Raw genomic sequence first — 71,472 nt, forward strand, 5'->3', positions numbered from 1 at the left:
CGGTTTTCCTTCCTCTTCTTGTACTTTATTACAAAGTCATAACCAAGTGGTTTGGAAATCCAGCACTATTAGGCTGTTGTCCCAATCTTCTGCTCCAGCAAAAATTTGAGGGATTGCTGGTCAATTTTTACTTTAAAAGGCTTCCCTAACAAAGAAGGTCTCCACTTTTGAACTGTCTTGACCAAGGACAGCAACTCCTTCTCATAGGTGGAGAGGTTCAATGCTTGTCCTTTCAAGGCCTGGCTGAGGAATGTAATGGTGTGACCCTCTTGCATTAACACTGCACCCAATCCGGTACCAAAGGCATCACATTCAATGGTGAAGGTCTGAGTAAAGTCAAGAAGTCTCAACATAGGAGGACTAGTCACGGCCTGCTTGAGTTTGAGTAAAGCTTCTGTGGCACTATCATTTCAGTGGAAGGAATTCTTCTTCAGTAATGCTGTTAGGGGGGATGCAATGACTCCATACCCCCTAATGAATTTAAGATAATAGCCAGTGAGCCCAAGAAAACTCCTTAAGAACTTGATGTTTGCAGGAGTGGGCCATTGAAGCATGGATTCAAGCTTAGATGGGTCTGCCCGAACCCCCAGATTAGAGATAAGATGGCCTAGGTACTCAATTTCCTGTACCCCAAAGATGCACTTAGAAGCTTTAGCATAAAGGAGATTAGATTGCAACACACCCAACACGGTTCAAAGGTGGAACACGGTTCAAAGGTGATTCACGTGATCAGCCCAAGTCTTGTTGTATACTAAAATATCATCAAAAAAAACCAAGACAAATTTTCTTAAGAAGGGTCTGAAGATGTCATTCATCAACCCCTGGAATGTCAATGGAGCATTAGTGAGGCCGAATGGCATTACTAAAAACTCGTAGTGGCCTTCATGAGTTCGAAAGGCAGTTTTGGGAACATCCTCAGGTTTCACACGGATTTGATGGTATCCTGACCTTAGATCCAACTTAGAAAAATATTTTGCATCATGGAGTTCATCCAATAGTTCATCAATTACAAGAATAGGATATTTATCCTTGATGGTTTCTTGATTAAGTGCCCTATAATCAACACACATACGCCAACAACCATCTGCCTTCCTAACCAGCGACACAGGGGCAAAAAATGGACTTTGACTAGGTCTAATTACCCCAGACTCCAAAAGTTCACATACAATCTTTTCTATCTCCGTTTTTTGGTAAAAAGGGTATCTATAGGGATTAACAGATATAGGTTGAGTACCTTTGAGGGGGATTTGATGATCATGAGACCTAGGAGGTGGTAATCCTTTAGGTTCATCAAAGATGGATTTAAATTCATGCATTATACCCCAGAGCGGTTCAAGAATAGGGTTAGAGGCATGATCAAACTCTAGTGCATATAGCTGTAATAAGACACCCTTATTCATAGATGTTGAGCCTTTAAGAAACTGATGACCCTCTTCCAATGATAACCCAGTAGGGCTTAAACCATTAAATGTCATAGTCTCCTCCCGAATTTGGAATTGCATGGTTAATAAATTGAAATCCCACAAAATAGGCCCTAATGTCCTTAACCAACCAATACCCAGCACAACATCACAACCTCCCAAAGTAAGAACATAGAAATTAGTGATGAATGTGTTACCTTGCAATTTCAAGGCCACAGAGTGACATCGCTTGCCACTTAAAAGCTTAGCACCATTTGCCACCTTCACCTGCAATGTAGGTGTAGGTGCCACCAAGAGTGGAATCTTTCGTAACAAAGATGGGTCCAAAATATTATGCATGCTGCCTGAGTCAATCAAGACAACCACACACTGATTTTGAATGAATCCCACCAAACGCATGGTGTTGGGGCTAAGTGACCCCTCAATAGCGTGTAAGGAAATGGCTGCTTCAATTCCTTCCAACATAGCATTCTCAACCATGGTAGGAGTATCTTCAATGGAGTCATAAAAAATCTCATCACCACATTCCTCATCTTGGAATTCCATTCCCGTCAATAGGTAAATCTTAGGAGACTTACACCGGTGTCCCGGATTCCATTTGTCATCACAATAGTAACATAACTCTTTCTCCCTATGTTCACGCATTTGAATCGATGAGATTTTTTGAATAGGGTAATTGGTTTGTGGTCTAGTGTTTGGGTTGGGTGGGGCAGAGGTCAGGTTTGGAGTGGAGCTCAAAGAACCCCAGGAATGGTGACCGGTAAAGGATGTGGAATGGATGGCTGCTTTGAGATCTTTTCTAACGCTTATCAAATATTCCTCCTGGAGTTTGGCCAAGCCAAAGGCAGCAACTAATGTCAGAGGATTGAGCATTCGTAATGGAAGTCGAATCTCATCCTTGAGGCCACTTAAGAAGCAGCTCAAATGGTTCCTATCCGAATTCCACGGAGTCGATTGGAGAGGAATTCAAACTGAGAAGTATACTCAGTCACAGTGGAGGTTTGGTGCAACTTGGTGAGAGCTTCCATGGAGTCATCGTAGGCAGGGCCAAAACAAGTGAGTAAGGATTGGAGGAATATCTCCCAAGTAGGAAACTGGCCAGCCTCATCAGCGTCCTGAAACCATACCGAGGCCTCTCCTTCCATATGAAAGGAAGCCATGCGGACTCGCTGATACAGAGGAGTTTGGTAATATTCAAAAAACTAGTTTACCTTGTACGTCCAACCAGAGGAATTCTCACTAGAAAACCTTGGAAAATCTAGGCATAAGGTACAGGTGTGCATCTGTCTCTTTCCCCAGAACTAGTCATGGTCATCTTCTAATGGATGACGTCTGAAATCCCTGTTGTCACGCCAATCCAGCGCATGGTCCTGCTAGCACCTCTCATCATGGCCAGGAACTTGCTCAAGGTCATTCGCTGCTGGAGGTGGAGGTGGAGGTGGAGGAGGAGGTAGAGGGTTCTGGTTAGCCCCGAGCGTCTGCATCATCTCATGCAGCTCCATAAGGTGTTGCTGAACATCAGTGTTAACTGTGTGTTGCAAGTTAATAGCCTCCTGACACTCCTTTAGAGATTCAGACATTTGAAAGAGACGAGTACCTTCTGCCGTGGTAAAGTATGATAGGAAAAAAAAAATTTGTGTTTTCTGGTGGTTGGGGAAGCTAAACTAAGAAGATCGTTGGCTCAGATACCAATTGTAAAGGCTTTTCTGGTTTTGTATGATGATTTTTATGGGTTCAATGGAGAACAGCAAAGGAAATGGAATAATGCAGAAGATATATTGAAGATAAATGAGCAGATTCGAGATTGCTCCTTCTCCTACAATGTCTCAAGCCAGGAACCTCTATGCATACCTCACCTAATGAGAGTGTCCCCCATTATATCACCCATTTTGTTAGAATATATTCTAACAAAATGGCCACCTGGATTCCTTCCCCAAGGTTCTAGAAGTGCCAAAATGGAAGTACTGGAAATTACATAGAAAGGCCTTGCAAAATGCAGGCTTAAACAAAAAAAATGCATGCATAAAATTAACATAAAGTGAAGAAGAAAATAGGACAGTTGTACTCCCCAACTTTCCCTTCTTCCACACGTGTCTTCTTCTTAGACCTTTCCTTCTGTACCACTGCTTGGCTGTGAGGTCTTCTACGTGCACCCATAACACTCCTCCCCTTGCCCTCAACCCTTTTTGCTAGGCAATTTACTTGATGCTCCCTAGCCTTTGTGCAGTGCTTCCCCCCTTCTCTTCCGCCCCTTTCCCCTCTTGTGTCCCATTTCTTCTGTCCCTCTCCTCCTTTTAGCTTAGCCTTTTTTTTAGTCTCAAGCTCTGCTCCGTCGTCTCGTCACCTTGCCTTCTTCTTCGTTTTTTCGCATAATTTGACTGGCCTCCTTCCGACGAGGCTTCTGTTTTGGGGTTTGGGTGTTTTCTACTTTTTTCTTTCCTGTTTTGGTTCATTTTCCTGCGTTTTTTGCTTCTTGTTTTTCCTGTTTGTTTGCTTGGTTTTAGATGTTTTTATTTCATATTTGTTTGTTTGGTTTTTGCTTGTTTGACACTCTGTGTGGGTGCCGCCCATGGGGTTTCACTCAAACTCTCCCCTCCGGTTTTGAGTGCGCCAATGATGTCCTCCACCCTCGCTTTGCCGCCCACCGTCTGCTACCGGTCTTTTCTTGCGTCTCCCCGTGATGAGCTTTCAACGCCACCTTCCATATCAGTTTTCGGCCAGCATGCGATCGGCTTCCTCCTAGCTGTCGTTCTTCCCCATAGTGTGCTTTTCCTGTATTTTCCTTTGGTTGTATTTTCGATTTTGTCTGTTTTTGCTCCTATTTTCGTTGGTTTTTTCCCTGTACGTTTCTTCTGTTTGTTCCTTTTATTTGGTTATGTTTTTGTTTTTGTCTTTTATTTTCCCAGTACGTTTTTTTCTTTCCTGTTTTTGCTTGTAATAAGGCTCTGTCCTCTCTCTTTGTTCTGCCCATGTGTATTTTGATGATATGTAGGGTATCTGCTTTTGGTCCAAACCTTTGGGTTGTGAATGTGATCGATATCCTAACTTTTGGGTCAAGGAGGATGAGTATCGACTTGGGGGTTCTTTGCTCTCAAGGCCAAGGAATAAGTGCTACCTATACATTGGACGGTGTCTGTTTTGGTGCAGATCTAATATTAAACCAGATAGTTTGTCATGAGTTAGCGAATGTTTTTGTAATGGTTGATTTGGTATGTTGGTGATGACTGTAACTTTAGCTTCGGCTATGATTTGCTTCAGAGCTTGTTGCTCTGTTTGTAAGAGCTTTTTGCTCGCGACTTTTTATCAATAAATGAGAATGAAATGCTTCCCTTTCAAAAAAACCAAACGCACGTGCAATTTTAAAAAGTACCGATTTAAAAAACATAATTTTTAAAGTCACACTTATTACAATCGCAATCCCAAATGAATCCTTAGTAAAATCGCCATATCTTGCTATCCCACCACCACCAAGGTAAACTTAGTGGCTTTAGAAAGCTTATCCAAAGCCTACATACTTGAATTTGATGAAATTTTTCCAATTTCAACTGTCTACTAGGTCAGAACATGCCATTAATAGGAATCCAAAATTTTATTTCAGGAAGCTCGATTGATAGTTGGATCGATACAAAATGTGATCTTCTGTCCGATCAAGCCAACTTTAAGTTCCATCGATCGAACCTGCAATAGGAGCAGTTTCGTACTTCTTTTTTTTTTTTCAAGAATGCGATTTGTCACAGGGAGTTCCTAACAGAGACAGGCAGTGAAGTGGAGATTAGAAGATGAGCTGGAAAGGAAGAGCAGTTGAAGTCTGTTATGTAGTTATTGTAGTAATTTTGTTAGGAGATTGTGCATGTGTGGATATGATAGTTAGTTGGAACTAAAACTGTAAACAGAATTGCCTCAACTGATTAAGCCTTATAAAGGCTGGTGAAGTGCAAAGGAGGGGAGTCTTTTTTGCATTTTGGCAGAAACTGTAGGAGATTAGCCATCTCGAATTGGCCAATTCCATTCAATAAAGAGTTGATTCTTTTCTTTTTCCATTTCCATTCTTTGTTCTAGAGAAGTATTCTGTTACAAGTGGTATCAAGAGCCATTTGTTTTCTTTTCATGAAAACTAGATCTATGGGGCAAGATTCTGATTTAGTGTAGTTCAAGAAGGACTTTAAGCAGTTGTAGGATGATTTTTTAGAAAGGAATGCAAGACAGGATCATTTGGAGAAAAAGCAAGATGACCAGTTTGCTTTATTGAGTGAACAGTTTGCACAAGCGATGAGATGCATTCAGGAATCGCAAAGGGCACCAGAACAGAGAGATAAAAGTTCCTCTTTTGATACTATGGCCAGGGGCCAATTTTGGTTCAACCTCAAAAGAAGGATTCATTCAACAGATGGTGCAAGGTTTCAGGCAGGAGATGGATTTCACACTAAGTCCATTCGGTTGGAGTTTCCTAAATTTGATGGGCAGGATCCATTGAATTGGTGTTACAAGGCTGAGCAGTTCTTTGATCACTACTCTACATCAGATTGTCAAAGGTTAAAGATTTCTTCTTTTCATATGGAAGGTACAACTGTAATTTGGTTTTAAGAATTGCATAAATCAAATTCTTTTGCTACTTGGGATGATTTTGCTAGAGCATTACAGACTACATTTAGTATGGGGTCTTATGATGACCCTATGGAAACATTGTCAAAGTTGAAACAAGAAGGATCTTTGCAAGAACATAAGAAACAATTTGAAGTATTAGCTAATAGAGTAGCTGATTTACCTGAAGCGCATAAATTGAGTTGCTTTATGGGGGGGGGGGGGGGGGTTAAAAGATGAAATTAGATTGGCAGTAAAAATGTTTAAACCTAAGGCTCTAGTTGATGCTTATTCTTTAGCAAAAATCCAGGAGAATTATGTGTGCAATTTCAGGAAAAGCACTAAACCACAGTGGAGTCAACTCCCTTATAATAATGTTGCAAGAAGTTTTGTGGGAGAAAGTAAGGGTACTGGGTTTTTGGGAGGAAAAGCTACTCTTTTTGGTCAACAGAAGAGTTTTGAGAATGCTGCAAATGGTAATAACCAGAATAAGGCTACTCTTCCTGTTTCTGGTAATAATGTTACCAGTTCAAAAAATTTCTAATGCTGAGATGATGGATACAAGTAATAAAGGATTATGTTACAACTGTGATGCTAAGTGGAGCCGTGGTCATGTTTGTGCTTCACCAAGATTGTTCTTGATTGAGGAGATCGAAGACAAGGTGAACAAGTTGAAAGAGGTTGAAGAAGAACCAGATCCAGGTGATTTTTTTTTTTAGAAGAATTTCCTGAAATCTCTTTGTATGCCATTATTGGAAATCCTACTCCTAAGACTATGAGGATTGTAGGTATGATAAATAATCACAAGATAATAATTTTCATTGATTCTGGAAGTACACATAACTTCTTAGATCAGGAAAGGATTAAGGGAGTGGGAATTCAGCCTGTGAATAATGAATCTATCAAACTTAAAATAGCTAATGGAGATGAGCTTGTAAGCTCTGGTAAATGTAATAACACAAAGGTGAGGTTGCAAGGTTATACTTTTGTTGTTGACCTTTAAATTTTACATTTGGCTGGTTGTGATATGGTACTTGGCATTCAATGGTTGAGGACATTAGGGCCTATATTGTGGGATTTTCTTAATCTCACTATGCAGTTTGTGTATGAGGAAAGAACTTGTTTGCTGGAAGGGCTGGTTGCTAATCTGAATCTATGTGTAGAAGATGATGAATCCTTTAAACTAAGTAGAGGTGAGAACAAGGGTGTCTTGTTGCAGCTTCTTGGTGATGATAGTACCCATATGCAAAAGGATGAAGATGGAAGGAAGCAAAACAAAGAAGTTGGTCCTATGGCTTAGTTATTGGAAGAATTTGCATATGTTTTTGCTTATCCTAAGGAGTTGCCTCCTAAAAGATCTCATGATCATGCAATACATTTGAAAGAGGGTGCATAGCCTATTTTAGTGAGGCCATACCGGTACCCTTTTTACCAAAAGGAGGAGATAGAGAAGATTGTGAAAGAGTTGCTGCAGTCTGGAGTAATTAGATGCAATTAGAGCCCTTTCTCTTCTCTAGTTTTACTTGTAAGGAAGGCAGATAGCAGCTAGAGGATGTATATGGATTATAGAGCCTTGAATCAGGTAACTAACAAGGACAAGTTTCCTATACCAGTTGTGGATGAGCTATTATATGAGTTGTGGGGAGCTCAATGGTTTTCTAAACTGGATTTAAAATCTGGTTATCATTAGATTGGGGTGATAGAGAAGGATATTCATAAGACTGCCTTCCGCACTCATGAGCGCCATTATGAGTTTTTAGTGATGCCATTCGGCCTTACTAATGCTCCATCTACTTTTCAAAGCCTTATGAATTAGGTTTTTAAACATTTTCTTAGAAAGTTCATCTTAGTTTTTTTTTTATGATATTCTGGTTTTCAGTAAAGATTTGGATACTCATAGGCAGCATTTAAGGATCACTTTGGATTTATTGAGGAAGAATCAGTTATATGCTAAAATGTCTAAGTGTAAGTTTGGTTGTCAGGAGGTGGAGTATCTTGGACATATGATTTCTGCTTCAGGTGTTAAGGCTGATCATGAAAAGATTCAAGCTATGGTTGAGTGGCCTTTCCCTAAAACTCTTAAATCTTTGAGAGGGTTTTTGGGACTCACGAGTTACTACAGAAAATTTATTCAAGGGTATGGATCTATTGCAGCCCCATTGACAGCTATGTTAAAGGAAAAATGTTTTTTCTTGGGATGAATCAGCTGTTGGTGCATTTAACAGTCATAAGGCTGCCATGACAGTAGCTCCAGTCCTAGCTCTTCCTAACTTTTCCCAGCCATTTGTGATTGAATGCGATGCTAGTGGTATTGGAATTGGAGCAGTGCTAATGCAAGTTGGTAGGCCAATAGCTTCTTGAGTAAAGCCCTCAAAGAGAAAGTTGTTCATATGTCCACTTATGAGAAGGAGTTGTTTGCCCTAGTAACAGCTATTCAAAAATGGAGACCTAATTTGGTTGGGAGAACATTTATTATCAAAACATACCATCAAAGTCTGAAATTCCTTTTGGAGCAGAAGGTGGGTACCCCGTTTCAGCAGAAATGGATCACTAAGTTGATTGGCTATGACTTTACAGTGGAGTCCAAAAAGGGAGTGGATAATAGAGTAGCGGATGCTCTATCAAGAAGGGAGGATTGGGAACCTGAGTTGACTTTGTCTCTTCTGTCCATACCTACTGTCAGTTGGGTTAAGGATTTAAGAGCTGAGTATCAAACTGATTTGCAATTGAAAGCTTTATTGGAGCAATGGGATAAAGGTGAGTTGGATTCAGAAAATTTTTCCCTTAGAGATAATCTGCTGTTCTATAAAAAGAGGATCTATATTGGGAGTTCTCCAACCATAAGAGCACAAGTGCTACACTTTGTTCATGGTGATCCGATGGCAGGTCATTCAGGGTTTGATAAAACTTTACAGAGGGCCAAAAGGGATTTTTATTGGAAAGGGATGACTAAAGACCTTAAGAAGTTTATCTGGGAATGTGAGGTTTGCCAACAATTTAAGTATGAGAATATGTCTCCTGCTGAACTGTTACAACCTCTTCCTATTCCTAGCAAAATTTAGGGTGATGTATCTATGGATTTTGTTGAAGGGTTACCTATTTCTCAAGGGCAATCAGTGATAATGGTGGTGGTGGACCGATTGTCTAAGAATAGCCATCTTATTGCTCTTTCACATCCCTATACAGCAATTAAAATAGCTCAAGTGTTTGCTCAAAATATCATAAGATTACATGGAATGCCTACTTCCATAGTCTCAAATAGAGACCCTGTTTTCACTAGTACTTTCTGGAGGAAGTTGTTTAAAGTTCAAGGCACTACTTTGCAATTTAGCATTAGTTATCACCCTCAAACTGATGGGCAAACTGAGATTGTGAATAAGTGTATTGAGACATATTTGAGGTGTTTTGTGTAGAATCGAACTAAACAGTGGTTGTCTTGGCTACCATGGGCAGAGTATTGGTATAATACTACATGGCATGCTTCTACCAACACTACAAAAAATTTGGTCATTAGCGGCGACTCAAAGTCGCCGCTAATGACCCAAAAATGGCCGCTATTGATCAATAGCGGCGACAAGTGGCCGCTATTTTGGCTGCCGCGAGTAATTGGACACTGATGCCAAATAGCGGCGACTTTTAGGGTCGCCGCTAATAACCCCTCATTAGCAACGACTTTGAGTCGCCGCTAATGACTTTTTTGTTGCCGCAAAAATACGTTTGAAATAATCCTAGGGTCGCCGCTATTGGTATATCATTAGCGACGACTCTGTGGTCGCCGCTAATGATATAAAAAAAATAAAAAAATAAACCATTAGCGGCGACTTTAGGTCGCCGCTAATGATAAAAAAAAAAAAAAGTTAAAAAAATAATAATAATCAATAGCGGCGACCAAGAGTCGCCGCTATTCAACTATCATTAGCGGCGACTTTAAGGTCGCCGCTAATGATATGAGAAAATTAAAAATAAATAAATAATAAATAATAATAATAATAATTAATTAATTTTGGATTTTATTATATATATAGTAGTTATAATAGGCCAAACTTACCATTAAACCCTTACATCATACAAGTATTTTCACACCCTATTTGAGTAAAATATAATTTACATTAAATTAAAAGTATAAATACAAACATATATATATTATGCTCACATAACTATTGAAAAGGAAAATTTAAAATCTGAAAATAAAAACTGTGCAGGAGATCACATTATAATCTCAATTGTTTCTATGTGACAGGTCTAGAAAGATTTGTATTTTGAATTTCTATTTTTCTCCAAGTCGTACTATACCTAAAGAAAAATAGCTATGCAAGTACATATGCAGAAAATAAGTGTCAACAAATAAGAATTTCATTAGAAACAGAGAAGAAAAGCTTCTTATCCTGGTAACACTTGGTAGTTATTGAGATTAATTAGTCTTCAAAAAAATTCCCCTGCTGCCCTTCAAACCATACTCTATAAGGCACATGTTCACAGCAAAAATATGAGACCTGTCCAGCTTGTGTCAAATTTGTCTTCTCTCTAGCGAGCTTAGCTTCCTACAATAGGGACATAAAAGAACCAAATCTAATGAAAATACATTAAACTACACCACACTACACTATAGAACAACATTAATACCCACAGCTAGTGTTTAGAAATGTATAGAAACTAGCTACAAGCAGATGAACAAAAACTTTAATAATAATCCAAATGTGTATATTATTATCCAAAGGTTATCACTACGATGGTCACTTTTCAATCAAGCCTTGTCCATCAACTTGAGATTGGATAAGCAAATTTTAGAACTCAGGAAGCAAATCCCACAGCATTCAACAACAAATCTTAAAACCAAAAGCAAATTCCTAACATGTAAACAACTTTCAAAAAAAAAAAGGACAAAGCAATGTAAAAGAAGCTCACCACTAACAAAGAAGGCATTTGCTCAAGGAAAACAGAAAGGGACAACTCAAACCATATGCCAAACAAAATGAAGCAATTTAAATTAACACACACACAACCTTCCACATATCCATGAGTAGATTCAACATCCTCACAATTAACCGTCCATAGAGTTCAGCAAATGCAAGATAACCATGGCAGATACACAACCCAAACTAAAAATTTCTCCAAGCACATTATTTCACAAAATAAACCTAGTTTATGATACCTCAAATCATACTCTTAATAAACCTAGTTTATGATACCTCAAGGCATATTTTGGAATGAACTACAAACACGTATCCCGCGGATAACATGAATCAAAATATTAATACTTAAACCTGACTGGGCACTAACTACAAACAAGTCAAGATAACATGAGTCAAAAGCCATTTAGATACTAGGAGCAACATCAGAACCAGATATACCACTCATTATAAGCCAAAATGTAAAATGAAACAAAAGCCATAAATAAGTAATTTTCATACTAACTCTTCTTATTATATAATCAACTAAATAACCAAAACCCTCTACAAATGAGAAAGAATAGAGAAAAGACCAAAATAAACATCTCCCACAAAATACCCAATAAAGATCACTAGATGTATACAAAGCTATCTATCACCATCAGTTATGGAAAAGGACGTATAACATGGAGAAAAAATGTAAAGCAACAAATGAAGAGGAAAAAAACAAAAATAAGACCAACACACAAGAATATTCTCTACTTAGAGCCAAAATAAATAAGATATAATTAAAAAAAAAATGCAAAAACAATCTAAATAACCAACAAAATAGATGAATAGCGGAAGAAAAAAAAAAACGGATCCACAAAGTGAAACAAAACACCAAATCAAAGACAAACCGAAATATAAAATCCCAAAATAAAAAAGAGCAAGACAGAGTGAGAGTTACAGTGGGTCCGTGAACAGGGTCTGAAGCAATGACCTCTTCGACATCGGAAGCGGACCATGAGAGGAGGGGCTTATCGATGAACCTGGTACTGGCCTACTGCATACAATCACTCTGTGCCTACACAATCACAGAGAATATGTTAGCCTTCAAACGTAAATAAACTAAACTGAGAGACTGAGAGAGAGAGAGACGAAGAGACAACTTCGCCGGTGGCCAATCAAAGACCTCGCCGAAGTGAGAGAGAGGTGAGCAGCAGGAGAGAGATCGAGTGAGAGGGGGGTGTTTTTGAGGGAGAGATCGAGAGAGGGAGAGTGATGAGGGAGGTGAGTGAAAGGGGGTGTTAGGGATTTTGGTGTTTTGAGGGTTGGGGGAAAAAAAGATGCGGTTTACGAATATTTTTGTCTGAAAATTTTAGAAACCGCGCCACTGGTTGGCGCTTTATCTTTCGCACTCAATAAGTCGCCGCTAATTACTTTAATTTTTTAAAAGTAATTTTAATTTAAAATGTAGGGTCAACTTGAAATTTTATAACATTTATAAGGGTATAAAAGTCATTTTCAAGGAAAAATACAAAAGATATTTTTTTATAATTTATTAATAGCTTACATTTAAAAAATAAAAAAAAAAAAAAAAAATTCACCAATAATTAAAATAAAAATAACGATCAATCAAACTAATTTACTAGGATCGATCGGATGTTCATATACACAAAAATATAGGAAATTATATATATATATATATATTTGCTCTTATCTTCACATTTAAATAAGAATCAAAAATTAAAAATTTCAATAATGATATATAAATCGAATTAATTCACTAGGATCGATTTGATGTTTGATCGAACATTTGATCATATCACGATCAATCGAACTAATTCATTAGGATCGATCGGATGTTCGATCAATCATTTGATCAATCGAACTAATTCATTAGGATTGATCGGATGTTCGATCGATCATTTGATCCTATCAAGACCAATCGAACTAATTCACTAGGATCGATCAAATGTTCAATCGATCATTTGATCCTATCACGATCAATCGAACTAATTCATTAGGATCAATCAAATGTTTGATTGATCATTTGATCCTATCACGATCAATAGAATTAATTCAATATGATCGATCGGATGTTTGATAGATCGTTTGATCCTATCATGATAAATCGAATTAATTCAGTAAGATCCATCGGATATTCGATCGATCATTTGATCATATCATGATCAATCGAACTAATTCATTAGGGTCAATCGGATGCTCGACCGGATGTTTGATCTATCATGACCAATCGAACTAATTCATTAGGATTGATCGGATGTTTGATTCTATCACGTTCAATCGAACTAATTCAATAAGATCGATTGGATGTTTGATCGAACATTTGATCCTATCACGATCCGATCAATCGAATTAATTCAGTAGGATCTATCGGATGTTTGATCGATCATTTGATTATATCACGATCAATCGAACTAATTCACCAAGATCGATCAGAAGTTTGATCTATCATGATTAATCGAACTAATTCATTAGAATCGATCGGATGTTTGATCGAACATTTGATCCTATTACGATCAATCGAACTAATTCACTATGATCAATCGAATGTTTGATCGATCATTTGATCCTATCATGATCAATCGAACTAATTCATTAGGATCAATCAAATGTTTGATCGATCATTTGATCCTATCACGATCAATAGAATTAATTCAATAGGATCGATTGGATGTTTGATAGATCGTTTGATCCTATCATGATAAATCTAATTAATTCAGTAAGATCCATCGGATATTCGATCGATCATTTGATCATACCATGATCAATCGAACTAATTCATTAGGATCGATCGGATGTTCGACCGGATGTTTGATCTATCATGACCAATCGAACTAATTCATTAGGATTGATCGGATGTTTAATCCTATCACGTTCAATCGAACTAATTCAATAAGATCGATTGGATGTTTGATCGAACATTTGATCCTATCACGATCCGATCAATCGAATTAATTCAGTAGGATCTATCGGATGTTTGATCGATCATTTGATTATATCATGATCAATCGAACTAATTCACCAGGATCGATCGGAAGTTTGATCTATCATGATTAATCGAACTAATTTATTATGATCGATCGGATGTTTGATCGAACATTTGATCCTATCACGATCAATCGAACTAATTCACTATGATTGATCAGATGTTTGATCGAACATTTGATCCTATCATGATCAATCAAACATTTAAATAAGAATAAGAAATAGAAAACTTCAATAATAATATAAAAAAAATTAATTTTTCCAAGCGTTTTAATTTAATAGGAAAATTTGTTTTATTTGTTTTAGGGTTTTATTTAAAAGAAAAAAATAAATATTTATTTTTTATATAAAATAAGAATAGAAAAAATTGACCAATAATTAATATAAAAGAAATAATGACATATTATCATAGGTGAATTTTTGGGAAATAATTTTTTTCTATTATATATGTAGACTCAATAGCATCGCCCCAATATTTATTTATTTATTTTTTTCAGGGGTCAATAGCGGCGACCCTAAAGTCGCCGCTATTGACCACTTATCAGCGGCGATTCCCTTGAGTCGCCGCTGTTGACCCTCATTAGCGGCGACTCTATGGTCGCCGCTAATGAGTTTGTTAGTTTTTTAAAAAAATTATTTTTTCTCACTCAATAGCGGCGACAATAAGGTCGCCGCTATTGACCACTCATCAACGGCGACCCTCAATAGTCGCCGCTATTGACCACTTATCAGCGGCGACTCAAGAAAGTCGCCGCTGTTGACCCTCATTAGCGGCGACCCTATGGTCGCCGCTAATGAGTTTTTTAGTCTTTTTTTAAATTATTTTTTCTCACTCAATAGCGACGCCAATAAGGTTGCCGCTATTGACCACTCATCAGCGGCGACTCTCAAGAGTCGCCGCTATTGCCCACTCAATAGCGGCGACATTATGGTCGCCGCTAATGATGGTCAATAGCGGCGACCTTATGGTCGCCGCTAATGAGGTTTTAAAATTTTTTTAATTACTTTTTCTCACTCAATAGCGGCAACCGTAAAGTCGCCACTATTGACCATCATTAGCGGAGACTTTATGGTCGCCACTGATTGGATCGTATTAGCGGCGACCCCCCTTGGTCGCCGCTAATGATGGTCAATAGCGGCAACTATGAGTCGCCGCTATTGTTGTTGCCGCTAAATAATATATATTTTTCGTTTTTAGTGGCTACTATTAGCGGCGACTCGAATGTCGCCGCTAATGAGGGATCATTAGCGGCGACTTCGAAAAGTCGCCGCTAATGACCCCTCATTAGCGGCGACTTTGGGGTCGCCGCTATTTATTTGGTCACTAAAGACCATATTGCTTGTAATGCAAAATGACACCCTTTGAAGCTGTTTATGGTTTACCTCCTCCACGATTGCTCACTTATATTCCAGGGACAACAAGATTAGCAGCTGTTGATGAAGTTCTTCGTTCCAAGGAGCAGATTTTGTCTTGGTTAAAAGACAATTTGCAGTAAGCTCAGCAGAGGATGAAAAGGTATGCGAATTTAAGGAGATCTGAAAGAGTTTTTGAGGTGGGGCAGATGCAGCCTTATAGACAACAGTCAGTGGGTATTAGAAGGTCTTTGAAGTTATCTCCTCGGTTTTATAGACCCTTCACAATTACCTGCAAAGTGGGGAAGGTGGCTTATGAGTTGGATTTACCATTGACAGCTCACATACATCCAGTTTTTCATGTCTCTCAGTTGAAACTAAAGCTTGGCAGCAGGAATTCTATTCTTCCTCAATTACCTCATGTTGATATGCAGGCGTTATCTTATCTGATCCTTTGAAAATTCTGGCTCAAAGAAGTAAAAGGAAGGATAATAGAGCAGTCACTAAGGTTTTGGTTCAATGGGTGGGTCAAACTGAAGATGATGCTTCTTGGGAGGAATTGTTTCACATGCAACAGTCGTATCCGCACCTTGTTGGCAAGGTGCTTTAAAGGGAGAGACTATGTCACAGGAAGTTCCTAACAGAGACAGGCAGTGAAGTGGAGATTTGAAGATGAGCTGGAAAGGAAGAGCAGTTGAAGTTTGTTATGTAGTTAATGTAGTAATTTTGTTAGGAGATTGTGCACGTGTGGATATGATAGTTAGTTGGAACTAAAACTGTGAACAGAATTGCCTCAACTGATTAAGCCTTATAAAGGCTGGTGAAGTGCAAAGGAGGGGAGTCTTTTTTGCATTTTGGCAAAAACTGTAGGAGATTAGCCATCTCGAATTGGCCAATTCCATTCAATAAAGAGTTGATTCTTTTCTTTTCCATTTCCATTCTTTGTTCTAGAGAAGTATTCTGTTACACGATCGTACTTCTATTTAAGCTCAATAAGAAAGGTTTTGATTGCCCGGTTGATGGTAAGACTTTGTATTTTCAATTTTCTCGATGGAAAAAGCATCCACGAATTGATTTTTCTGCAATTCTGTGATTTTCTTGGATTAGCCGAAGAATTGTGCATTATTGTGCTTATAGATCAGCTTCCCACTACGCCATGCTGCCCTAACATCACATTAGGGTCTTTTTTCAGAAGAGTATACAACAGCTCACAGAAAGAAGTGCTGATAAACTTTTGCTTTGCAACTGGGATTAGACCAGTACTGGCTTTGTTTTAAAGACTACATTTTAATGAAAATTCATTAATCAAGTACTTCCAATTGTGGCTTTAACTAGTTGCCAGCAGATAAATCATCCAGTTGGTAATTGCTGGTAAGTTGACCGGTGATGAGTATAATTAGGACCAATATTATTGTTTATGACCGGTGATGACTACGACCAATATTATTGTTGAAAAGGTTATATGTCCTTGTACATTAAGGAACTGAATACTGGCCATCGGAAATCAAATTGCCACGTAGGATATCTCTCAAGTAAGTCAAGATGCTGGAAAAGGTGGTTGGGCTACATAGGCGGAGGGGAGCTCAGATGCTACTGTTGTCGTAGTTTCTTCAATCGCAACCATTGCTTGTTCCGAAATTTGAGTATTTTGTGGTGATTCTGTAGCCATTTTATTTATTTGTGTTTGACTTGCTTCAGCCGGGCGACTCTCTGCTCTCTCCTTTCTTTTACCCCCTGAACGTTTAGCCCATATTCTCACAGATGTTCCCGTAGTTTCTTCAAAGATGCCTTCTTTTAACCTGCTACCCACCTTCAGAGCAAATATTAATTTTGGGAAAAATCAGATTTCGGGTGAAGCTTATGATCAATTACTCTAGCAAGGAAGCACGTGCATGTATCTAACCTGGGTCACAAGAGCATACAAAGGCAAGGTGCTGTAACTGCATAGCACTTGAACAACCGCACTGCATAAGGAAGTTATTATGTGAGCAGGTGAATAATATGATGGGATGCACAAAAATTAAACAATGCCTAGCTAACATGTGTTCCGTATTCCACACTTAATTCCCTTCAGTATTACCCCATAATAAGTCTTGTGACGATGAAGCCCAATTTTTCAATGATGCATGATTTGAATCCGTATGTGCTCTGCAGAGGAGTAAATTTGATGAAAGTGAAAAATGCAGTTGCATGCATGGCTTTCGAATTGACTGGGAACTATTCAGGCTGATATATATGTACATTTCCTCACCAAGATCCAGAAGAAGAAGGCAATCTCAAATGAATTCTGAAACAAAATGAATTGAATTAAGTAAAGCACAATGGCAGGGCGACCAAACCAAAAGTGCTCATCCGATGGCTTCAAACGTGCTGCTTCATGGTCTCTCTTCCTCTCTGTGACCTGCTGTGCTTCATGGTCATGTACATTCTTCTCCAATACCTCCCGAGCCAAACGGGAGATTACATTCTCTAACTTAGCGCCCACAAAAAGTAGCAGCTGTCTCTCCAAACAACTCAAACATTAGTCCAATTATGTCATTCAATAAATAAACTCAGTATTAAATTAATCCCACTTACGATCAAAGGCAAAAAGGATAACCAAAAATATGAGTTCCATCCTGCATGTTCATTTTTAGACACGAGTAAGGTTCAAAATTGAAATTATGAAATGTGATGTATAGGTCCTGCCACATCAAGATCCAAGGAAATTACCTGCCACATTCAGCAGTAAGAATACCACAACAAACAGCCACAGGTACCAGCTACGGTAAACAATATTATTTATGTAAAAAATCAATTTTGAATACAGGAAAATAGTTGAATAATTAGATTTAAACTATGTCTCTAATCTTACCTTATGCTAACAACTTTTTTGAAATCAACTTCAAGTGTCCGCACCATGTACTTGTGAAAATTATATTCAGGTTTACTTGGGAAGTGTTCCTGCAGTGAGAAAACAAAAGGAAAATAGCATATGAAACAAACTGGATATATGCAAAATGTTATAAATAGAAATGATGCGGACTTGACCTTGATGAAAGCTTGTCGCAGTACAACGTAATCTGACTTGGTAATAGAGCCATAAAACTGTTTGAAGAACGATATCTACCAATAAACATACATCCAAATATAATTACATCCAGAGATAAGAAATAATGTTTCGACCTTTTCATATCCAAATATAATTACAATCATAGATAACTTCTATAAACTCAAACAATTAAGACAAATATACCACCGTGTGCAAAATGATTAAATGTTCCATCCAGAGATAGACAAAATTTGGTTTAGATATTCATCACCATGCATAACACAGTCCAAACAGTGCAAGGTGATTTAAATGTAAATGAACCAGCCTCCTTAATGTGAGAGCTAAGTGAAGTTAGTCTAAAGTACACAAAGGGCGTATCTATGCAATATTGTAAATTTCAGATGATATGATACTGCTAATTGCTCATATAGTGAGCTGCTACATATATGTTGCACGGAAAGATAATAACCTTTTCTTTTTTTTTTTCTTTTTTTTTTTTTTCTTTTTTCTTTTTTTTTTTTTTCCATCCATATGCAGCAAATTTAGTTTGTAATACTCTTTATAGCATTGCTTATTGCATATACATTAAATCGTTGCCTGTTGCCTTTGGTTGTACATTGGAAAGGCCCCGATTAGCTAGCTTGACTTGTTAGCTTGGAGCATCGAAGTCCCAATGAATCCATTTATTACAAATTAGAGTTTAGATATAGAAATTTAAAATGGTTTAGGACAAAAGAAAAAGAATTTCAAATCATTGTTGCAAAGACGGCATATACTTGAGAAAATTAGACAATTAAGACACAAAGGGATCCTTCTTTTCAAAAGATACACAATGCACTGGTGTTACTGTTTCTTTGTGCTTCTTTTGGAGTTATTTCTTTTTATTAAGTACAGAGACATGTAGGAAGATTGTTAGTTCTTGTGTTGGCTTAATTCAGTTCCAAAATGCAGATGCTACTGTTCACGGCTCAAACACTGATATAGAATGCTCAGAATCCAATCTCCACCGTTCATAATGTAGATTCATGTGTTATGAACGTCCCTGCAAAATTTCAGCTCAATCGGACCACAAACGCCCATTGATCGGAGTTGTTGATGAAGACTGGACAGTTCGGGTCCGGACCTCCAGAAGTCGGGTCCGGACCCCATTTCCAGAAGCAAAGCTTGATGAGGCAGGTCCGGACCTCCAGACGCTGGGTCCGGACCTGATATCCAGAACGTGAAGTTTGAAGGAGATGTCCGGACCTCCAGATGTTGGGTCCGGACCTCAGTTCCAGAGAACACTTGTTTGTTGAGATGTCCGGACATACGAATTGAAGGTCCGGACATCACTAGGTTACGAATAAGTAAACCTAGCCATGTCCGGACCTCAGATCAGCCATGTCCGGACACGGCAGTATTATGTTGTGTATTTTTCTATTTAAGCTACGGGAGTTTGCCATTGTAACCTACGTATTTTTGGAGAGCAAAATCAGAGAGCTTAGAGAGAGATATTGTTCTAGCTTATTTGAGAAGGGATTAAATACGTGAAGCCAATCGGAGTTCCGATGAAAGGAAATCTTATAGAAGAATTGTGCCAGATGTTCTGGAAAGGGCTACTGCGGTAGAAGTCAAGTGAGTCGCTTGTCGTGTACAAGGAAGAGTAGATTGCAAAGGTTTTGTAATTCTTCTTGTATTCCTTATTCTTCTTATAGTGGATTGATTTCCTGGGTTTGGCTGCCCCGGAGAGGTTTTACATTTAGAGAGTTCTCTAAATGGTTTCCTCTTCGTAACCAAATATCTGTGTTCTTGATTTTCATTACATATCTGTATTTGGTTGATTATTGATTGTTAGGTCAGATCTTATTCCGCTTAATATTTGTGAATCACCTAGACATTTAAATAGGTGTCGTTTGGAGTCGTATTTAGAATTTTCAATTGGTATCAGAGCGGGTTCACTCTGTGAAGGATTTATTTCCTGAGTGTGATCCGAGACTCCATATCAAATGTCTCATACTGTTGCTCCTAATTCTCTTCCTGTCTTTGACGGAACAAATTATACGCTTTGGAAAATTCGTATGAGAGCATATTTTAAATCCATTAATGTTTGGCATATTGTCGAATCTGGATGAACACGTCCAGAAAAAGCAATAGCTGAATGGACAACAGAGGAAAAGAATAATGCTACTGCGAATGACAAAGCTATAAATGCTATTTACATCTCTGTTTCAAATGAGGAATTTTCTAGAATTTCTAGATGTGAAATAGCTAAGGAAGCCTGGGAAACTTTAGAAATCACACATGAAGGAACTAAGGTTGTTAGAACTTCAAAAATTCAAATGTTGGTTTCTCAGTTTGAGGAGATTAGAATGCAGGAAGATGAAACTTTTGATGAATTCTATTCAAAGCTTAGTGCCATTAGAAACTCTACCATTAATTTGGGAAAGAAAATGGATGATGCTAAAGTGGTGAAAAAAATCTTAAGATCTTTGCCTGAGAGGTTTATTCCCCAAATTGCTGCTATACAACAGAGTAAGGACGTAGATACTATGAGAGTAGAAGAACTTGTAGGTTCCCTTCAAACCTTTGAGCTAATTCTTCCTAAACACAAGAACACCAAAAATATTGCTCTTAAGGCAAAAAATGTTAAGGTTGACTCTTGTGGTTCATCTGATGAGGATTCTGGAAATGAGGAAGAAATTGCTATGTTTGCTAAGAAGTTTAGGAAATTCTTTAGAGCCAAGAAAGGAAATCTTAGAAATAGCAATTCACAATTTTCTGAGAAATCTAGAAATGAGAATGTTGAGAAAGGAAAGTCACCTAAAGGTATCAAGTGTCACGAATGTGGAGGACATGGACACATTCGTGTTGACTGTGCTAACTTGAGAAAGTCAAATGGCAAGGCATTTAATGTGACTCAAAGTGATGAGTCAGACAAGGACGATGCTGAACAAGGAGTTAATTACTTAGCATTTGGAGTTAGTTATGAGAGTGAGCATGAGAATAGTGAGTGTAATTCTCAAGACAAACAAGGTGTGTCCGATAATGATTCGGAAGAAGAAGATGATTTGCAAAATGCTTATAATAATCTCTTTGTGGAATACACTAAACTGAAAAAGCTGAATAAGCAGCAATTGAAGAAACTCAATGAGGTTAATCTTGAAAATGATCAACTTTCTGTCACCTTAACTGATTCTCTTGCTACTCATAATACTTTGATGTCTGAAAATCAAATGCTAATTGCCAAAGTGAAATCCTTAGAGAATGAACTGAATGAATCAAAGAATCATTTAACAAAATTCTCTAGTGAAAAGCTAAATCAAATGCTACATAATCAGAAACATTCGTTTGATAGAACTGGATTGGGTTTTGATAAATCTGCTATTTTATCTACTAATGTTGCTTCTTCTTCAAAGATGATTTTTGTGAAACCAGTGAACAAAGAAGATAGCTTGGCTGAAAAGAAGGTAATTTCTCCTCAAATTTTCAAAGATGGAAAAGGTAAGGGAACTCTAACTGATTCCTATATGTCTAGTTCTAAGTCGAGAAGTATGCACATGTTAAGGAACCAACCTTCTCAAAGGTTTATTCCTACGTGTCATAACTGTGGTAAGATTGGACATATTCGTCCTAAGTGTTTTCAGCTTAACAATCATGAGCCTAAAAGAGAATATTTCCATTCTAGAAATAGTTATGAGAAATTATTCAACATGATGAGAGACGTAGTAACACGGTTAGATGTCTTGGATAAGAGTCACACAGTTGTCCCTGATGTGAAGAAAGTTTGGGTCAAGAAGATTAATACCATTCACCCATTGAGGGGGAGTGGTAATGGACTCACCTAGATTAGGTGGGCACATAGACCATGCCTAGAAATTGAGCATATTGATATTTGTCTATAGCTGTTCTAGGGCATTTTTTTTCTTAATTTTTGTTTGCTTTGTTTTTATTTTCTTTGATTATTTTTTATTCTTTTAGATTGTTTTAATTGTTAGATACTCAGTTTCTCATGTCTTGTGCTCAAATGAATATTTTACATATGAGTGGGGTCAATATTTCTGCAATTTACATCTATTGCTCCATATGTTTCTGATATACTTTGTTTTTCTGAAGACTGTTAAAGGAGTAAGAGTCAGTTTTTCTCATGTTCGAAATTGTGCACTTTTTGCCCCCATTAGGTTTAGATTTTTGTTATATGTTTGGAAATTTGGAGAAAACATTTTGTTTGGAAGATAGGCAGTGTAGAATCTTGCCACTTGACCAACTCGTTAGTTGAACCTAGCTCCAAGAAATTCCACCATTTTCCAAAAAAAAAAAAAAAAAAAAAAAAAGGGGCATAAAATAAGCTCAGATGATTTCATTTTGCTTCTGTCTGTCCCTAAAGAAAGAATCAGTGATCAAATCATTGCGGAAATAGATGATTACTAAAGGACATGGTAAAAGAAAATGATCAGTCTCAGGGGGAGTGTATCGGATGAGGGAATCTAGGTCCTAACATTATAAGGTTTTACTGTGGTTTGAATCAGACTGCTGGTCTTCCTTTACAAAATGTCTGCCTAGATTTACTTTTCATTGATGAAATCTTAGTTAATGGGAGTACTCACACACTACACCATCACATGAGATTTCTGATTATTGCCTACTTGACTGCATTCACAGACCAAGGTTGTGTCATGCATATGGTACATTTACGGTGTAAGTGTAGCTTGTTGATCACTCCGAATTGTTCAGATATTCATACAAGCATGCATGATCTATTGCTTATCTATACAAGTTTTCTTTGGTGTTTTGTTTTTTTTTTTAAAAAAAAAAAAAAGAAAAAAAAAAAGGAAAGCTTTTGGATATTCATTATGCAATACATGAGTCATTGATGTGTTATCATGTGTGTTCATTTAACTTTTAAAGGGGGAGAAACATGCTTTGCATTTCCAGTTTCCTGTTGTTAATTGAGTCATACATTGAGGGGGAGTTTTGCTGATGTTTCTTTATAATCACGCATCATTTTTTTTCATGAGTTTTATTTATGTCTTCTTGTTCCACATATGCCTTGATGTATTTTGTGAAGTGTTTCAGGAAACATGAAGACCTTTTGTCATTCTGTGACAAAAAGGGAGAGTAAATATGGGGAGATGATGGGATTGGCTCGACATTTTGGTTTTGTCACTGAATTGCCAAAGGAGGAGTTTGTTAGTTCTTGTATTGGCTTAATTCAGTTCCAAAATGCAGATGCTACTGTTCACGGCTCAAACACTGATATAGAATGCTCAGAATCCAATCTCCACCGTTCATAATGTAGATTCATGTGTTATGAACGTTCCTGCAAAATTTCAGCTCAATCGGACCACAAACGCCCATCGATCGGAGTTGTTGATGAAGACTGGACAGTCCGGGTCCGGACCTCCAGAAGTCGGGTCCGGACCCCATTTCCAGAAGCAAAGCTTGATGAGGCAGGTCCGGACCTCCAGACGCTGGGTCCGGACCTGATATCCAGAACGTGAAGTTTGAAGGAGATGTCCGGACCTCCAGATGTTGGGTCCGGACCTCAGTTCCAGAGAACACTTGTTTGTTGAGATGTCCGGACATACGAATTGAAGGTCCGGACATCACTAGGTTACGAATAAGTAAACCTAGCCATGTCCGGACCTCAGATCAGCCATGTCCGGACACGGCAGTATTATGTTGTGTATTTTTCTATTTAAGCTACGGGAGTTTGCCATTGTAACCTACGTATTTTTGGAGAGCAAAATCAGAGAGCTTAGAGAGAGATATTGTTCTAGCTTATTTGAGAAGGGATTAAATACGTGAAGCCAATCGGAGTTCCGATGAAAGGAAATCTTATAGAAGAATTGTGCCAGATGTTCTGGAAAGGGCTACTGCGGTAGAAGTCAAGTGGGTCGCTTGTCGTGTACAAGGAAGAGTAGATTGCAAAGGTTTTGTAATTCTTCTTGTATTCCTTATTCTTCTTATAGTAGATTGATTTCCTGGGTTTGGCTGCCCCGGAGAGGTTTTACATTTAGAGAGTTCTCTAAATGGTTTCCTCTTCGTAACCAAATATCTGTGTTCTTGATTTTCATTACATATCTGTATTTGGTTGATTATTGATTGTTAGGTCAGATCTTATTCCGCTTAATATTTGTGAATCACCTAGACATTTAAATAGGTGTCGTTTGGAGTCGTATTTAGAATTTTCAAAGATATTGTTTAATAATGTAAAGAAAAAAACTATGATTTAGATATTAGTCATGCTAAGAAAATACACAAAATATGTTTAATCATGTATTTCGTTGCAATTCATGAAGAAATAACTGCAAATTTTTGCATCAATCGAGATTTTTGTAACTAATTTAGGGATAAATTCAGGTACCTCAAGATTGATATTTTAAGAATTTCAATACAATTTTCATAGATAGGTTCAAAAACTCACCATCCAACTAACAATAGCTGCCTGTCTCCAGTATCCAGATGCACGTAGTTTGAAGATCTCGTGGTAGTCAGGAGCAGGAGTGCTGTTGCTCCTTGTTGGATCTGCACAAAAGAATAAATTCATGCATACATCCCGATTAGACCAAAATACTTTAATTAGCTAAATAGTATCATGCAAGGCATTTTACAAATTCAGGTTCACATTACCCTTCACTGATTTTAAAATTGATTCCTCCCAGAGCTTCCACTGGCGTATCTACATATGTAACAGAAAAACTATAAATTATGACACACATCGCCTAATAACTTGTAAATGATGCCACAAAGGGAGAAGATATATATATATATATATAACTGAAGAAAATGTAACCAAAAAACAAAACTATTTATAAAGGACTCTGAAGTTAAGAGGCATCAATACATTACCCTGGCTCCGCCAAGAAACATGGTAGTGACACAGAAGATCACATGAACTACTGCCAGTACAAAGATGAAAATGTGCAGCTGGTGTAATGCTTCCAATGATAACAATGGAACCTTTCCCTGAGTAGGGAGGAAAAGAAAAACAGAGATATAACTTTAAAGCAATTGAATATCAGCATCTATATATTCTTCATTTTCTTTTCCACACATGTACTTATATATATGTATAACATCGTCATTGACTAAATAATAATTTCAAGCATCTTCAGAATATGAAAACATTAGAATATACCTCGCGTAGGCATTGCCCTGAATTAGCCTCTTCAGACAAAAGCCTTCGTCGATTGTTTGTATTTAGATGAGAGTAATGCTCGGAACCAGTGTCCCTCTTGCATGGAAGCATGGAAGATGTAAGATGACTTGGTACGCATATGCGACTTATTAAACCTTGAAACACCGTTAATAGAAGGGAAATGAACCCTAGAAGCATCAGCTCTGTAAACAAACATCAGGAGCAGGCTTAGAAAATAAAATAAAAATTCAATTATAAAAGATGAAAACAGTCTGTCTAGGGACGTTGCAAACCTTCCTTTAATTTTTGTAAGGCTTGATATAGTTGATATTGATCCTTATGCTCCAATAACTGAATTGGGAAACCAAAAAAACAAACAGCAAACTACTTAAAGATTCTCCCATTATGCATAAACTTTCATGGTTTCTTAGTCACACATAAAATCTCACTTAACCTATGCGACCTGAAGCATTCATAACCTTTGAGCAATTCAAAATTTGACATGCTCCTTGACAATCCTAAAAATGTTTCCTATACCTCTATCATCATATGATTTGCCTCTGCTTTTGCTTTCAAATTGTTCCTCCCTAGTATCATTCATTTAGCATTCAAATTGTTCCTCCTCCCTGGTCTTGACAAAAAGCTACCAGTTTTATATTATAATATTTTTAAAAGATATCACAAGAGAGGTGTTTATGTTAGCCAATCGAGTATTTTTTCAATGCACTCACATTACCACTGACTATCACCAACAACTTACAAAACTTATTTACGACAAAACAGAACAAGCTCTAGCTTCTGTACAAAAACAACTCATGTTTAATTCATTCAGAACTAACAACGAGATTCAGTGAGACCCATCACTAGAGTAAAAACTTGATCCACCATATTGGATGATCACTGAAGCAAGTTAAATTTTATATTAACTTCTTTTCTCAGATTACAGTGATTCCCAAGCTTCCCCTGAAAGCAGGTAGCAAGAAAAGAACTTTTTGGGGTTAGAATGCGACCACATATTTGGTCAAATTCGAGGAAGTTCAAGTTGGGCTGTCATTGTCAAATTTGACCATGAATAAAGGAAGCTGGATTACAGCAGCCTAGAAATGAGACAAAATTGACTAATTATTCCCAGCCAAGGCCAGAAAAAAGATGAAAAAATGAAGATGGAGAAGCCCAGCAAAGTAATAATGAGACACAACAGTTGGCATACCTTCCCAAGTCGATGAAGACCGCGCTCAGCGGAAAAAGATAAGAAAACAATAATGAAGCAGACAATGGCAACTATCCATGTTGGTGTAAACTCTAAGGAGCTGCTGCGTTCTGCTTCCATATCTTGGTAATGCAGTTGACAACAAGATCCTGGTTAACTTTGTATAAATAGAATAGATGGTTGAGGTGGGGGGGCAAAGAATATGTAAAAGCTAATGGGAGAAGAATACATGAGGGACGCAAACTTGATAATAAAGTCAAGTCAGATTCATTCATGGTGACCATTTTAAGTAACGCACAGAATCTGCACAATTGAAAGGGGAAAAGTACCAACCAAGCTCCTAATTTAATTCTTGTCATCTAACCCACCCACCAACATTGACAAGTGTGATTAACAACGCAGAACAACTTTCTCGAAAGGAATTACTTGACCCTAGCAACCAACGGCATTAAGGAATTTATCCCTATTATTCTTAGCCGTGTGGCAAGAACCTTTCTGAAAATTAAGCCTGGGTATCGATCAAAACGGTCCGGTTTTGGCTCTTATCGGTTATTAACCGATAATTTTTTGTTAAACGGTTTACTAACCGATACTGAACCAATAAGAATTTTAACCGAAATTATCGGTTATAATGGTACAAAGTCAAACCGGTTAACCGGTTTAGTCGTGCACTTTATATTGATTTATTTTATTGGGCCAAAAATGAGTTTTTTTGACTTTTGAGAGCCCAAATACTTTATGTTGGACTAAAATAACTTATTAAAAATGAGTTGTTTTAGAGTCCAAATACTTTTTGTTGCGACCCAAATATTTGATTTTTTGGCTAAAAATTAAAGTTTTTTTATATTGATCCACCACAACTTTTTTTTATATTATAAAATACATTTTTCCAAAGCAAATTGACTAATTAACATAATGAATGCTAATTAGACTAACAAAACTAGTTAATGAAAAATACTTTCACCAAAGGCAAAGAAATCTCATCCAATACCATCACTAAAAAATCAATCAAACCTACTCAAACCCAAATTAAGATAAGGTTACATAGGTATATATATAATCTCAAAACTACGTCGTTTTGGCATCCCTACTTAAAGGTTTATATCGGTTAAACGGTTAACCGATATGAAATTTAACCGAACCGATAAGCATACCGGTATAAAAAGTTTAACCGATAAGAATATCAGTATATTGGTTACGGTTAATATCGGTTCGGTCGAAACCAGTACACGGCCGGTAATCGGTAACCGATTAATCTGCCCACTCCTACTGAAAATGGGCTTCTCTGTGGACCCAAGTTACTAAAACTATTCCATCTCAGTGTGGTAAATACATTTATGGTGAACAATTCTACAGCCAGCGGAAACGCAAAAGACAATCTGGAGGGTGAAATGTGACATTTTCTCCGCAACACATTCACCCAGAAGACTTTAACGACTAGTAAAATATAAAACAACAGAGACCAGTTGATGCTACTATATATGAGTGGTCCACCAAAACATCTTTTCTAAGAACCGAAGAGCTCTCTAATAATAGGGTCAATCAATCTTTCACCAAAAGACAATTGCTAACATAGCATGCTGGGCAATACGAGGATGGTTGTTGTCTCCTTTTTAATTTCTCTCCTATTTAATCTAATCAGAGCGTTGTCGAGAGTTTTGTTTCCAACAAAGTATAATATATAAATTATAGGAAAATTTTCAAATATATAAAAAATTGAATAAAAAAAATACCTATGCAATCAGGTAATTGTAGGACTTAAAATGGAAATTATTAGTCAACCAATCTCAAACTGTTAAATTTTCTGTTTAAAGAATACGTGATGGTTTCATACATACATACTACATATATCACAACATCCCACACAAAGAGGCAGTCCCAAATACCAGTGAGCAATTCTTAATGCTAGTCTTGAATCCTTAACATGGCCCCAGCCCTTTATCTTTAGGAAGTTTGTCCGTTGCTTTCTTCCTTAAGGGTATCTACTTCCTCATCTTTGCATTTACCTTTACCTTGGAGATTCAAATTCCAACACTATTACTTCACCAAACTCATCTATCCATAGTCATACAGCATACTTGACAGACAAAGATGAGCACCAACACAGCATCTCATGGTTTCCAAGGTGCCGGAGGTGGGGGTGGAGTTGGAAACATGGGGGGAACCGCAGAGAAAATAGTGTTCTTGTCAATCCCAGTAGTCCTGTCACCCGACAAAGCCACAAGTGCCGCAACTAAACCGGCATTGCCTGCAAGAGTTGGCTCCGTGTAATTGTAGTTTGTACGAACATCATGGAAACCATCATGCTTGTCAGGGCCAGCAACCATAGCTCCAACAAGTGTATTTGGGTTTGGCTTTGAACTGTCCCTCCATTTCCATCCTCCTTTACAGTTATACTTGATCTTATTCTTAGGGATAGATGCGCCTCTATGGTGGGTGTGTCTTGGGTAATGATTACCAAAACCAACGATGTAGCTCATCTTCCGAGGATTCTTGCCGAGGATGTAATCAATCTGCGGAACACCACAGTAAAAGATGAAGTAAATCAACATCATGTATCAGCAGTAACTTATTATCATGTGAGCAGATTCAAGTCCCCTAGGCTACCTTGCTGAGGGGATTCATCACGCACCTGTGTTTTGGCAAATTCACGCAAGACATCAGTTGAATAGAAATTGGGTCCACAATACCACCCAGGTGTATCTGCAGCATCGAGATAGTCACTGTACAGAGTAGCTAAAAAGGCTGCATTGACTACATATTGAAGAGGTTGAGGCCTTCCATGGTTTAGCTGAATCAAGCCCCCTGCAAAAGGTATCCAAAAAATCAGAGTGACATACATAAAACTAGATATGGAACAATATAACATCAATGGAGTTCACTACACAGATATAAGATCAATGAAGTAGGAGGTAATGTACCTTTGGTTCTATTAAAGGTAGTGAAAATGGGTAGATAAGAGCACATAATGATGTTAGTCTGATTGTGGAATGTACTTAAAATATCCTCATATGGATATCCGGGGCTCAAGAACAACCGCAATCGGCTTAGAAGCACCTAAATACAAGATAACAAGGTCATGTCAGAAATGAACATGTGGCCAGAGATCTCTAAAGTAATTAAGATTGTAAAGTTCTTAACTCAATGAGCTTATACATCAAAGAAAAAAATCAAAGGCACCCAGAAACTAGTAAACTTGGTCCTCTAAACATACGAATTATATTACCATAATCAGAAACATTATAACTATACCAAGGTAACATCAAACAATACAAAGTTACCTGAGCACCAGCAAGCTTGTTGTCCCAGCTCAGCACACCATAATCAGGGCCTCCCCAAAAAGCACCTGCATGTTTTGCAAGACCACGTGTAGTCGCAAGCTGAAGATAGGAGGAATTTCCAGTTGCATAATACAACCAAGCTCCACCCCATACGAACTCATCCCAGTAACTAGTGGAATTATAGAAAGTTGCAGCTTCGGAACCACCAACACTGTATCTGCCCCTCTGATCCCTTGCAAACTTGAAGAGTGTCCTGGCTCCATGGACAAGTTTTTGTGAATACACCTTGTTGTCTTTAAAAACAATGGATGCAGCAGCTAGAGCAGCAGCCATTTCTGCACCGAGATCTGAGCAGCTGTGACATTCACTCACAGGTCGTTTGTAATCAATGTCCTCAGGACGCATCCAGCAATAATGATCATTAGGAGTTGTACTCCCCCCAGAAGTATCCCCTGACCCAACCTGTCAACAATGAGGTGCAAACCATAAATTAACCACATACTCTACACGAGATCCAAAGACAAACTTCAATTACATTTTGACGAATGATCACTTGAAACTCTACACAGCAATAGCCAAGACACTGGCTAGATACAAGCTCTTAATATTTTGAATCGGAAAATAGAAAGTGAAAAGAAAGTCCATCTTTCACATTATAGAATCAAAATATTAACCACATTAAAGTCAAACTAAGCTGTAAACATCAATCCTGCAAGGCCTTTTCTTTTTCCTGAAGCCAATTTTTAAGGAAACCAGCTTATTCTCCTAAATATCCAGAAATGTAGAAAGACCAACCATAAGCAGTTAACGCTAACAAATGAAATGACCAAGTATATAGCTCTACCTGTGCAACAATCCTATCTATGGTATCAGCAGAATTATTGAATGTCTTGAGAAAGTAATCAGTCCCCCATTTAATTATCTCTTTGATGTGGTTGAGCTCCCCAGAAGCCTCATATTTCGCACTGTATTCAATTACACTCCAGCTCAACATGGTCATGGCAAACGATGAAGGGAAATTGAACTTGATAGCATCTCCAGCATCATAATAGCCACCCACCAGATCTTTGTAAATAGGGGAATTTTCGGCCTTGCCATCATCCAGACAGGAGCTACCTCTCCAAGAGACATTATTATGCTTAGGTAGTTTCCCAGCTGCAATTATCAAGTAAAAAAAAACGCAGAAAACAAATGTAAGAGAGTCTTGATGGTGAGGACAAAGATTAAGAGAATGATGCTGTTTTCTTGATTGATAAACCGTTATTCCGGGGCTGTGTTTGGTTTACCGAGAAAACTTAGGAAGTGGGAAATAAATAAACGATCTGAAGTTCTTAATCTTTCATTTGGATCACCAAAAACGGAAAGTAATATAAACTATTAAAACTGCACTGAGCTTTCTCGATGTTTCCCTCGTCGCTTCCTAAATGTTAAAAAATTCAGTTCCAGTCGCTACGTGAACTGTTGGTGTATAGGTTTGATTGAACACTATATATAAAAAACATAAACATCAGAAAAACGAAGAGGGAAAGACTTGATCAAAGTCGCTCCTTTTCTTTTGTTCTGTCTGTAATTTTTATATCATTCATCCAAAAAATAATAATAATTAAATGTATACACGTGAACTTAATCGTGGAAACAGGTCAGATTCAGAGAAACCGAAGAGAAACAGATGAAAAGAGATGACTTTGACTGATTCAGTAGGTTTAGTGATGGGTACTTTCAAATGATAAAATGGAAATAGATGGATAAATGGAAAAGAAATGGAAATAACTCAAGACAAGGAAACCCACAGGAAGCAATCTAACAAAATTACGAACGTGGGTTAGAATGACACGAGAGAATAAAAGCAGATCTAAAATGAAAGAGCAAAAGGAAAGTAAGGAAAGTTACATCGTTGGGCGTTGAAGAACATGAGAGCCTTGTGGAGGGCGAGGGTGTAGTTGTCAGGGGGGGGATGGGAATGGTGGTGGCGTGGCACCATCTTAACGATGAGGGTGATGAAGCCGGCCAAGAAGGCAGAGACGAGTAGCGTGCCCACCGTCCATACGAAGATCTTGCGGCTGACGATGATGCAGCCCAGATCCACGTACTTCTTCTTCTTCTGCTCGCCGGGGCCCAGCAGCCAGCTCTGCTGGGTCTCGTCCAGAGGCCGAGACAGAGCCGCCCTGTCCAAGTCCTGCAGATTGCGGCTGCGGTCGTCGTCTGTGGCGGAGTCCGCGGCGTTTATCTCCAGGGGCCCACCCCAGGGATCCCTTCCGTACATGCTTATATATGTCAAATCTCTCTTAGTTTCGGATTGATGAGTGGTGAGCTTAGCTTCCCCAATTACTCCACCGACATCAGAATTTGAGCTCCACGCCACAAACGCAGGAGACCAACCGAGTTAAGCAGCCCAGATCTGAGACAAAGAAGTAAGGAAGAAGAAATATATATGTGGATTACAGTTGATGTTTGCAAATGTGGCAAAAGAGCAAGGAGGAGCAGGAACAAGACACAGTAGTGTCACTCCAGAATCCAGATGCTTTATTGTAGGAAATTAGGAAGAGGAGGGGGGTGGGGACTCGGGGTCATGGTGGGTATTATTGAATAATATTATTTAATATTATTTTGGATGGCTGGTGGGTGACTGGGTGAGGGTGGGAGTCAACAATTATGCGGGTAATTCCATGATTAATATGACTCGAATATCATGTGGGTTTGGGTTTGGGGGTATTCTTTTTTATTAAATTTTTGGTTGATGACACTGACCACTCCACTAATCGACAAAGACACTCTGTCTAACCTTTCATCACTTTCTAATTATCATCTGATTTTTATGTGTCGGTTGCTGATTGCTATTTCAGAGAAGAAGGAAAAAAATAAAAAATAAATAAAAAGTTTCAAATTTAAGCAAGCCAGAATCGACGCTGGAAAGCAACCCGGTTCCTAGGCTGAAATTTACTACTACCCTCACCTTACCAAAAGATTAAGACACCCCAACCTCTCTCTCTCTCTCTCTCTCAAGACATTAGACAGATTTCCTTTGTTACCCTTCCAACCAAACTTGAAACTACGAAGGTTTGCCTTGCCGACACTCAAAGATACCCCCATCCCCATGATATATTGCCATCCACTTTTCATTTGATTTTTTAATCCCAACTCTGGACTCGGATCATATGTATCATGTGTCGTGTATGAGCTGTGCTCCAACTCCAAGTTGGACGAACGTCGGAGCCAGGATCACCTGCTGAGCTCTCCATCTCGCACTTGAAAACACAAGTCTCCCTTTCACATTCACAATGGATCAACAATAAACAAATCAAATACTACTACAATTCTCTTAACTCTTCTTTCCATACAAATCAACCACCTTATAATTACACGTATTACACCGCAACAACCCTTTTTTTTTTTTAATTATTCCCTATCATTTCTATATTCATTCTACCAACTGCTTTCCACATTTTTCCTTTAATATTATTCATTAAAGAAGTCATAATATCTGTTCCTCTGCAAATCAATTACTTTTTATTTTTATTTTTTTTCCCCTTTAAGATTTGCTCATTGGCCAAAATACAATTATCAAGAAATTAGTATGCAATTACGTGATCCCATGTATGATGATGCTCATACAATCATGCTGATACATGTACACTGATAAATAATGCCTATATATACTATAAAATAAAGATTGAATAATTCAGACCATGAATATGCCTTGACAAAATTTGCTTTGATTCTTTTGGGCAGTTGCTTCTTTCAAATGTTACATCTGATTTATTTATTTATTAAAAATACTAGATAACAATTGTAAGTTTTTGTAGTTGACAGTTTATCTTAGGCTAGGGGAGTTATTTGGAAGCGGGACTTAATAAAAAGGGGAAAATTACAGTTTACCCCCTTAAAATTGACAACATTTTTCAATTCGAACATCAAAGTTTCAATTCTTGCAGTTCACTGTACCCCCCAAAGTTCAAAATTTTTGCAATTTCACCAATTGTATTCAAAACTTCCCATATTGCCCCTAATTTTTATTTTTTATTAAAAAAAAAAAAAAAATTCATGGTGGCCATAGCCACTTCTTTGCCCATCTAGCCATTTTTGCACCCCCAAATTTTTCTTTTCATAAAAAATAAAAAATCAGGGGCAATATGGAAATTTGGGGATAATATTGGTCAAATTGAAAAAAAATTGAAATTTTGTGAGGGTAGATTGCAAAAATTAAAACTTTAATGTTCGAATTGAAAAACGCTGTCAACTTTAAGGGGGTAAACTGTAATTTTCCCTAATAAAAAGTGTATTGCGCCTTATTGGTCCTCTTTGGAGAAAACTGTCTCCTCCTACTTGTCCCTCTTCAACTATGTTCTTTTATTTTTGGGCCTTTTTTAGGATAATTATCAAGTGAGAAAAGGAAACATATTAAAGCTCTTCCGATAAACACATTTTGTCATATAGCTTTGTTAAACATAACAATAAATCTGTTCATTAAATTAAATCCATTATGATATCCCAAGCATATCATAAACCAGCTACCATAAACCCATCTATCTACCAATTAAGTAATTAGGGCTTATCATTTCCTAAGCAAAAGAATGACCAATGTGTGACTTATACATGATAATAAATCAGGAGCAAGTAAAATGAATATATGAATTGATTTTTACATTGAAAATTTTAGCATATCATTTAACATCAAGCATGCAAAACCTGGCAGTAGCCAACTGCCCCGCATATGGTAAGTGTGAAAGAGAACAGGAAATTATGGTTGTCAGCAGAGACAAACCATTGAGTCATAAAAGTTCAAAAATTACTAGGCCTACGAACATGCCAAGAGATGATGACCCTACAAATTAAAACTATGGCTGTTGAAATGGAAGATCGGGCCATTCTTTCTTCTTTTCAGATTCTGCAACCTACACTCTTTAGCAACACTTGACTGAAGAGTTGGGGGACCGCACACAATGACACCCACATCAACATGGCCCCAACCATCTGATACTGAACCAAAAATTTCTGCAAGAAACAAATATAAATATGGAGTCAAGAAAACACGTATTGTCCGGTAAAACAGATCACATATACCAAATTTCAAGCCCGAATATCAGGTTTTGATGTAAAAGCAGATTCTTTATACATTAAGACAGCAATACCATAGACTTATTTTAAATCCATTGAGCGATCAAGAATTTCTAGGTTATCATAGCTATGTTTGGGAAGAGCCAGGCCCGGCACTATAGCTGGAACGGCACTGTTCCAACTACAGTGCCAACTGACACGTGGCAGAAGAAATTAATTTTTTATCTTAATTTTTTTTTTTTAAATCAAAATATTAAAGGAAAAAAAAAGGGGGGGGGGGGGGGGGGAAACGCTGGGGTGGTTCCAGCCACCCCTTGGACCACCCCATTTTTGGCCAAGGGGGTGGCTGGAGCCACCCCCTGGCCGATCTGGGGGTGGTCGAACCACCCCCGTGGCCAAGGGGGTGGCCGGAAAAAAAAAAAAAAAAAAAAAAAAAAAAAAAAAAAAAAAAAAAGGGAACCGGTGCATTTGGGGGTGGCCGGACCACCCCCAGCCCCTTGGGGGTGGTCCAGCCACCCCCAAATGCACCGGTTCCCCTTTTTTTTTTTTTTTTTTTTGACCAAGGGGGTGGCCGGACCACCCCCTTGGCCATGGGGGTGGTTCGACCACCCCCAGATCGGCCAGGGGGTGGCTGGAACCACCCCAGCGTTCCCCCCACCTTTTTTTTTTTTTTTTTTTTTTAATATTTTGATTTTAAAAAAAAAATTAAGATAAAAAATCAATTTCTGCTACCACGTGTCAGTTGGCACTGTAGCTGGAACAGTGCCGTTCCAGCTACACTGCCGAGCCTGGCTCTTCCCAAACATAGCTCACAGGATACTCATTCCAATAAGAAGTCCACTTTTATTTTAATTTTTTCCCTAGTTTTCTGGCAAGACTCCACTAGTTCTACTGTGCCTCTTTGAGTGAAACTTTTGTAACTTTAGATAGAACAGCATGTGGTGGCAAACTCCACTACTTAAGTTAATTCTAAAGCCATGGTTCATATGACATGTAAGAGTGTAAGTTACTTTTTCGATTGATTAGTGGCCGACGAATACGTTGAGACAAAAGGCAGCTCATATATCTTGGAAATCCAGTATTGTGTGAGGACCAAAATGATCAACTGAAGATGATTTTCAATAATGAGAGGGAACAAGAACTTTTTATTTTTTATTTTTTTATAAAAGGAAGGTTTTCACTGAGGCAGATTTTAGAGCCGTAACATATCAAATGTTTAATGATATAGAAGATTTTTATTAGCTTTATATAGAAGATTTTGCAACAGTTTACAATTTTTTATACATCAAAGCACCGAGGAAAATGTCAGTTTCATGATATTCACAATATAAGCATGAAAAACATATATGTATACTCCAAGCTAGTACGAAGCATTAGAGGGCATTGCCCTGTGTAGCAATGATATCTAAAATCTATATAAATAGTATCAAAGGAAAAGTTTAAACAACTAAACACCTTAGTTAATGAATTAAATTCCCCTATTCTTCTTCCTATCTAATTTTCTTCTCATTAACCCCTATTATTTTAGAGACAGATGTACCATTGCCGTTTAATGGTTGGATTCTCATTTACCCCGTGAGAGCATCACAAATTAATGCAGCTTCATTCATCCAAAACCACTCTTACTTGTTTTGTACTAAACCCTAAACCTTTTATATGCATTTACCTTTGAGCTAAAATTTGGAGAGAAACTGCTCTTCCAAACATGAGAATCTAGATTTTTTTTTTTTTTTTTTTTTAATTTTTCAAGCCCATTGGCAGTTAGACAAAAAAAAAAAAAAAGTAAAAAAAAAAAAATATGTAATGTTATTTATTTTTATTTGGTAGGCTGGCGCCCTCATTCTAACATGGATTCTTGAAGAAGCATATTAAAATATATATATATAATTTATATATCAAGTGAAACCTATTTCTTATTCAAGTATTGGGTACATTTTGTCATAGATAAATGGAGACGTACCTCTGAAGTCTGGTCTGCAACCATACCGAACAGAATATGAATTAGCAAGCGTTTCCTGGCATAAGTTCTTGTCTGTCGCTGCATTATGCTGCATCATGTCAATCTTTTCCCCATCTTCCTGAACTTCTTCCCTGGCTATGGTCCTTTTTTCCCAAAGACACCATAAACCAACCACAAGGCCCCCAAAGATGAAAGTACTTATAACCATGCATGCTACAAACAGAAGGCCTTTGTACCACCAATATGATATACTGAAAGGATTTATGTAACAGATGTCTAACAAACCCAAAGAGATAACAAAGCCAATTGTAGATAGGATAACATAACTTCCAACCCATATCTTATTTCCAGTACCAACCAAAACTGACATGCTCCCTCCCTTGGCGATTGAGAGAAGTGAAGGGCTTGCAGGCTCGTGAAGATTACCCTCCTCCTGTGGTTAGCAACAGTCAAATGCAATGAAGAGGTAATATTAAATGTGAGAACAATAAAGTATAGATCATCTAAGAAACAGAAGACAACAAAACGTACCAATGAAGGCTCTGATTCTTGCGTCACATAAGTTTGAATTTCAATATTCAATTCATCAGTGGAAAATGGACAGATTGACTCCATGCCAATTGCAGAAAAAATAGAAAGCTCATTTGATCCTTTTACGGCCCAAACAAGTAAAACATGTCTTGGTAGACAAGGTTTTTTCTCCTTAGAAAGATGGATAATATCACTCAATATAGCTAAGAATGGGGAGATCCCACTGCCTCCTGCAACCAATATAAGCTTTTCATACCTAAGAGGATAAAAATGTCAAGTTAGTCTGTTGAAAAACAGATGGTACATATGAAAGAACAAACATTTGATAACTTAGCAAAATCCCCAGTCCATAGGCGGGGTGTACTCTGGGAGACGCAGAATGTGCCAACCAAAACCACACAAACAGAACATGACCATCAATCACAACTTCCCAAGAGAGAACTTTATTTAATGTAAAATTCCAACTTGCGGTGCATTTATAATTTAGGAAAGTCTACTGCTGTTACAGAAAACTAAGCCTTAAATGTTATGTCACTATTCTATGCATTTTCCCATGGTTGTGGGATGAAAATTTTACCCAAAAGAAAGAAAATAAAACACTTTTTCCTTTCTTTTTTTTCCATGTGAAAAGATTATCTATTTAAACAGAGACTTAACTATCCATCATTGTCGCACATACATATGTGTATAAAGAAAAGAGTACATACATCAAGTGGTATGGTGATTCATGCCCATAAGGCCCCTCTACAGAAGCCATAATCTGAGAACGAGGTTGGACAGGTAGCTCTAGTTGAGATTCGTCAGCGATATCTGAGACTTGTCCACTTAGCTTTGTTGTCCAGTCCCCGACAGTCTTTATAAGGACCGAAAGATGATTTTTGCCATCCAAAGGACTTGATGAAACACTGAAAGGATGCCATTGCAGCCAAGATAATTCCCGCACTCGGAGGAAGATGAAACTGAGGGCATTGTATGGCACGTCTACATGGTGAAAGAGGAAGCTCTATAGTTTTTGGCTGAAAAAGAAACACAAAAAAATGATAGATTTTGGAACCAATCTTACTTCCAGGTTTGGAAAGAACCAATTTCACGGTTCCACACGGAAAGCTGGTTGTTGAAATTACATTGACTATCTTCCGTGACTGGCAGAACCTCAGAAAGCGATCAAGCATGAATAGAAATATTCCTCCAGCAGCTTTGCTAAAATTGGTATCACCAATATGCAAGGCCAAGAAGATGACAAAAAGTATGTAGAGCTGATGTGTGTAGAAGAAAAGCTCAAAATATCGCTTTCTCACAGGAGGTAGTGTAGTCACCCAGATCAACAGACCAAATACATAGCAGATAACCCCAGCAAAGTTCGCACCACCATCACTTTTCCACTCGATAATCTTCATGGAGAAAGAAAATAAAGTTAGGAGAAAATACTTTTGTTCTCTTCCATTGAATTCTTACAATGTAGGTAGATTGCATATTTAATAAAAGAAGAGGACAACAAGAAACAAAAGCATTTTGTTGAAGAAACTTCAATGTCAGTTCGTCTTTTCTTTTTGTGGTGTTCAATGATCAAATCACCACTGGGGGGGGGGGGAGAGAGATGGGGGATGGTGTTCAGTCTTCTCTCCCTACAGTATGATCTATGACAAGCTAAAACAATCCAATCAACCACATTGAATATTTGTCAATGAGTGTGAAAAGAAGCACTAAATTTATAAAGAAAAAAAAACTAAAATCGAACCTGTAGAACATGCATAAACATGCCAAAACAATCCAGCCGACCATTAATGGCATTTTATTTTATTTTTCTACGATCACTCTGGTTACTGTAAACATTTTCCCATGGCCAATGCCCCCCAAATCAAGGCACCGATGTAGTTGCTAGTTGATTTCATTTTTTCATCGAGGGGTTATTCATATTTCTACAAGCAGGACTTATTATTGCCACTAACCCTTACCCAGGCAGTTCTACCCTAGCAAAGCTAATGGCAGGTCAGAAAGATTTGGGACCAACACAGGAAGCTCATTAAATAATAAGAAACTAATCTGCACTTCTACAACAACAGATATGCAAATAATATTCTTACATTCTTTTGTAGATCATTTATACCCTTAGAAATTCATTAAAAAAATCATTATACCCCTAGAAGTAGAAAGAATTGCAAATCGCCATCCCACCCCTTTATAATGATCCAATTTTCTTGGAAAACAAAGAAGTAGCATACATATCTCAATGGATTGTTGAAACCTTTTTGCCATGTGTACATTTTCATAACGATGGTCTTTTTCCAAAACATAACATCAAAGTTTTGGTGACATCGGTGTCATGTAGTTGATACTAAAATATCCATAATAAGTACTTAAGGACTAAAAAGGTCTAAGAAAAGTAGGAAAAAGCATGTGAGTGAATTTTCATGGAGATAATGTGGTGGGAGGAATATCAGTCATAATTTTTGTTCTTCCTTATAACCAAGTATATTTTATTTAGCTTTCATCAAATGCGTCATAAAGTTGTCTAAACAATGTTTTGCAATTACAGGGTTTATAAATAGATTAATTTGAGAAATATACAAATAAAAACATTCATATGTACACATTTTGTATGTGTAAACGCAAGAAAGAATTTGAACGCTCACTTCAGATGGTATGATGCCCCTTATTGCCCATACAATCATATAGCAAAGTCCATGAAGAGTAAGGAGGAACATTGTGAGATTTCCCAACCATATATGATATCTGGTGGCATGCTCAAAAGGTATATCAATAAGGCGGAGAAGAATTGATCCCCTGGTGATGGGGAGAAAGAGAAAGGCCAAGCAAGATAAAGAAATCAAGCCAAAGGAATATGCTGACATTTGCAACATAAAGACCCTGAAAAGTGGAAAAAATCATATTAGAATGGAAATACAGCTGATGAATTATGGACCATCCGTATTCTCATTCATTCCAAAAGTTTCAAATATCGAGCACGGGAAACATCGTCCAAGGACCATTAAAGCATGTGATTATCTATTATAAACCTATACAAATAAACAAAACCAAAACCAACAAAATGGCATACCTCTTTTCTTTGAGGGTCAAATCACCATAGCTAGGTAAAATTTCAAAGTTCACTACAGTATAGGAATAAACAGCCCAGAGAACAAACACAACAAAGAGGATTATCCCAATCAACTCGGCAGCGGAAACAACCCCAAATGGTCCATCCACCAGAACGGGAAAAGTCCACAATCGGAATCTTGGAGGCCTCTTCCTGCGGATAAGTAACAAATATATCATGGGCAATACATTTACGTTGCAGTTATCATCGTAATCTGGTATATAAGTAACAAAACAGAATGAGAACACGTAAGTGCATAAAAATCACATACTCTTGCAGCAGTTCTTCATGTTGCTCTTCCCCAGAGATAAGAAGATATGGGACAGCAAGGAAAACAATAATTGCAATGGGGCCGCTGTATAACAGCAAGACGCTCCCTGAAAATTCAGAGTGTCAAACTTTTGAGACCATTAAGCATTAATGCGATGATGAGTTTGAATTTAAAATGCTAAAGAAGCACCTGTCTCCCCAAACAGCGTTCCACTGGTAGCATCAACCCAGTCATCATATAGGGCGCTCCCGAAGTCTGTAGGAACCAGAAAAAAGAGAGCAACCCAGGCAACGAATACAACCCACATAGTAAATTTGAGAGCCCATTTAGCCAATGAGACGAAGAAGCCCCGTATCTTGACATTCTTCTTGTTATCATGAGCTCCATTGGAAAGAAGAAGAGGTTGTTGAGCAGAGTATAACTCGTCCACGGCCATGGAGACCAGGAATCAGCAAGAACCCGAGGTTGTTCCGGGACTGGGAGTGAGAATAAAATCTTATTGTTGGACATACGGCCATTCCCCCTCATTTTCTTATCGATTCACTTCACCTGTATTTCAAACTCCTCACCTAATTCCTCCTCATCTCCAAGTATCATTCCTCCATATATAATATAATACAACACTGGACTATCTAGAGAGCTATCTGATTTTCTTTGCGCACTCTTGTAACTCCTCACCTAATTCCTCCTCATCTACACTGGGTTATCTAGAGAGCCATCGGATTTTCTTTGCGCACTGTTGTAGCCACAGATTACGAGGAATCAAAATGAGGCAGTGGGGGCGTACGGCGGAAGTTGAAAAGTAGCTGGTAAACAAAGGGTCAAAGGCTTCTTCTGCTTTGTTTTTATGACTCCCGGTGCTCCCAACGAATTTTCTTGGCATCCAAAAGCGGCAAAATTATTTTAGGATACGTACCCACGAGTTTATGAGGTAAGACGAAGAAAAGGGTATTGAGAGAGAGCTTATAAACAAAAAGGTCAAAAATTTTTGGGATATGGCTATCGCACTGGACCTAGTAACCCAAGTATCTGCCCCCCTCAGCATACGGCCCAGAAATAAAAACCATTTAACATAAACCCGAACGAAAACCTTAAGAGGATTCTCTCCATTTCGAGAGGAACCGGTTAAGCACAATAAGAGGGCAAAATTGTCTTTAAAAAATTAAAAGGACCATTTTGCGGCAAAATTTTTTCCCTCTTATATTGTACTAAGTGATTCCTCTCCATTCCTTTAAAACGGAGAGAGTCACATTCCCATGAAAACAGCCAACTACATTAAATAATCAGATGGCTTTCAACCTGCCACGTGACAAGGGTCATCATACAAAAGGGGCGCTCTCTCATGCTAACTTAACCAGCGGAGTGTCTCCGTCCTTTGAATGGTCATCGATCTACTATGACTTTTTTCTCTATTTTGTAGGAACATCAATCCCAAGAGAGAGATGCTCACCCCGGATCCAAGAGCACTATTAGAAGCCACACCAAAACTATGTTTTGGTTATTTTTGTGAGATAATTTGGTGAAAATACTTAAAAACTCTCATTTTGATATGCCCCTTCAATTTGATGGGAAAAAAAAAAGGTGAGTATAATGAGTATTGTTCACTCGCTAATTTAATAAAAAATAATTTCTTTATTCTCCTTTAAAAGTTAGAAAAAGAATAAACAAATTTTTTAAAAAAATAATATTTAAATAAAATAGTGAAAGTTAATTGCTAAAATAGTGAGGCTATGGGAATGCTCTAAAAACTGAGTATTTAAAATAAAATAAAAAATTAAATAATGCTCTATATAACCGTCCAAAAACTGTTCTATCTTTTCTCTTCTAACAGTTTGGACTGGGGGTACTCGAGTTTCCTCCCGATTCTCCAGAATTTCTTTAAGCCTGCATTCATCTATATATGTCAGGTCTATGAAGGATGGATTTATTGAAGCGAGTATTCTCAATTTGTGGCCCTCCATCAGATATTGAAGACAGCCAATATCAAGACGCGAACTCAATAGACAAATGGCAGCAAAGGATTTCTGACGGTCATGAGCTAGCTGTGGGCTGTTAGAGATTATTTAGCGACTAGCGGTTAATAAACGACCCTGCTTGTACACCCCTAACCAAATGGTTTAGAAAAGCTGTAAGGTGTCTGTGTTGCAGGTGTGTTTATGTAGTTTTTTTTTTTAATTTTTTCAATATATTGATACAAAAGCTGAACACAAAGAGGCATTGTGCCAATAGATCAATGGTGGTTAACTGTAGAAATTAAGAAGAGGAAGCTGGTTTGATCTTTTCACGTACAGCCCTAACAAGCAAGATGTTACGAGGTAGACAAGGTTTTCCTTCTCTTGCACAATGTAGAATATCACTCAAGATAGCAAGAAATGGTGAAATCCCAATATAATGCCACCTGTTACTAAAATAAGGTTTTCAGACCTACAGAAGTCAGCTCACTTAGAAAAGACAATAAATTAACCATAAAAAATTAAGTTGGATATCCAGTAAAGTAGTGAGAGCATACATCAAGTGATACGGTAATCCATGCCCGTAAGGCCCCTCAACTGAAGCTGTTATCTTTGTTTCAGAACTACTACTCAAGATATTTTCTTTAAGCTTTGTTGTCCATTCCCTGAGACCCTTAATTTATGGGAATGGAGATATTAGCACGTGTACAAACTAAATAAACTAACTTTTTTCAGTTTGTAAGTATGTTAGTTTAGTTAGTTCAAAGTTGATTATTAGTTCAAGTTGTTAAGCTGATATACAGTTTCAGTTGCTTGATTAGAAGCTTGTATATAAGCTTTCTTTCCTTTACTTGTAACCTCACGAGATTATTTGCTAACGAAGAACTTCTCTTCTTCTCTTCTTCATCTACTTGCTTCTTCTTTTCTCCTACTTTGCTCTTCTTCCATATAGCATAGTCTCTGTTTTCTTTTGATTCTGTTCACCTTGAGTATTTTGACATGGTATCAGAGCCATAATCACAAATTGTGATTTCTCTGCATATTCTGGTTCATCTTCAATGGCAGATCATTCACCCTCTTCCGCTCATCCAAACATTCCGCCTGATTTTTCACCAAACATTTCCCTATTTTTTCTGCTTCAATGGTAGAAAATCAACCACACAACCATAATCTTTCTAACAATTCCTTCTTTATTCCTTTTGAAACCACTCGTACTATTGATCCATCCAGTCCCCTCTTTCTTCAAAGTGGTGATAATCCTAGACTTTTGCTGATTCCTCAGTCACTAACAGGAGAAAATTATAGCACTTGGAGCCGTGCTATGCTTGTTGCTTTCAGTGCAAAGAGCAAGTTGTGCTTCATTGATGGTTCACTGCCAAAACCATCCATCTTTGAGAGTTATTACAATGCATGGGTTCATTGTAATGATCTTGTAGTTTCATGGATTTTAAACTCCATTTCCAAAGAAATCTATCCTACTGTGATTTACATCACTTCTTCTGAAGATATGTGGCTGGACCTCAAAGATAGATATTCTCAAAGGAATGATCCTCTAGTTTTTCAGTTGCAAAAAGATATTTCAGTGGTTGTTTAAGGGAATTCCATTGTAAGTCAGTACTATTCTCGCATCAAAACTCTTTGGAAAGAATAAAATAATTACAGGCCCATCTCTATATACAATTGTTGTCATTGTGGTCGTATGCAATCCATTCTTGACCTCTTTAGTCAAGAACGTGTCTTACAGTTTTTGATGGGTTTAAATGACTATTTTTTTGCTGTTAGAGCTCAGATTCTATTAACATCTCCTCTTCCTTCAATTAATAAGGTTTTTTTTTCTCTTATCACTCAAGAAGAAAAACAGAGGGAAATCTGTGTGAGTCTTATTAGTCATGATACTTCTTCTACCCTAATGACTAAATCATTCTTATCCAAACCTTCTTCTTCAATTCATCATGAACCTGTTGCATACATCACCAAAACTTCACCAAGGCCTAGGTTTTTTAAGCAAAACTATAAGAAAGACCGTCCCATGTGTTCTCATTGTGGAGTAGTAGGTCATACTGTTGAAAAATGCTACAAAGTTCATGGATATCCACCTGGTTTTAAGTTCACTCGAAACAGCAGTGTCACATTCAGCAAATCAAGTGCAGATGCAAGGAACTGACCTTAGTGGTCCTCATTCCCATGCTCCTCAGTTGAGCAATTCCTTTCAGTTAAATGATTCTCCTCAGTTGAACAGTCCTCCGTTGAGCAATCCTTAGTTGTCCATGATTTCTGCTCAATGTCAACAACTGATGAATTTACTAAATCAGCACTAATACCCTCAATCATTTGCCAACTCTGTTGTTGGTAATTCATGTATACTCAATCCTAAACATTCTGTTTTTTCTGCTTATGTCAATATAGCCTCTCATTCAAATCAGAAAAGCCATTCTTGGATTATAGATATTGGAGCAACTGATCAAATGATCAGTTGTTCATATATGTTTACAACCATCACTGCTGCTATATCCACTCATGTTAAACTGCCTAATGGTTCAATAGTTTTCCGTCACACACATTGGGACTGTTACCATATCAGAAACTCTTACAATAACTGGAGTTTTGTGTATTCCTTCTTTCACTTTCAATTTGATTTCATCTAGTAAACTCATAAAATCCTTACATCATTGCCTTATATTTCTTGTTGGATATTGTTTTATATAGAGTTTACACAATTGGAGAACGATTGGGGTGGGTGAAGAAGTGGCTGGTTTATTCTATCTGAAGCAACCAAACAAGGTTTCAGTCAATGCATCTGTTTTAGTTCCTTGTATTCCTTCTTTTTTCAAACATCTGTCTTTTAATTCAATAAAGGACCCCTCATGTGATCTGTGGCATTACAGATTGGGGCATCCTTCTTAGTCTAGAATAATGTTGATACAATCCATTGTTCCTTCTATTTCTTGTAAACAAGATTTTGTTTGTCCAATTTGCCCATTTGCTAAACAACACAAATTACCATTTCATGTTAGTAGTTCAATTTCAAATTCTGCTTTTGATTTACTTCATTGTGATGTATGAGGTCCTATGGCCACCAATTCTATCAATGGATCCATATTTTTTCTCACTATTGTAGATGATTACACACGGTTCACTTGGGTCCATTTGATACAACATAAGTCACAAACTTCTTCAATAATCCAATCTTTTTCTAATATGGTTCAAACTCAGTTCCAAACTAAAATCAAATGTATTAGAATAGATAATGGCACTAAATTTCACATGAGAGATTTATTTTTGCCCAAGGCATTATTCATCAACTAAGTTGTGTAGAAACTCCACAACAAAATTATGTAGTTGAAAGAAAACATCAACATCTTTTGAATGTAGCTAGATCTTTAAGATTTCAATCCAATCTTCCTTTACCTTTTTTGGTAGATTGTGTTTTAACTGCAGCTCATATAATCAATAGGATTCCAACGCCTCTTCTATCCAATAAATCTTCACATTAACTCTTATTTTCTGCTATACCATCTTATTCACACCTCAAAGTGTTTGGATGTTTAGCTTATGTTTCAACTTTGTCTAGAAATAGAACAAAGTTTGATCCAAGAGCTATACCTTGCATTTTCATAGGTTATCCATATGGCATGAAAGGACATAAATTTTATAATCTTCATACTCAATCTGTTCTTATTTCTTGAAATGCCATATTTCATGAAACTATATTTCCTTATGCTTCTTTTGTAGATCATTCTTCATCTTCAATGCATATGCATGATAGTGTTTCCTCATCCATTCCTTTTCCAATGCCTCCTTACACAAAGTTTTCTGATTCTATGCCAACAAACATCCAACAACATCCTATTGTTCACTCACAAAACCACAATTCTGTAGAAATTCCTTTTCTTCCCTCTGCAGAAACCATTTCACCTTCTCAATCTAAATCAGCAAAAATTCCATCTTCTCCTTCTCCAGAAACAATTTCACATTCTGATTCTGCAGAAGACTCATTTTCTCTTTCTGCAGATACCAATTTCCAAGTTCCTAATTCAGCATCTTCTCCTATTCTTAGAAGGTCAGATAGGATCAAACATAAACCTAGTTACTTGCAAGATTATCATTGTAAATTGGTCTTTGCTTGTTCACCTCAATTGGCTGCAAATGTTGGTAACTCAGGTAAACCTTATGCATTGTCCTCTTTCATTTCCTATGATAACCTGTCTTCTTCTCATAAGCATTTTTGTCTTTCCATTTCATCTCAACCTGAGCCTAAGTTTTATCATCAAGCTGTTAAAAATCCAATTTGGTGTAAGGCTATGAAAGCTGAGATTAAAGCTTTGGAGGAAAATAAAACTTGGGTAGTAACTGATTTGCCTTCTGATAAACATCCCATTGGCTGCAAATGGGTATATAAGGTGAAGTACAAATTTGATGGAAGCATTGAAAGGTACAAGACTAGGTTGGTAGCTAAAGGATACACTCAATGTGAAGGGTTGGATTTTCATGAGACTTTTTCACCTATTGCTAAGATGACTACTGTTAGATGTTTCTTAGCACTTGCAGCTGGAAAGAATTGAGTTTTGCATCAATTAGATGTGAACAAGGCATTCTTACATGGGGATTTAGATGAAGAAGTGTACATGTCTATGTCTCCTGGTTTTGGCACTAAGGGGGGCGACAAAGATTTGTAGGTTAACTAAATCTTTGTATGGATTGAAGCAAGCCTCTAAGAAATGATTTTCAAAATTTTCAACTGCATTGGTTGAGCTTGGCTTTATTCAGTCCAAGGCAGATTACTCCTTCTTCACTCGACTCAAAGGATTTTCTTTTATTGCTTTGTTGGTTTATGTTGATGATGTAACTATTGCTAGCAATGATCCAAGGCAGTGTCCTCTTTCATTACCCTTTTGAATGACATATTTAAGTTGAAAGATTTAGGGTCTTTGAAGTACTTTCTTGGTCTTGAGATTGCTAGGTCTACAGGAGCCTCACTTTCTGTTTGCCAAAGAAAGTATGCCCTCTTAATCCTAGAGGATTCAGGTTTATTGGCTTCTAAACCTATTAAATTTCCTATGGAACAAAATCTAAAACTCTCAAAGGATGAAGGTGATCTCCTTTCAGATTCCACAAGCTACAGACGGTTGGTTGGCAGGCTGCTTTATTTGACAATTACAAGGCCTAACTTAGCTTTCTCAGTTCACATATTGAGTCAGTTTATGGACAAACCACAACAACCTCATCTGGAAGCTGCTCATCAAGTCCTGAGATACTTGAAAAATTCTCCTACTCAAGCCCTTATTTTCTCTGTCAAGTCAAATTTTCACCTTAAGGCTTTTTCAAACTCAGATTGAGCAAGTTGTTTAGATACCCGAAGACCTATAACTGGTTTTTGTGTGTTTATTGGTGATTCACTTGTGTCTTGGAAATCAAAGAAGCAGCAGACAGTATCAAGATCATCTGTTGAGGCAGAATATCGAGCTTTAGCTTCCACATGCTGTGAATTGATGTGGCTGACTTCTCTTCTTAAGGATTTCAGAATACCTCATACACAGGCTGCTCTTTTGTTTTGTGACAATCAATCCACCGTCCATATTGCTGCAAGTTCGGTCTATCATGAAAAGACCAAGCATATTGAAATTGACTGCCATCTAGTTCGTGAGAATATACAACTTGGACTCATTCGAACTCTTCATGTTACTTCCCAAAATCAACTAGCAGATATCTTCACTAAAAGCCTTGGTTTCAAGGATTTTTACAAATTATTGTCCAAGATGTTTGTAAAGGATATTTATCATCCTCCACATCCATCTTGAGGGGGAGTATTAGCACGTGTATAAACTAAATAAACTAACTTTTTCAGTTTGTAAGTCAGTTAGTTTAGTTAGTTCAAAGTTGATTATTAGTTCAAGTTGTTAAGCTAATATACAGTTTCAGTTGCTTGATTAGAAGTTTGTATATAAGCTTTCTTTCCTTTACTTGTAACCTCAAGAGATTATTTGCTAATGAAGAACTTCTATTCCTCTCTTCTTCATCTACTTGCTTCTTCTTTTCTCCTATCCTGTTCTTCTTCCATATGGCATAGTCTCTATTTTTCTTTGATTCTATTCACCTTGAGTATTTTGGCGGGAGAGATGTTATTTACCATCTAGAGTACTAGATGAAACGCTGAAAGGTTGCCACTATAGCCAATAGGGGTGTAAACGAGCTGAACTTGAGCGAGTTTCCCTTGTTCAGGCTTGGCTCGTTTAAATTTTATTCGAGCTGAGCTCAAGGGCGAGCCAAAAAAATCAAGCTTGAGCTCATAATAAGTCGAGCCTGGCTCTTACATTTAAATTTTTTTTTAAAAAAAAAAAAAAAAAAAAAAAAAAAAAATTAAACTTCAAATACTCTTAAACAGCTTAAGAAGTCAGCTTACATATAAGCATTTGCTTAGCATGGCTAGTCGAGTATGGAGCCTGAGTCAATACTACAAGGCACTTGGTTTCAAAGAAAGGGGATATGCATCATTTTATAGATAAGCAAACTTGGAAATTGATGTTTTCTTAGCAATGCGGGGTAAGTTAATAGGTTGTATTCAGACTGCATTGGGACAACACCCCCTACAAAAAAATATTTTTTCAATGTCTTTCTCTCAATCTCCCTCACTCATCATAGCGCATCTTCCACATGAACTCTCATTTCCCACTCTCGCTCACCAAATAGGTAGTGATAGTGTTTGGGTCTGTTTGATTCTTCAATAGTTTCTGTCTTTCGCAATCTCCCTCAAGAGTTTTTGCTTGATTCTTCTTCCTTTCGTTTGGGTCTGCTTTAATTGAATCTGAGTTTTTTTAATGATTGCTCTCTCTCTCTCCCTTAGAATTTTTCATTTTCTAACGCTTAAATATAAATGCAATTTTCAAATTTTAATAATTATGAGATTTATAATTAATTATTTGTTACTTAGTTTATATATATATAGACACACACACGAGCTTATACGAGCTTGCTCATGAGCCTAATCGAGTCGAGCCGAACTTGTTTCGTTTAATATTCGAACCAAAATTTGAGTTCACAAAGCGTTTCATTTAATAATCGAGTCGAACATCAGCCAAGTTTATACGAGCCGATCCTAAACTCGCTCACGAGTGGCTTGCTCACTTAACACCCCTAGTAGCCAAGATAATTCCCCAGCTCGAAGGAAAACAAAACTAAGGGCATTGTACCGTAGATCTACATTTTCAAGAGAAAAAAGTGTCACAGATATAGAGATAGCTAGCAGATAAACAAGGAAATTATAAATTTGTGAGGAATCACTATTACTCGCAGGTTTTGAAATGATGATCAATTCCACATTTCAACAAGGAAGACACTTGGCTGAAATTATATCAACGTACGTACAGTCCTTCGTGATTGGCAAAATCTCAGACAGCGATCAAGTATATATAGAAAGAAATATTCCTCCGGCACCTATACTGAAAAAGAATTCACAACATGCAAAGCCAAAAAGATAACAAAGACGACATATAGTTGGTGGGCGTAGAAGAACAACTCAAACTTCAATAGACCAGCTAAAAGACTAATAACTCCTACAAGATTAGCAACAGTATCTTTCCATTTCAATATCTGCATGAAAAAAAAATTAAAGACAATAGGAGGTTCATCATTACATATGACCCTATGCCTCTTTTCATTGAGGTCTTTTTAAATAAATTCTACAAAGGTAATTAAAAAAAAAAAAAAAAAAAAAAAGGTTTAGGACATTGAGATGGTTTTCTCTCGTTTTTTTTTTTTTTTTTTTTTCAATTGAATAACAAAATGGTTACAGTGAATTATTATTTCCACTCTTGATCCGAAAAGAAGAAGTGGATAATCCTAAAAACAAAAAAAGGGGTCAGCTTTTCAACAATATACCCAAAACAAACTAAAACAATGCGAAAATAATTACAATGTGTAGGAAATGGGTCAAACAAGTTACCCAAATCTCTCAAGTGGCCACACAAAACCGTTACAGAAGCAAAAAGAGCACAGATTAAGGCAAATTTATCTAAACCCCCACTGGTAAACAACGACAACTACTAGAAGAAGACTGAAACAGTAGAAACACTGTTAGAGTCCGAATTTAGAACCGTTGAAGAAAGGTACCAACACCAAATCAGTTACAAAAGTCTTCACTAAAGGTTCAAACCAATATAAAGTAGGGAGACAATAACCCACAAAACACAAAAACAACACAACGCACAACAGAAAAGCAACAAAAAGACCAGTAAACAGTAGAAACAACCAGGGAACACTGGCAAGTATGTGAGATACACAGGGCATATTTGGCTATATATATATAGGCTCATAGGCTCTAATATGCCATCTTTTGTTCTTTATATACACCTCTAAAGAAAACCTCATATGCATAAAAACATTTGTACAGAAGTGTGCGTACTTACAAATATACATTTCAATAGGGCATATTTGGCTTCTAAGCCAACTGACTACATTAAGGGGAAGATAACGAAGGTGGGAACAGCCTATTAAGGAAATAGAATTAAAATATGCTAATACAACTTATTACGAATGTTACAGATCGAAACTATGGCTGTTGAAATGGAAGATTGGATGGCGGCGTTGTCTCCTAACATTCAGTGACCTGATTTCTGTAGCGACACTCGACTGAAGAGGTGGAGGACCGCACACAATGACACCAGCATCAACACGGCCCCATTTCTCGGATACGTACCCAAAAATTTCTGCAGTAAGACAAAGGAAAGGGGATTGAGAAAGCTTCTATTGTAGTACAACAAAAAGGTTAAACGTCATTACAAAGACATGCCTTTGAAGTCTGGCCTTGAACCATAATAAGTATTAGTTGAACTCGCAAGATTTTGCTGACTTGACTGGTCCTTGTGAGCTGCAGTTTCATTATCCTGCAGCATCCTCATCCTATCATCCTCGCATTCCTCCCTGGTTGCATTTCGTCCCCAAAGATGCCATATACCAACCACAAGACCCCCAAATATAAAGACACTTGCAAGCATGCAGATTACAAAAAGAAGACCCTTGTACCACCATGAAGATATACCAAAAGGGTTTATGTAGAAAATATCCAGTAAACCAATTAAGATAACAAACCCCAGTGTAGATGAGATAACATAAAGTCCAGAAAATATATTATTTCCTGTACCAACCAAAACAGACATACTGCATCCATTCGGCATAGGGGAGGGAGAAGAGTTCATATTCTTGTGAATTTTACCCTCTTCCTGCAGATAACAACCATTAAATGCCACAAATTAATGAGATAATGTTTAAAAAAAATAAAAAAGAAATAATTTACAAAAGGAAAGTACTAGGTTCTGATAGTATAAGTAAACGAACCAATGGAGGTTCTGATTCCCGTGTGACATAAATATGAATCTCAAGATTTATTTTATCAGAGAAAAAGGGACAAATCGACTCCATGTCAACTGTAGAAAGAAGAGGAAGCTCGTTTGATCTTTTCACAGCCCAAACAAGCAAGATGTTTCGAGGTAGACAAGGTTTTCCTTCTCTTACACGATGGAGAATGTCACTCAAGATTGCAAGAAATGGTGAAATCCCAATGCCACCTGCTACTAAAATAAGGTTTTCATACCTACAGAATAGGATGGTGAAGTCAGTTCACTTAGAAAAGATAATAAACCATAAAAAATTAAGTTGGATATACAGTAAAGTAGTGAGAGCATACATCAAGTGATACGGTAGTCCATGCCCATAAGGCCCCTCAACTGAAGCTGTTATCTTTGTTTGAGGCCGGAGATGTAGCTCTTCCTGCAGTTCAGCTTCAGAACTATTCAAGATATTTTCTTTAAGCTTTGCTGTCCATTCCCCGAGAACCTTTACAAGAACAGACAGGTGGTATTTACCATCTAGAGGACTAGATGAAACACTGAAAGGATGCCACTGTAGCCAAGATAATTCCCGAGCTTGAAGGAAAACAAAACTAAGGGCATTGTACTGTAGATCTACATTGTCAAGAGAAAAAGTGTCATAGATATGGAGACAGCAGATAAACAAGAAAATTATAAATTTGTGGGGAACCACTATTACTTGCAGGTTTTGAAAGGATCAATTCCACGGTTCCACAAGGAAGACACTTGGCTGAAATTATATCAACAGTCCTTCTTGATTGGCAGAATCTCAGAAAGCGATCAAGTATAAAAAGAAATATTCCTCCGGCAGCTATACTGAAAATGAAATCACCAACATGCAAAGCTAAAAAGATAACAAAGACTACATATAGTTGGTGGGTGTAGAAGAACAGCTCAAACTTGTGCTTTCTCACTGGATAAAGTGATGTCAGCCACATCAATAGACCAGCTGAAAGACTAATAACTCCTGCAAGATTAGCAACACCGATATCTTTCCACTCCAATATCTGCATGAAGAAATTAAAGACATAAGTATCTTCATCATCATCATATGCCCCTATGTCTCTTTTTCATTGAGGTCTTTTTAAATAAATTCTACAAAGGAAGAAAAAGCAGAGCTTTAGGACATTGAGAAGGTTTACAAAGTTAAGTCTACTATAATACAATTCAGCAAAGCTCATCAGAAAGCCTTAGCATTGGTCTAAGCAAGACTATCAATATGATCCATCTAAGGATCAGGAGTATTGTTGTCACATTACCATTCTATTAAGGTTTACCGAAGTTCATTTTTATCTTATTTCTATTCTGCATAAAGTCTTCAAGGATATATATAGTTGTCAAGAAGTTGAACTGTTATAGTTATTTAACCGCTTACCATAACATTATTTTCATTTTGAGGATGTTTTAGCCCAGTGGTTAAGTGTCTTTGTATATGACATTTTTATCTGTATAATCATTTTTTTATACATAATCGAGATATCATTAAAGCGTAAGGCGGCCTATATAAACAGAAAGTATACAAGAGAAGCCACTTAACTAGTAGGGGCAAAAAGAAATTATTTGTTATCTGTCTACTCATGACCCATACAATTGAAAGACTGCTCCGAAGCCACCACATATTCATATTTTAGTTCCCCATAGTCAAAAGACCTTACAAGTCTCCTGGTTGAGTAGCCATGTTTCAATCCTAAAACCAATATGGTGTACCATCTCATACTTCTAGCAGATACTTCTTCTCAAGAACGAAGCCATTATCAAGTTACAACTCCCACCTCAGACTCAGATAGTCCATCATTCATCAGGCTTCTACTCTAGCTACCTACTCGGACAAGAGTAACATTAAAGGTCCAAATTCGTTATGTGAATCTTTAGCCAACTTAGATTGTCATAGAATAGCTCTCTCCATTTCAATAATTTCCCTTGACCTAGTCCGTATTTTACCACCCTTGCACTGGATATGGATAAAATGATTTAACCATAGAAATGTGAATGACAACAGAAAAAGTAGAAGGATCAGTTTCAAAGGGGGGTCAAATCACATTAACAAAAGTGATACCCCCTCTGTCCCATTATAGACACTTTTTGAATTGTCCTAAACTAGATGAAAGTTTTTAAAAAATGAAAGAACATATTCATTTAACTTCCAATTTTATCCTTAAATTTGAACCAAACTTTTTTCAAATTTGAACCCACCTTCCTTTGCCCATCTTAGAGCATTTCAAAAAGAGCAATTGTCATTAAAATATGTATAATTTTTAAACTTCCATCTATTGTGAAACAGAGGAAATAATTGTTACTACCACACAAAACACTTCCCAGGACCCAAACTATATGTCTTCAAATCCTTTGCTTTATTAAATTACTTCTCTAATTTTGTCATTCCTACTTCCCAACGTTCAATTATTGCCCTCTGCATTCCTTTTCTTTTGGAAAGATTATATATTGCCACTCAAGGGGATCATTCAATTTTCAGTGATTATAGATGTAAGCTTCTTGCAGCAAATAAATAAATACATCCACAAAAGAGAATACACATGTATAAGTATAAATGGGACTAAACACAAGAAAAAGAATTACAGCATTAACACTCACTTCCTGTAGGAGGTTACCCTCGATTGCCCATGCAATTACATAGAACAGTCCATGGAGAGTAAACAGCAGCATTGTGAGATGTCCAAGCCATACATGATATCTTGTCGCGTGCTCAAAAGGGATATCTATAAGGCGGAGAAGAACCGATCCCCTTGCAACCGGAAGAAACAAAAATGCCAAGCAATATAATCCAATCGAACCAAAGCGAAGTCCCAGAACTTCCAAAATATAACAACTGAAAATTCAAATAAACAAGGACTCTCAGCAAATGAAACCAATCTTCAAACTGTAAGAAAAAGAACTTGGAAAGTGTACTGATTAGATGACAATTGTAAAGATCTTAAGTTTCTCGTATGCAACTTGTTTTATGGTGACACTAAAATACAAAAAAGTAGAATGAAATAAAAGGAAAAGTGAACGACAGACAATAATAAATGGTGACCCTCAGTTCAAGAAGTGGAATTCCACTTCATTAAACGAAAAAAAAAAAAAAAAAACACATATACTTTAATCAGGCCAAGTAAAGGAAAGTAGGTCCATGTCTGCGAGGATGCATAAATCGAAGTAGGAGTATCAAGGAAGCAGTATAAGAGACTTGTTTAAGAGCCACTTCAATATGTAAGAACAAGTAATTACTGGAAATTCACAAAAAGAAAACCGAACATATATAGCCAACGAAAAAGGTAAAAGTTGAATATGAAAAAACATTGTACCTCTTCTGTTTTAAAGAAAACTGGTACTGAGAGAGAGAGCTGAGTATCTGCATGGAATACGCATACACAGCCCAGATAACAAAGAGAAGAAAGAGGAGAATCCCAATAAATTCCGTGGCAGAAACAACCCCAAATGGCCCATCCACAAGAACGGGGAAGGTCCACAAGCGGAAACTTGGATGTTTTGAAGCCTTCTTCCTACAAGGAAAAGATGTCAGCACAGAAAATTAGAACACAAGAAGGTCTCTAGACTTCACAGTGATACGTACTCATGGAGCTCCTGATCTTCCCCAGAGATGATAAGATAAGCTACGGAAAGGAACGCAATAACAAGAATTGGGGCGCTGAACACCATGAATATGCTTCCTGCATGCGGTTGGGGACATGGGAATTATACAATTAATTGAGTTAAGCATCAGGTGTTTTGTTTTATTACCTTCATCAGGCGTGATTCGATTAAACATCAGGCGTTGAAAACAAATAAAAGGGGACCAACCTGTAATCCCAAAAACAGAACCACTGGTGGCCTGAATCCATTTCTCGAACACTTGATTGACAAATTGAGCAGGGAACAGGAAAATAAGAGCAACCCATGCTATGAAAACGACCCATATTACAAACTTGAGACTCCACTTGGCCCATGACACAAAGAGAGGTGTCTTCCTGACAGAACCAGCACCTCGACTCAAAAGAAGAGGTTCATCAATAGATTGTCCATCCATGGCCAGGAGATTTTCTTTTTCCTCAAATATCTTATTGCAAACTCAATCTCCCCACAAATACCAAATGGGCAAAAGCCACATTTATAAGGAAAGAGTCGAAAGGAAGGCGATAGTTTTGTGGGATCCATTTCCAGCATTACTGTAGAGAATCCTGTCAATTATACGAAACGCAAATTCTGAACCACTAACGTTTTTGTTGTCTAATATCTGAAACAATTCTCAGCAACCAGATATATCCATGTCGAGCAGGATTCATAAAAACCGTCCATCTATGATCTAGCCTTATTGGTGTGCAAGGGGACAACATAACAGGGAAATGGAAAGGGAAGGGAGAAAAGTTAGAAAACACAAAATAGTTAGAAGAATTAATTATGTCCAAGGAAATCTCATCTTCTTTGTGAAAATGGATGTTACACAGAAAACGAGAAGGTCCACTCAATTTCTACGTGGTGGACCTCGGTTGCTTCTCGCTTTCTCAATAAATTTGTTTGATATGCATCGTCTTCATTGGCATAAATACACGAATACAACCTGGACTATATACACGAATACCCTCCTTTTTTCTTTTCTGTTTTTTTTTTCCAAGTAATTACAAAAGGAGAGGAACATGGAAAAATACGTCACACAAAAAAACCAAAAAAAAAAAGTGGGTAACCCAACCCAACAAACACTTCAAACCAACTAGTACGATTCTTAAACCTAAAAAATTATTAGGAATGGGCCAAATTTTTGGTCCGGCTCATTTGAAACTTGACACCTCAGCCAAGATTTAGGCCACCTTGAATGGGGGTTTGAAGCAGCAGACTACAGATGGATTTGCTTGTTGAAATACCGAATACAATAGCACTTAAAAACTTTAAAGCCGCGAGAACTATAACAACTTGAATTTGAGTTGCTTGAGCGGAGCACCACTACAGTATTGAGAAAGAGAGGTACCCCGCAATGAAGATGTAGGGGATACGGCATCTGGGCCTGCAACTGGATCTCGGGCCTTCAAGTTGCAAAAAAACCAAGAAAAAAGGCTAAAAAATGAGAAAAGAAAGGTGAGGAAGGAAGAAAGTGGATGCGGGGCTCCTCCCTCTTCTCCAAACAAGAGTGATGGGAAGATATCAGAACGAAATGTTGTATGGGGGAGAACCAAAGGAACGAGAGAGAGCTCTCTGAAGAAATCGCTAACCACTAAAAGCTCCTTAATTTGGGGTTTATGCCCTACATGGTACATAGTACATAGTGAGAGATAATAATATTAATTCTCTGACTATGTTTAGTTTATGTTTGAAATTATCATATTTACTTTTAAAAAAAAAATTATATGCTATTGAAATTATCATATATCCTCTTTAATCCCTTCATTTTTTTTTTTTCTTTAAAAGGAATCGGTTTCAGTTTCATTCATTGATAAATGAGCATAAAGCTCAAATAACACAAAACAAAAACTCTGAAGCAACCATAACCGAAGCTATAAGGTTACAAACGTCAAAGATAACGTATTACATTACAGACTCAAACAAAATCTGCTAACTTATGACTAATTTTCAAATTAAACAGCAGATCTGCGCCAAACAGATTCAAACCAATACATAAGTAGCTCTTATTCCTCGACACTGAGGGCAAAAGAACCCCAAGCCAAAGCTCATCATCCTCAACCCGAAAGCCAGAATAACGTTCACATCTACAACCCAAAGGTCTGGACCAAAGCAACAAACCCGAAGGGCATCAGGCAGGCAAATCGAGAGAGAGGACTGAGCATTATTACAAGCAAAAACAAAAATGATTACAGGAAAACAAAACAAGAAAAAAAGAGCAAAAAAATGAAAGCCAGACAAAATTATAGATAAATAAACAACATAAAAAGCACATCAAGAGGATGACAGCAGCCGGAAAGAAGAGCCGATCGCACGCTTACCAGAAATTGAAAACAGAAGGGGCGTTGGAAGCTCATCATGGTGGGGGCACGAGAAAAGGCCCAACAGAAGACGACGGGTGGCGGAGCACAAGGAGGAGATCGGCGGCACACTCAAATGGAGGGGAAGTTTGAGTGAAACCCCGAGAGCATCACCCATAAAGTGTATCTAAACAAGCAGAAAAAAAAAAAAAAAACAACAAAAGCAAATTTAGAAAGAAACAAAAACAACTAGGGACCAAAGGAGGGGAAAGAGACGGAAAGGAAGGGAAATGAAAAAAATCACCCAAAGAGCTAAGGGCATCAGGTAAATAGGCTAGTTCGCTAAGCGAAAGAGGGTGATGAAAGGGGAGGAGGGAGGCAGAAGAGGGAGAGGGGAGGAGGGCCGGAGGGGGAGAACAAATGTTCTCCCCCTCTGACGGTGGCTAGAGATGAAACCCTAGCAGAGAGGGGAGGGGGCTAGAGAGAGAGAACTCTACATAATTCTTTACCAAATGACAAGATTATTTGAGCTTTCTTTAAACCTTTTTTGTTTCTCCTTTTTTCTTCGCTTCTCTCTTATTCCTTTTCTTATTACCCTTTTGCTATTTCTGTTATAACAATTTAATTTGTCTTTGGACCACACGTGAATATTATTCTAACCCCTCTCAATAGACGGAATAGGATTCTCTTCAGTCCATAATAGACTAGGGAATATTCAGTTCATGGCTGTAATTTATTCTTAGAAATCATACCGCCACAAATAGGACACATATCCCACTACAAAAAAATAATAAAAAAATTAATATTTCAGATTAAAAAAATAATAAATAAATTAATAAAAAATAGGGGGTGGCTGGCTTAGCCATAGGGGGCGGCTGGACGACCCCCATGGCACTTGGGGGTGGCCCGGCCACCCCCTAAACCCAAATTAATATATATATATATATATATATATATATATATATATATATATATATATCGTTTGGCCCTTGGGGGTGGCCGGACCACCCCCAAGGGCAATGGGGTGGCTTCGGCCACCCTAGGCCAGCCGGTCTGGGGTGGCCCAAGCCACCCCAGCCCCAACTAGGGTGGTCCGGCCACCCCCAATGGGTGGCCAACCACCTCTTAATTTTTTATAATTTTTTTAAAAAAATATATAATATTTTATTGTTTTTTTTATTAACGGGACAGAAGTCCTATTTATAACTTCAAGATCTCTTTAAAAGATCCTGATCATTAACTGGATATTCTCCAGTCCAAAATGAACTGGAGAAGATCCTCTTCCCTCAATAGACATCGAGAGGGTTTATGGTTAGGGTGCATTTCTAGTAGCTTCCTCTTCATTTTCTCTAAATTTAAAGATCCAAATTACTTTTTGTTTCCTTACGTCAAAATACACTTCAATAGCTTTCCTTAATCATTCTTTATATCATTAAAATATTTGTGTTTTTAATTATATTATATATATGAGAAGAGAGAGGAGAGAAAAGAGAATTTTTTATTTTTTTTTTTAATAATCATAAGCATTGTAATAAAAACCCAATACTTAGGCAATCTTTATATTTGAAGCTCATTTATGCCCGACTTTAAGAATGCTCAGTAGTTACAATTTGTTGCCATCAAAGTAAAGGGAACAGGATCCTCTTCAGTCCATTATGGATTTGAGAATATTCAGTTTATGGTTAGGATTTCATCTCAGAAATCCTATAATCACAAATATGGCACATATCCCACTAATAAAAATAATAATAAAATATTATTTTAAATTAAAAAAAAAATTAAGGAAAAAAAAAAAAAAAAAGTAAAGGGTGGCCGGCCACCCCCATTTTGGGTAGGGGGTGGCTCAAGCCACCCCCAATGGCCGGCCAGGGGCAAAGGGTGCCCGAAGCCACCCCATGGCCCTTGGGGGTGGTTCGGCCACTCCCAAGGGCCAACCCTTTTTTTTTTGTTTTTTTTTTAACCTGGCCCAAAGGGGGTGGCCGAGCCACCACTAAGGCTCTTGGGGGTGGTTTGGCCACCCCCTTTTTGCAAGATTGGGTTGGCCGAACCACCCCCATAGGCCATTGGGGTGGTTCAGCCACGCCCTGGCTGGCCATTGTATATATATACTTAAAGATATATAAAAAGTGGGAATGCATGCCAAATAGTAACTTTTCTTTTGCACTTTAAATTTGTTATTTTATCCTTACTCTTTGTTCATTATGATTTAGCTAGATGAGGTTATTTTTGTCTTTTGACATTTCTTTAGATTGTAAAACTACTAATTTACCCTTCCTGAATCTAATGAATTTAAAAAGTTGTCTGGATATTTTTGTCTTTTAGTTAAATTTACTATTTTATTCTTACTCTTTGTTCATAATGATTTAGTTAGATAAGGTTATTTTTGTCTTTTGACATTTATTTAGATTGCGAAACTACTAATTTGCCCTTCCTGAATCTAATGAATTTAAAAAGTTGTCTTAATATTTTTTTCCTTTTATATTTAAATTACCATTTTGCCGTCTGGGTAGGTAAAGAATCAAACTTTTTGAGAGATTTTTTGGTCTTTTATGAAAGAAGCTTCAGAAATGGGCAAGATTAATGGTCTATTCAGAAGGAGTGGGCAAGAAATATAAAAAGTGGGAATGCATGCCAAATAGTAACTTTTCTTTTGCGCTTTAAATTTTATTTAAATTTACTATTTTATCCTTACTCTTTGTTCATAATGATTTAGTTAGATAAGGTTATTTTTGTCTTTTGACATTTATTTAGATTGCGAAACTACTAATTTGCCCTTTCTGAATCTAATGAATTTAAATAGTTATCTGAATATTTTTGTCTTTTATATTTAAATTACCATTTTGCCGTCTGGGTAGGTAAAGAGTCAAACTTTTTGAGAGATTTTTTGGTCTTTTATGAAGGAAGCTTCAGAAATGGGCAAGATTAATGGGCGATTCAGAAGGAATGGGCAAGAAATATAAAAAGTGGAAATGCATGCCAAATAGTAACTTTTCTTTTGCACTTTAAATTTTGCTTAAATTTACTATTTTATCCTTACTCTTTGTTCATAATGATTTAGTTAGATAAGGTTATTTTTGTCTTTTGACATTTATTTAGATTGCGAAACTATTAATTTGCCTTTCCTGAATCTAATGAATTTAAATAGTTGTCTGAATATTTTTGTCTTTTATATTTAAATTACCATTTTGCCCTCTGAGTAGGTAAAGAGTCAAACTTTTTGAGAGATTTTTTGGTCTTTTATGAAGGAAGCTTCATAAATGGGCAAGATTAATGGGCTATTCAAAAGGAATTGGCAAGAAATATAAAAAGTGGGAATGCATGCCAAATAGTAACTTTTCTTTTGCACTTTAAATTTACTATTTTATCCTTACTCTTTGTTCATCATGATTTAGTTAGATGAGGTTATTTTTGTCTTTTGATATTTCTTTAGATTGTAAAACTACTAATTGCCCTTCCTGAATCTAATAAATTTAAAAAGTTGTCTGGATATTTTTGTCTTTTACTTAAATTTACTATTTTATCCTTACTCTTTGTTCCTAATGATTTAGTTAGATAAGTTTATTTTTGTCTTTTGACATTTATTTATATTGCGAAACTACTAATTTGCCCTTCCTAAATCTAATGAATTTAAAAAGTTGTCTGAATATTTTTGTCTTTTATATTTAAATTACCATTTTGCCCCCTGAGTAGGTAAAGAGTCAAACTTTTTTAGAGATCTTTTGATCTTTTATGAAGGAAGCTTCAGAAATAGGCAAGATTAATGGGTGATTCAAAAGGAATGGGCAAAAAAGAAAAGTAGGATTTTTTTTTTTTTTTTTTTTTTTCAGTTGCAGAAGTGTACAAAAAGTAAAAACAAAATCTACCTAAATCGATTTTGTATTCAGAGACGGAATGGAGGAGAAAGGAGTAAAAAAAGAAAATCTACGACTTAGAGAAGAAATGCAGGAGAAAAGGTGGAGCAATTTTTTTTTTTTTTTTTTTTTTTGAGAAAACTGCAATGCCACTCCACCTCCACCCATCCCCTCAAGTCTCTATCTTTTTTTCCAACGATCCAATGTTCCATTTCCCCAGCTTGGTAATTTTGTGAGTTTTTGGTGGGCTTTCTAGATGGATTTTGGGGCGGTGAGTTTGGATGGGTTAATGGGTTCAGAGACAGATTTTTCTTCTCTTGCTTAGATCCTGAGACAAAGCAGAAATGGTACAAAGCTGGGTTCCTCAAGCAGGAGAGATCTGCTGGCACCTTTGAAGATGACTGGAGGAGCTCAAATCTGACAAAGACTGATGATTTCTTTGCCTCCAAAGTCATGGTGTTTCAACAGAGAAATGCTTTATGGAGATCTAAGAAGAATGTTATGAAGATGGTGAGTTGTTTCTCAATTTTTATTTTATATTATAATTACGTTATACCCGGTGATTATTAAGCACATAAATCATGCTAATTGGTAGTATTTTGCTTAGGTGATTTTTGGGTTGAGTTTTGTGGGAATTTCTTTTTTGTGGGTGTTTCGTGTGTGTGTGTGGGTCAACGATGAGTATGGGTTTTTTTTTTTAAAAAAAAAAAAAAAATTATGGAGTATGTGTGATATGAATCAGAAGTGAGTTTGGTAAGTGCTAATTTTCAGTGACTTCGTTAGGTTTGATATTGTGAGAACAAACATATTGTTGCTAATGAGTTAATAACAAATGAATCTATGGGACAATGTCTTTGTACAATTGCTTTGCTCTATTCAATACCCAATTAATAGAGAAAATGCTGATGATGCATTCTATGAGTTTCAGAACCCCAAGGGGAAGATCCAGGCTTATGTGTTTGATGGCAATTTCTTAGCTTCGGCTTTTTTTTTTTTTTAGAATAAATTGGGAATCCTTGGAAATAAACCTTGAAGCATCTTATTCATCCAAGGATGCAGTTCCTAACAGCGAGAGTTCTGATTCAATCTAGTCAATTGGTAGAAATCATGATACAATGAAGATCAAGAAGCCCACACTTTTGCTTCCTAAACCAGTGACATTGTTTTCTCCAAAGCTAGTTAGTGAGCTTGATGTTGCTACAACTAAGCTTCTGAAAGTCTATTAAGAGTTGTCGGACTAGACGGAACCTTGCAGATTATGCAGTTGTGGTTGAGGAGGAACTCTGGATTGTTTCTATATTATCTCAATTTCTTTCATTTGTGGTTGAGGGTTTAATTTCTGTTGTGCTCTCTGGGTTTCTTGAGTTTGGTGGGTTTTTGACCATTCCTTCATTGGGTTTTGTTTGAAATAGAGGTATATCAAAGAGATCAGGGTATGACTTTTACAGTTAAATTTTCGATTTTTCCTATGTGAAATTTGATAAATTTGATGGGTTTTGTTTAATTTTTTTTCTTGGCTGTTTCTTTGATTGTTCAAAGCAGAGAGGTAAGATCGAGAGAGACGAGTGGAGAGTGAGATCTTGAGATAGAGAGAAGCTGAGAAACAAATTAAAGAGTTGTTGTTGCATATTGCTTCCTCATGTTTAGTGATTGGGTATTGCTGGGTTTTGCTTCCTCATGTTGGTGATTTTGTATTGCTGGATATTTTTCTAAAAGTAATTTATTTTTTAAAATTGTAAATTTTGAGAATGTTGCTACAATTTTTTTTGTTGGCTCAATGAATAGTAAATTTGAAGAACAAGTGCCAAATATTTTTTTGAATTTATTCTGTATTCATGGTAGCTTCATATATTATATTTTTTTATTTGGTTACTGGTAAATTTTATTCAGATTTTGCAAGGAAAACATAGGTGTAGTAATTTGTATCAGCTTCATATGTTATATCCGTCAATTGTCCCCAAGGGGTACAACATGTTTTTGAAAGAATTAGCATACATATCATGTCTTGAAATACTTTTTAAACTCTTATATTTACAGCACAATAAGACTATCTATCTTGCAAGACCTAAGAGAGAGAACTTGTAATATGAGTATCTTTGAACTTTTCTGTAATAAGATGTATGATGATTACATATACATATGCAGCAACATAATGGTCTATGCATGTTATTTAGATAGATATTGAGCAATTATTAATAATTGTATATATAGACTTAGTGTCCAGATCCCTATTTTCGACATATCCACTTTCACATGACTTATCCCTTTTTTTTTTTTTTTTAACAAAATTCACCCCACATTCAACGTACAGCACACCCATATTATATATTAAACTTACTCATATCCTTATTTCTTCTTCTTCTTTTCCAATTTTTCAAACTTACTCACCTAAACAAATGACACAGTCACTTGCTTTTGTTTCTTTTCTCCTTTGCTTTTATTTATTTTCTCCTTTTCCTAATGTCTCATGCTGTTTGTTCCCAACTTTTTGTTTTTTCACATATATCAGGATTTGAGATAGAACAAAATAAGAAAGAAGAAAAGAAGGAATAAAAATTTAAAAGAAAATAAGGAAACAAAGCATGGGTCATTTATTCAGAAAGGAAGATAATGAGTAGTTTCTCCAATAATGCTTAAATTTTCAGCGAAATGAATTGGAATGCTGAAATTTAAAAGCAGCATCCGCAAACAAAAGAAAAGTCAGCTATTGGTTCATGATGAGTTGTATAAAAATCTTACACATCCTTTCTTACAAACTCATATATAATCAACTTTCTATATTTATCTTATTGGAAAAAAGAATTGCATCAAAATTATAAACTCCAACAAACAATGAATGCAGCACTCCATCTTTTGGGTCAAAGCAAAAATCATTGTCAACAACTTGCAACAACGTTTTTGTTACATGGCCGGCAAAAAATGTAGCAAAACTACATGTGTAGAAGTTAATGAAACATTTGCTTGTCTAAATTACATAGAAACAAATGCTGTTGCACAATCACGGTATGAACAATCTACTTCTACATGACTTTTCTTTAACTTAGAAATATAAAATGAACAAATTTTATACTTTTAGCATCATATTCCTAATTTTTTTCTTCTTCTATGTTTTATGATATGATTTTAGATGTTTGTACATGTGGAATTACATGATGGCATGATGCAACTGGTTTGTTAGTCGCATCTTTGTTTGGCGAAGATGCAAAAAAGTTAGGAAAAACTTCACTAAGGACCCCCAAACTTCTACCCGTTTTGAAATACCCCCATTGAACTTCAAAATCTCTCAATTTAGTCCCCTGAACTTTCAATTGCTCTCAATTTGGACCATTCCATTAATTTTAACCGTTAAAAATTCAAAAAAAGACCAAAATATCCCTGATTTTTGTTTTTTGTTTTTTTTTTAAATAAAAAAACGTTTTAGAAGTTGGAATTTTATACAAAAGTCAGGGGCATAAACGTTATGTGATGTTTAAAATCTGACGGAGGGGTTCAAATTGAAAGCAATTGAAAGTTCAGGGGACTAAATTGAGAGATTTTGAAGTTCAGTGGGGGTATTTCAAAACGGGTGAAAGTTTTGGGGTCCTTAGTAAAGTTTCCCCAAAAAGTTATTGCAATGCTCAGCAAATAAATTAATGTAATATAGCACCGAGGTATTAAAAAATTCGAAATTAAAATTGTTATAGCTCAAAAAATGTTTTTGTTACTCAATATTATGAATATAGATTATCAATATCTTCTACTTTTTTTATAGTATCAACAAATACCTTCCACTTCTCGTCGAACCTTTGCAACATGAATTTTTTCTCATTGTTTTTATGATATAGAAAGCCTTGCAAGACTTTCTTCAAAACAACAATTCATTATTCGGCTAAGAGCTACATTGATTGATGGACGTGAAGGACCATGCCAAAGATTCAACATTACTACTGTTGAAGAGTTATCAAACGAAAATAGATCAATTTTCACAACTGAATAATTCTGTGTGCTATATAAATTAACTTTTTCTCATATTTTAACACCGAGAACCAAGCACGTGCATTGCACGTACTATCCCCACTAGTATATATATATATATATATATATATATATGAAAATAATTTATATAGGGAGGTTGCACAAAACTTTTGTGCAACCAATAGCCAAAACTTACCAAACTTAACTTAAAAAAAAAGAAAGGGGAAAACTTCGCTTTGGCCCCTTGAACTTCTACTCGATTTTACAAACCTTTTCATGAACTTCCAAATCTTTCACTTCGGACCCCTGAACTTTGAATTGCTCTCAATTAGGACCCTTCCGTCAATTTTAGCCATTAAAATTACAAAAAAAAGAGACCAAAATATCCATGATTTTCGTTTTTTTTTTTAATAACAAAAAATGTTTTTGAAATTGAAATTTTATACAAAAGTCAGGGATATAAACGTCATGTAATGTTTAAAATCTGACGGAGGGGTCCACATTGAGAGAAATTCAAAGTTCAGGGGTCTAAAGTGAAAGATTTGGAAGTTCAGGGGGGTTTGTAAAATCAGGTGGAAGTTCAAGGGGCCAAAGTGAAGTTTTCCAAAAAAAAAAGGGGGAAACTTCACTAAGGACCCCAAAACTTCCACCCGTTTTAAAATACCCCATGAATTTCAAAATCTCTTAATTTAGTCCCCTGAACTTTCAATTGCTTTCAATTTGGACCCCTTCGTCAGATTTTAAACGTCACATGACGTTTATACCCCTGACTTTTGTATAAAATTTCAACTTCTAAAACTTTTTTGTTTAAAAAAAAACAAAAATCAGGGATATTTTGGTCTTTTTTGAATTTTTAACTGTTAAAATTAACGGAAGGGACCAAATTAAGAGCAATTGAAAGTTCAGGAGACTAAATTGAGAGATTTTGAAGTTTATGGAGGGTATTTTAAAATGGGTGGAAGTTTGGGGGTCGTTAGTGAAATTTCCCAAAAAAAAAAAAAAAAAAAAAAAAAACCTATACCAGATTTTATTACATATGAAATAAAAAATTAATTTTATTTTTTTCAAAAAAGAACAGAATTTAAGGGGTGGCTGGCCAGGCTAACCCCTTCAATATAGTGCGTCAACGCTGGCTATTTTGTGTTGCGTTGTTTAGGGGAAAGGGAAACCAAATCAAGAGCTGCAAAAAGGAATCGCTGATCGATTGAATTATCCTTCTTTGTTACTTGGAGCGGGTCATGGTACGCGCTATCACAAATTGCAATCAGTTTTCTCTATCTTTCTTGTATTTTTAGTATATGAAGATTTTTTGATTAGGCGAGTGGAGGCGGAAATGGCGATGGCGATAAGAATCAGCTGAAGCTGTATTCGTACTGGAGGAGTTCTTGCTCCCGCCGTGTTCGTATTGCCCTCAACTTGAAAGGTAAACCCTTTGCTTCCTCTTTTCCCCCAATTCTATTCTATTCTATTATATTCAATTCACTTTCTCTTTTAATTTCTTCAAATCATTGTCTTTTGACTTTAGTTTATGGTTAGTCGATCATTATGCAAACCCCCTCTACTATTTTATTGACCCAGTACTGTTTGACTCTTTCAATTTCGTCGTAATACATATATAGGGCTGAAATACGAGAACATAGCAGTTAACTTGGTGAAGGGAGAGCATTTCAGTCCAGGTGGGTTTTGCTTCTCTTTTTCTTCTTCTTATTATTTCCAAAGCCTCTGCATGTGTTTTTTTTTTTTTTTTCTCAAATGCCTGAATGAATTCTATTGCTAGATCTACATGCATTCCATAATTCCCCCTTCTACTAAATTTGATCTCTCTATAATTTAAAAACTCTTGAAAGCAGTCTCTTTTTTGCTGCGTAGAGTTTTTAAAGCTTAATCCTGTTGGTTACGTACCGGTGCTCGTGGATGGAGATATTGTACTTTCTGACTCTTTTGCCATCATACTGGTATATAAGTGGCAATTTTTTTTCACAATTTCTTTACCATCTGTCTCATCAAACACCCCCCTTCTTGTCAATTTTCAATCTTTCCTATAATGGTTTTTGTTGTACTTTGTAATGCATGCAGTATTTAGAAGAGAAATATCCTCAGCATCCATTGTTGCCTCGAGATCTTCAGAAAAGAGGCATCAATTACCAGGTAATATTGCATCTATTTTTTTTTTTTGCTTTTTAACTTTCAATATATCACTTTGTCACAAAAAAAAATCATTAACCAGCACGAATGGATTGATTATTGATTCTTGGCTAAATCAAGAATCTGTGTGCTTGCACATGAGAAATTGCAAATTATACTCGGCAATTCACTCATAGGAGGTCGCCGTGCATATTTTGTGCCATGACATAGTTTCTTAACCAACTTCTCTTATGCTCAAACTAATAGATTTCTGTAAGGTGAAGCTTATCTCTTTATATGACTTTAAGCTTAAGAACCCATATTCATTGAGCTCTACATATTACATCAAATTCTCTTGTTAAAAAATGTGAATTCTGACTTAGACTGTTTACTTATTGTCTGGAAGTGACTCCAGTACTTGCATTTATTAGTGACTCACACAGAGTTATAACCGTATCATGAATAAGGAAGTTGGTAGAAGTGGGTTTTGTAGTACCACTCATAATTTTCAAAGAAATTTGGAAGTACTTAAAAACATAAATGAAAGAATGTTAACACATGGACATTGATAAGCTTAGATATTTATGAGTCTTAATATTGGAGATCAGTGCACGGCCGCATGACCCATGGAGAGTTAAAAATCTGAAATAAAACCTGGATACACATTAACAAGGATGGATGTGTCTGCTGTGGTTGTTCTGAAGTAATGTCCAGTATATGGGTGCCCTAAACATTTTTGACACACCTGCACTTAGTTGTATTCTGCATGATTAATAGTACTAAAAGGATTGTTTTTTTACATGGTAGATAATATGTAACAAAATTCCTTCTTTAGATTTACTTTCTGGTCCAGCCTCGAGGGGATACATGCTGGAATAGTAATGATGGTTTGAGTTTCCTGATGTAATCAGGCACAAGTGTTATCTGATTTTTCCTACTATTCGCCAATGTTTTTCAAGTATGTTTCAGATTCAGATATTAATGGGGTTTCTTTTACCACATGATATGTAGGCTGCCAGTATTGTTTCCTCAAGCATACAACCTCTTCAAAATCTAGCTATACTGGTATGTAGCCAAGTGCAACTTTTGTGGTTATATATCCATTATTTATAATGGAGATAATATTTGCATAATTAGGGTTGCAAACTAACTAAGTTGTTTATTAATAGTTCCAAGCTCAACTAGTATAAACTAGATTAAGTTGTTTAATAAACGAATTGAGTCTAAACAAAGATTTAAGCTTGTTTATTAAATGATCAACTCATATAAAATCGTAAAGCTTAATTTTTATTATTTGTGATTTTGTAATGATAACATTTTAAGTATATAAAAGATGAAAAAAAAAAACCTCTTCTTAATGAGAGAGATATAGTTTGAGAATAATGCTACGCATACTTCCATTCTTCCACTCTTATTCTCATACACCCTGAGGTGGTACCCACTCTCACCATTAGATTTGGGATAGAATATTATTGGATTTTGATTTAATGGTGAGAGGGGGAGCCGCCTAAGGGTGTGTGAGAGTGGGAGTGAAGGAATGGGAGTGCGTGTACCATTACTCATAGTTTGAACTCAAAATTAAATTATATGAAGGGAAAATAAAAAAAAATTACTCTTTAGGTTTTAACACATTTAAAAATTACTATGTTTCTACAAAAAAAAAGAAGGGAAAATCCACTTTACCCCTCCTGAAGTTTCAGGAGTTTTTCAATTTGAACCCCAAAGTTTAAAAATTGGCAATGTACCCCCCTAATGTTTCAAAATTTTTAATTTAAACATTTCGTTACTAATTTTCGTTAAATTGGACGGAAATTTTTTTTAAAAAGCCTGAGGGTAGTTAGGTAATTTCATAGATTTTCGTCCAATTTGACGGAAATTAGTAATGGAAGGTTTAAATTGAAAATTTTTGAAACATTAGGGGGGTACATTGCCAATTTTTAAACTTTGGGGTTCAAATTGAAAAACCTTTGAAACTTCAGGGGGGTAAAGTGGATTTTTCCCAAAAAAAAAAAAAGATAGATTCTCTATTTAGGATTTCAAAACTTTATGAATAACTCCTTCCGTTACTTCTTGCCATCCAAATTACTAAAGGATTTGTTGCCATGTAAGCACTTTGCTAGGTCACTATAGCCATGTATTAAATTTGATACTTCTTACCCACAAAAATAATTAAAATAGAAAAAGAAAAGCAGGAGAAAGTCAGATCTATGTGGGACTTGGGTGGGGGTCGCACCTCCACCCACCACCTCACATGTCCCTTTTATTTTCTTCATTGTTTTTTTTTTGGTTGTTGATATTTTTATTATTTTGAAGGATATAATTGAAATTGCACACATATTGTAGATATGACGTGTCAAATTTTATACTTGGTTGTCCTGATCTAGTGACGTGCTTATGGGCAGCAACTCCGTTAGTAATTTTGATGGAAAAAATGATGGAGGGAGTAAATCAAAATGCTTTGAAAAACCTAAATAGGGAATCTTTCTTTTTTTGAGAAACCGAGGTAGCAATTTTTACACGTGTTATAAATATAAGGTTGGTGAATTTAATTTTCGTAAGTTCATATATATATTTTTTTAATAAGTAAAGTCGATGTATTAAAAGCACAAGGGGCTCAACCCATGTACACAAGAAGTATACAAAAGAGCCCACTATACAAGCTTTAAACTGAAAAGGACGCACAGAGATCTATAAATTCCGTAAGCGTTGAAGCTTGCAAAGAATACCCCAAGACCCTCCGTGAGAAAAGTGTTTGGAGCACCATTTTCTTCAATTCTATAGTTCCTATTTCACGATCCTCAAAACTCTGCGCATTCCTTTCTCTCCATAAGGACCACATTACGCACAAAGGGGCCATCCTCCAAAGGTGCATGACTATCCGCTTTCCCCTTTGCCCTCTCCAACTTCCCAAGCATTCCTTCAAACTCCGGGGCATCACCCACGTTATACCAAATAGCTGAAGAATCATATTCCATACCTCTACAGCAGCTTCACAATGCACTAAAAGGTGATCAATAGATTCGCCACTCTTCTTGCACATACAATACCACTTCGTCACAATGATGTTCTTCTTTTGTAGGTTGTCCAATGTTAAAATTTTTCCCATAACCGCCGTCCATACAAAGAAAGCTACGCGTAGAGGAACTTTACTCTTCCAAATAAGCTTCCACGGGCCATCCACCGGGGCTGAATTAGTCTTCACCTTGTAGAATGACTTCACCTAAAAAATTTTCCTCTTCGAGGGAATCCAACTAATTTGATCTACCCCACCATGCCTTGGCTAATGAAAATTTAATAAGTTCATATATGAAAATTAGAAGTTAATTTCATAAGTTCATATATGAAAATTAGTTTATTTAATTAACTTGAACAATATAAACTTAGCGACAAAATAGTAGCTTCTAATTAGCCTGGACTTATGGAAAAGTACAAAATTTCAATACTGGTATTACCATTTTATGAGGAGAGGAATGCGTTAATTAAGCTCTCGTGAGCAAGCTTGAGATTATTTGAGAAATAAATTAAC

General features: G+C 36.7%; 5 protein-coding genes across 5 annotated transcripts in view; 1 reads left to right on the plus strand and 4 right to left on the minus strand.

Moving 5' to 3' along the window:
- Positions 1 to 16,614: 16,614 nt before the first annotated feature.
- MLO13 (Seven transmembrane MLO family protein) lies at positions 16,615 to 26,716 on the minus strand. The gene is made up of 14 exons (XM_059591688.2): positions 26,597 to 26,716; positions 25,680 to 25,737; positions 25,387 to 25,589; positions 25,098 to 25,214; positions 24,879 to 24,927; positions 24,673 to 24,773; positions 18,269 to 18,343; positions 18,093 to 18,181; positions 17,951 to 18,000; positions 17,816 to 17,856; positions 17,490 to 17,735; positions 17,319 to 17,386; positions 17,142 to 17,202; positions 16,615 to 17,048 (listed from the first exon to the last, which is right to left on the minus strand). Exons 1-14 carry the CDS (start codon positions 26,714 to 26,716, stop codon positions 16,776 to 16,778), a joined length of 1,551 nt encoding a protein of 516 aa, XP_059447671.2. The 3' UTR covers positions 16,615 to 16,775.
- A 1,629-nt stretch (positions 26,717 to 28,345) lies between these two features.
- Positions 28,346 to 32,432, minus strand: GH9A1 (glycosyl hydrolase 9A1). The gene is made up of 6 exons (XM_059589876.2): positions 31,768 to 32,432; positions 30,722 to 31,032; positions 29,878 to 30,339; positions 29,518 to 29,653; positions 29,229 to 29,401; positions 28,346 to 29,109 (listed from the first exon to the last, which is right to left on the minus strand). The coding sequence occupies exons 1-6, from the start codon at positions 32,138 to 32,140 to the stop codon at positions 28,708 to 28,710; spliced, it is 1,857 nt and encodes a 618-aa protein (XP_059445859.2). The 5' UTR covers positions 32,141 to 32,432; the 3' UTR covers positions 28,346 to 28,707.
- Positions 32,433 to 34,471: 2,039 nt separating this feature from the next.
- Positions 34,472 to 41,251, minus strand: LOC132178712 (ferric reduction oxidase 7, chloroplastic). The gene is made up of 9 exons (XM_059591230.2): positions 40,981 to 41,251; positions 40,792 to 40,897; positions 40,482 to 40,673; positions 40,057 to 40,291; positions 38,487 to 38,814; positions 38,131 to 38,404; positions 37,424 to 37,679; positions 36,893 to 37,325; positions 34,472 to 34,869 (listed from the first exon to the last, which is right to left on the minus strand). Exons 1-9 carry the CDS (start codon positions 41,225 to 41,227, stop codon positions 34,700 to 34,702), a joined length of 2,241 nt encoding a protein of 746 aa, XP_059447213.2. The 5' UTR covers positions 41,228 to 41,251; the 3' UTR covers positions 34,472 to 34,699.
- Positions 41,252 to 51,037: 9,786 nt separating this feature from the next.
- FRO7 (ferric reduction oxidase 7) lies at positions 51,038 to 56,501 on the minus strand. The gene is made up of 9 exons (XM_059590545.2): positions 55,907 to 56,501; positions 55,680 to 55,776; positions 55,411 to 55,608; positions 54,698 to 54,932; positions 52,785 to 53,112; positions 52,423 to 52,699; positions 52,074 to 52,329; positions 51,529 to 51,958; positions 51,038 to 51,445 (listed from the first exon to the last, which is right to left on the minus strand). The coding sequence occupies exons 1-9, from the start codon at positions 56,130 to 56,132 to the stop codon at positions 51,276 to 51,278; spliced, it is 2,217 nt and encodes a 738-aa protein (XP_059446528.1). The 5' UTR covers positions 56,133 to 56,501; the 3' UTR covers positions 51,038 to 51,275.
- A 10,421-nt stretch (positions 56,502 to 66,922) lies between these two features.
- LOC132178823 (glutathione S-transferase zeta class) overlaps positions 66,923 to 71,472 on the plus strand; it is an 8,078-nt gene continuing 3,528 nt past the window's right edge. The window contains exons 1-6 of the mRNA XM_059591378.2: positions 66,923 to 67,063; positions 67,140 to 67,245; positions 67,442 to 67,498; positions 67,692 to 67,777; positions 67,899 to 67,970; positions 68,958 to 69,011. Coding sequence (XP_059447361.2) covers positions 67,061 to 67,063; positions 67,140 to 67,245; positions 67,442 to 67,498; positions 67,692 to 67,777; positions 67,899 to 67,970; positions 68,958 to 69,011 — 378 coding nt within the window. The 5' untranslated portion in view covers positions 66,923 to 67,060. The remainder of the gene's footprint in view (positions 67,064 to 67,139; positions 67,246 to 67,441; positions 67,499 to 67,691; positions 67,778 to 67,898; positions 67,971 to 68,957; positions 69,012 to 71,472) is intronic.

This window comes from Corylus avellana, chromosome 4, assembly GCF_965113065.1.
Source record: "Corylus avellana chromosome 4, dhCorAvel1.hap1.2, whole genome shotgun sequence".
NCBI classification, from domain to species: domain Eukaryota; kingdom Viridiplantae; phylum Streptophyta; class Magnoliopsida; order Fagales; family Betulaceae; genus Corylus; species Corylus avellana.

What these genes read in the sequence shown, in the direction of transcription:
- MLO13 (XM_059591688.2), bottom strand. Translation starts at nt 26,716, where the DNA reads ATGGAAGCAGAACGCAGCAGCTCCTTAGAGTTTACACCAACATGGATA. An exon ending in TATCCTTTTTGCCTTTGATC is followed by an intron (nt 17,736 to 17,815) that starts GTAAGTGGGATT and finishes TTGGAGAGACAG; the next exon opens with CTGCTACTTTTTGTGGGCGC. An exon ending in CCTTCTTCTTCTGGATCTTG is followed by an intron (nt 17,387 to 17,489) that starts GTGAGGAAATGT and finishes ACTCCTCTGCAG; the next exon opens with AGCACATACGGATTCAAATC.
- GH9A1 (XM_059589876.2), bottom strand. Translation starts at nt 32,140, where the DNA reads ATGTACGGAAGGGATCCCTGGGGTGGGCCCCTGGAGATAAACGCCGCG. An exon ending in TAGATAGGATTGTTGCACAG is followed by an intron (nt 30,340 to 30,721) that starts GTAGAGCTATAT and finishes CATTGTTGACAG; the next exon opens with GTTGGGTCAGGGGATACTTC. An exon ending in ACAAGCTTGCTGGTGCTCAG is followed by an intron (nt 29,654 to 29,877) that starts GTAACTTTGTAT and finishes TCTTGTATTTAG; the next exon opens with GTGCTTCTAAGCCGATTGCG.
- LOC132178712 (XM_059591230.2), bottom strand. Translation starts at nt 41,227, where the DNA reads ATGGCCGTGGACGAGTTATACTCTGCTCAACAACCTCTTCTTCTTTCC. An exon ending in TTGACCCTCAAAGAAAAGAG is followed by an intron (nt 40,292 to 40,481) that starts GTATGCCATTTT and finishes TCCACTTTTCAG; the next exon opens with GGTCTTTATGTTGCAAATGT. An exon ending in AAGAATCAGAGCCTTCATTG is followed by an intron (nt 37,326 to 37,423) that starts GTACGTTTTGTT and finishes TGCTAACCACAG; the next exon opens with GAGGAGGGTAATCTTCACGA.
- FRO7 (XM_059590545.2), bottom strand. Translation starts at nt 56,132, where the DNA reads ATGGATGGACAATCTATTGATGAACCTCTTCTTTTGAGTCGAGGTGCT. An exon ending in TTTTCTTTAAAACAGAAGAG is followed by an intron (nt 54,933 to 55,410) that starts GTACAATGTTTT and finishes TTGAATTTTCAG; the next exon opens with TTGTTATATTTTGGAAGTTC. An exon ending in GGACTACCGTATCACTTGAT is followed by an intron (nt 52,330 to 52,422) that starts GTATGCTCTCAC and finishes CCTATTCTGTAG; the next exon opens with GTATGAAAACCTTATTTTAG.